We start from the raw sequence: 64,290 nt of genomic DNA on the forward strand, positions 1-64,290 counted from the left end.
TATTTGCGCTGTGAGACCAGGAATACTAAGAACTAACCAAGAAACAGTACCTCATACAATGAAGACTTTTTACAAACAACCAATTGAATAAACTACGTATACATGGATATATATTATCTTAGATATCAGGATTGAAATTGTATACATCGGTCGCGTTGTTTGTCTAAAAAAGACTACAAAATTGAAGAGAATTGAGAACCAAAACTTCCGAAGGATTTTGCCAAATAAAGCTAAGATAATCTATTCATTGAGTAAAAAATCCTCATTTTTCAATCAATTCATTACCAGTCCAGTTGTAGGCACTAAATTATCATTGATATGGTCGAAAATAATTATAAATTTACTGTTTTCAAAACTTCTTTTATTCGAGTGTCACTGATGGGCCTTTTGTAGACAACACACGCGTCTGGCGCAAATACAAAATTTTAATCCTGGTATCTATGATGAGTTTCATTATTATTCAAAGTTTTGAAAAAGTTAATCTATCAATATTACCATATCAATGATAGTGTATGCTAACGCTAAAGAGTTGAGTACTTTTCTTTGTAACTCTATATGAAAGCGTTATTGACCAATATCTTCATTCTGTTATTGTGCTATGGTAAAATTGTTTTACCTATGTCTTATGTATTTTTGATAATGTTTCTATATCCTTTTTTGTTTTTCTTTGTAGTCATATTTTGAAAAAAATGTTTTATAATGATAAAGATTATAACGCTTTTCAACAATAAGGTTAGGTCAATGATCATAAAGTTTTAATCTTTAGAAAAAGAACCGGACAAAACTGTACACTTTCCGTAATCATTAGACAATATATTTTGCAAAATGTATGTAATAACAATAAATTGTAAAACTAACAAACTATCTATAAATATGAATTCACTGAATAAATTCCCTGGTTATCCAGTGATTAATTCACAGGGATACTCGGCTAACTGCTGTAGGTCGTGTAATTTGTCATAACAGCAAAGATAAGCGCAATAAAGAAATAATTAAAAAAAAAAAAAAATTACACAATGTTGACTGCTGTACCCCTATTATTATTATTGTTTTACATTTCTACCTATTTTGTCTGTTTGTTTTGTTCACACATTGGTGTCAATATAATGGAATTTTATGCGACTATAATACAAGTGAGAGGTTTCGCTAGCTATAAAACCAGATTTAATCTACCATTTTCTACATAAGAAATTGCCTGTACCAAGTCAGAAATATGACTGTTGTTATTTATTAGTTTGACGTGTTTGACCTTTTATTGTGACATTTGATAATGGACTTTCCGATTTGAATTTTCCTCGGAGTTCGTTCTTTATGTTATATTACTATTTTTAAATTGAAATTAAGAATATGAATTAGGTAAATCTAGGAATGCGTTATGTATTTTAAAGAAAATTCGTTTTATATAAGACAGATATTTTTTTATATGCAATCCTTGTTTATTGGTATTTGACAAATTTAAAACATGCCATGTATTATGGTTGACTAGAACAATCAAAAAAGTAAAAAAACAAAGACCGGTGTGAGGCCAGGAAAAACTATGATTTATGAAAGAAACCCACAGTACAAAACCTTAAAGACAAAGAAGACTTTTGGCAAACAATTGAATACACTTAGTGTATATGTATCAGATAATATTAAGTTCGTGTTATGCAGTATGTAAGTTATTAATTGATAACCCTAAGAGGCCATAGGTTTTTTTTATATGTTCGCTTGTATTTAGTTTATCACTTTCAAATGAGAATGTAAGTCATGCGTTTCACCGCAGTACCTTTGATGGTGTAAACAACAATTTTATTTATTTTGAACAGATAATGCAACCGACAGTTACGGAGTAGAGTTTATTGTACTACAACCAGCAAATGCAACCCTAAGATTGTTCTTATCATGTACAGATTTGTCAAATATTTCCATATATTATGATGAAATTACCAATCAGTCCATCCTTTGTAATAACACAGAGCCGTCGTACAGTGTTGACGTTATAAGTAGTGTTTCTAGTAAGCTGTTAAGAATTGAGTCAAACTTTCTTATATCTGTTTATGTTATTGGATATTTTCAAGACGGAATGTTTGGATATTTAGCACTTCCCATAAATATTCTAGGATATGAATATATGGTGGTATCATATCTAAATTTTACAGACATAAACAATAGTCAATGGAGTTCCTGTTATATTGTATCTGTCTACACAAATACTGAAATACATGTGTTTCCTAAGCCTGGATTCGGGGCAGTTTACTATGATGGAAATATTGTAGGATCTGAACAAAAAATATATCTGAACGAATATGAGACACTCACGTTAGAATCATCAACAATTGATGTAACTGGGATGTATATTAAAGGCAACAAACCTTTTCAGTTATATTGCGGAGGTTATTCCACAACTTCTGTATTTTACGAACAACTTATTCCTTTGAATGCCTGGGACTATAAGTATGTCTTGAGAGATGTTTCCGATATGAAGGATCTGGATTGTTTTTATAGAGTAGTAAGTTCAGAGACCGATAATCAGATCGAAATCGAGGATGCAAACGGAGATATATCTAACTACCATGTCACCCGCGCGGATTACTTGGACTTGGTTCCAGTAGAACAAGAAATCAGATCAAACTTAACTATTCTCGTGGTGCTCATTTGTAGATCATTTGGTGGAGATATTTCATTTTCTTTAGTGCCGTCTAATAAACAGCTCACTGAAACACCTCAAAAACCAATCGACGACAACTTTACAAGCATAACTCGAACACGGAATATTTTGTTTTACAGGGATGCCTTACTGGTCGCTTCACATATTGCAGCAATAAAGATTAACACTTTGGTAAATACTTAATGATAATCATGATAGCATTAAAGGAGTAGGGTATGCTTCATATTTATTTAATCTGTTGGAATAATAGTATTTGCTTTATGAGAATTAAACTGTTCTTTTGTATGTGTTTCTTAACACTGTTATTTTTTACTAAACGTTCTATATATAACATCATCTATCATTTATTCATCACGTGTAACTAATCAATGAATAGAACAAGACTAGATAACTGTATTTTTCTTAATAGGCATGCCCTTTGACGAAAATTGGAAATGGTCTCCTAGATACTATTGGATGTTTCTATGGAACAGGAAATAATAACAGCAATACAGCAATTAGTAATAACAATATAGCAATTGATAACAACAATACAGATACAAACTATAAAAATAAGGATATCTAATATGATTGCAAATGTGACAATTATCCACCAGGGTTGAAATGAAGAAAATTTAAGCATTTATGTCTCACTCAGTACGGCCTTCAACATCAAGGAAAAGCCAATATTGTATGTTCATCTACAAAATACCTCAAGGAGAAAAATGTGATGCAACTCAAATGAAAAACTATCGGGCTAATTTTATAGCAATACAATTTACGAAAAACAAATACACAGACTTATGAAAGCCACATTGAGAATGTGGTGGTATTTAATGTTAATCTAACATGAGACGCACAATATCACAATATAAGAAATCAAAGCATCATATAATTTTGTAGCTAGTCTGATATTTTTCTGACCATAATTTTAATAATTATATTGTTATCTTCTAACACTGTAAAATTTCTTTTTAGTAGCCAAATTATTTTGTATTTTAATTGAAGACACTGTCAGATCTTTTTTACGAAACATCTAAAACTCAATGATTTTGACAAGAATGTTAATCTTCAAATGATTTAGAATATTTGTTTTATGCCATTTTGGATAATTGGCATTATAATTTCAAACAAGAAACAAAAGTAAATAAATAACTTTTATTTAATTTTGATGTTCATTCTTCATTAAAGAAAATTTAATTTCTTCGAATATACATATACAACTACCATTGGTAGCTTTGTGCTTTTTTCTGCTCTTTGGTCTAGTCATGGATTATTTGAGACATTCCTCGTTTCCATTCTCCATTCTTTCATCAAAGCAATACATATAGTTTAGAAACAACTGTGTAATAACTAAACAAAATAGGACTTTGTTAGAAAATTTTCAAAAATATAATCGATGTCAGGACCTATATAACAATATTTAATTATTGTACTACGGTATTAGATTGATAACCTTTAAGAAAAAGATAAAAAAAAAAACTTAAAATAAAACAATAATCACGAACAATCAGAACAGAATTACAACAAGTTACTCAAATCTCAAGCTAACTTTAAAACTGAATTTATGTAGTTTGAGTTTAAATCAAAGATTTTCTACAATTTGTAAGAATGCAAAATTCAATAAAAAAAAAGACAATAAGACAAATTAGCAGTTCATTACAGTAAAAAAAGGAATATTGTGCTTTACGTTAATTCACATAGAACCGTAAGTTTGGTGTCTAATAAAATTAAAAGCATTTCAAATAACATAAAAATATTATGTTAAAAATACTAATAGTCTTTAACATGTATTTTCTTTTGATAGACTGTGAATGCAACTGTGACAAGAGTCCAAAACAATCCAATGAAACACTTCAGGAAAAGGTCGATCAACTAGTGAAAGAGTTATCCATAGATAAAACAACGCTTTCTAGTTATAAAAATACAAAGATTTCTGCCGCCGACCCCAGACCAAGCTCACGTGGCATAGGATCTGTGGCTGCCGTCATTTTGACCACTTTAATTGTGATTCTTCTCATATCTGACATCCCTATGGTTATTTCACATTTGAAAATTCTAAAAGCAAATTGCATGGAAGGCTTTCAACGTTGTCAATCCAAAAAATAATTTATATTCTATTATTTCTTAATTTCAAAGTCGTTGTTGAATGAACAAATATTTGTATAATTGTATGTATGCGAGATTTGTGTTTACGAGTGTTAATTTGTAATCGTATTACACAGATTGTTTAGGGGGAAACCACAACGATATTTTGTAATTAATAAGACAAGACTTAGTATCTATATCTTTCCATATTTCCTTCCTGTCTTATTCAAATATTAAAAGGAAATACTACATACAAACCATACCATATATATGTTGTAAACATATAGTTTATTTGATACGATTCAGCGATTAGTAAAACATATAGTTTGTTTATTCCGATTCAGCGACCTTTTCTTGCTCCATTGACAAAGTGTAACTTATTACTGTGTGAATCCAAGAATACAACTTTAAAATATTAATGAAAATAAACGAATGTCACACAAACAACGATCTGAAATAAACAGCTACCGGACAGCGATGATCCAGTGAGGGAATCAAACTTGACTTTGAAGAGAAAACACGATTACGGTAAAATAATAATAAAACATATGTTTTGATTCAAATTTCACGTTCTTGAATGCTAGTATGTACTCATAATAAATAAATGCTTTTTAATTCTACTGTTCATCATTTTCGGTTAAATTGGCATTGCAACGTCTTATACGATTTTGGATATTAGCATATAAATATTTTGGAATCTCTAAAGGAACATTATTTGTCTAAATCATCTAGTGCAGTAAAATTCGTACTGTTCACTGTTTGTTATTTTATCCAAAAATTTTAAGTGATTTGAAATGATTTTATCTATTTAGAAAAAAAGTTTAATGGAGATGTGGTGTATGTCAGTAGGACACCAATTTAACGGTGTACTCTACTGAAAAGATCAGCATACCACTTCATGTCAATGAATTCACACTTTTTCGATCATTCATTTATGAACAAGTTCGACGAAAATTAACTGCCCCAACATTTTAGTAAGCCATAAATTTGAAGCCCTTTGAGCAATCTGCATTTTAATGCTGTTATCCCAGCTAACAATGCATAAAACATTATTGTTTTCATATGCAAATATCACCATTTTCAACGTTTTCATACTGAAATCATTTAAAAAATGTTTGAGAAGACAACTTTCATTAAAACCAAGGGAATAGATACAACAAAATCACTTATAAATTTCATATTTAGATATATATCGATAATGCTGTTTGAATAAATAAAAAAATTCGGTCGGTAATTTCTACGTATATATGTTACAGTGAATTTGTATAATCAGTGATTATGTAGAATCACTGGCTTGTTAAGGGATTATATATAATCACTAAATTTTTCAGGGATTATGTATAATCACTAGAAAAAACGTTAGGGATTATACATAATAACTGAAATGAAGAAATTTTATTATTTATAAAGAAAATGAATTAAGTCAAATAATTTATTCTATAAAATCATATTAAAACATCATTATAAACATAAATTGTAAAATGTTAAGCACAATATATCAAAATGATAACCCCATTTTTTTTTAAAAATGATAGACACAATATATCAAAATGATAACCCCATTTTTAAAAAAAAATGTTAAGCACAATATATCAAAATGATAACCCCATTTTAAAAAAAAATGTTAAGCACAATATATCAAAATGATAACCCCATTTTTTTTTAATGTTAGGCACACTGTATGTAACATATATATTAAAATAATATGCTTCACATCTGTTTCTATCACAATATCAACATTTAAAAAAACCTTTTCCTTACATATCGAATCATATTTTTTTTTTAAAGAAAAATAAAGTGTTTAGTAAAACCATCTTTTAGTTCTGCCTATTTTATCATCATCATGACATTTAGATGCATAAGTTCTCTAAGTTTAAATTTTCTTGTTCATTTGACAAAAAAAAACGACAAAAAATACAAAACAAATGTTCCATAATCTTCTTTACCACAAATAACAAGCTCTGGATTTACAAATAGAACATGAATATCAATTTGACGCTGGCTTTTAAGCAACAAACAGTACATGTAAAGTTATCGCTATAAAAACAATGTTGATTATTATTATTTTTGACGTCTTCAACTTTATCTTGAAACCCTGAGTTGGTTATATCTTTAAGATTATCCTCTGTGTTTAAAAGCAGAATTATTTCATCTGGCAAGAATTATTCTTGTAATTTCTGTAAGCAATTTAAGCGTTATTCGTGAAAAAAATGTATTAATGTATATATTTAATATTTACAGGAAAATCATGGCTTACTGTGAAATACTAAAGCTCTTTAAAGGAATGTTAGTTTTGATTCACATACCAACAGTGACTGTGGATGAAGTGTCGTTAACGTACGTCGAACCGGGAGTCCTATATGGATATCGGTTGGAATACCAGACGGTCATTTACTATCTCAAGAGCATATTTCAATTTCATAATGAAACCGTTAATATTTGGACTCATCTAGTGCCATTTTGTTTCGTATTTTTGAAAACGTATATCTGCATCAACAATTTAGAAGACGCAACATATGTTTCTGTGTTGTTATGCTTTGCATTTGGTTCTATCATGTACACATTGTTCAGCGTCCTTGCGCACACCTTACACTCCAAATCTCCTATATATCACTATACATGTTATACTCTTGACTACATGGGGATAGGATACTATGCGTTAGGTGCTTGCATACTCGTATACTACTGTAGTTGTCATGAGAACTACTACGCAATGTTGGAGAACTGTTTCCTTCCTGTGGTGGTAGTAATGAGCTGGTTTGGATTCCTCTGCTGTACCGTTTCCAAACTTCACTACAGACGACCGTATCCATTTCAGCGAAAGTTATGGAGCATATGCTCATTCGGATTTCAATTTGTGTTAGTTTCCTCTGTAGTATATGCGAGATATTATGACAGTTTAATTAATAATGCAATATCATTCCCGAATCATCACACCCGTATGTTTGTTTACTTGCTTGTATCTGTTTTCTTTTTTTCTAGTCACATACCCGAGAAATTCTATCCTGGAAAATTTGATTTCATTGGACAAGGACATCAGATATTCCACATTATGGTTTCGCTTGTTACTTTTGAACAATTTAATGCAGCTATGATAGACATCAGCTATCAGACTCGGTTACTGACTAATCACAAACCTCGTGCCGATCAGATTTTACTGGCTATGCTAGCATTTACAGTGTTGGTTCTTACTACCATTTATTTTCTCAGACCTACAATACGAAATCGTGTTAAAGAAGATTCCGTATTGGAGCAAATGTGGAAAAAATAAAGATTTATATATAAAATTAATTTACGCTTTTAAAAAAGGTAAAAAAAATGAAAAATGATAAAAATAGGTAGCACAGTAATTGTGGACTGGTCAGATTTATTATATTAATGCATGTCCCTTCTTTCCGAAAGTGTTTCCCAACCCGTTTCCTCATAAAGCATCTGTATCGAAGTTAATTTATTCCCACCTGTTACAATTTTCATAGCTTCAATTTGAACATTTTCCACTTTATTAATCAAGTATTGTGTTTGATTATCCCAAATGACATCCCCGTACTCTAATATTGGTCGAATATATGAAAAATACATTTTTTCTAAAGTGAACCTATTCAGTATAAAACGCATCTTCCTAAGGATATCGTACGCTTCTAGCTTCAAACGATACACAATTCATTTATGAAAAAAAATAGTTAGGTTAGATTCGATAAAAGCAGGGTATTGTTTAAGTAAACTATGAATTAGTAAATAAATTAAAGTAATAAATGCATTATTGAATTTTACGATTTTCAGTCAAGGATCAACATGCCAAACTTGTATGATAGCTTTTACCAATTTCTGTGACATAGTCCATCATTGTACCTTGTCAAAAACGTCTGTTCTAGAAACACAACATCAAAGTGTGATATTTATGTTCGAATTAAGTTATATAATCTATTTAAAATTCAGTTGAAAGATTTAAATGGTACTAGTATCCATTAAATAGAAGGTAATAAAAATCATCAGCGATACTAGTCTTATGATTTTGTCTACATCATACTCATCAGTAACACTCGATTCTAGACAAATCAAAAGTGAAGTTAATGAGACAGTGTGTCAAATACGACTAAGGCAATTTGGGATAGTGTTTCGAAATCAGATCTATCCGTAGATTGTTTATAGGGACTTAAAGAAGACCGAGTGCTAACCGGACCTCTTGATGCTTTAAAGATTTGCTGTGCTAACACATATTTATATATACAACAAAACTATTTTATTTACCTCTGTACGTTTATTTATTTGACGGCATTTTGTCAAATGTTATACTATATTGGATCGTTGGTTTTTCTGTTTGAATAGTTTTACACTAGTATTTCTTTGGGTCCTTTATATGTGAGCCAATGGTCCGTGTTGAAGACGGTACTTTGACCTATAAATAAAGGCAACAGTAGTATATCGGTGTTCAAAAGTCATAAATCGATTGAGAAAAAACAAATCCGGGTTACAAACCAAAACAGAGGGAAACATATCAACTAGAAGAGGAAAAAAAAGGCACAACATAATGATTTACTTCTACCAATTGTAACTTGGATGAAGAGTTGTCTCATTGGCGCTCATATAACATCTTTTTATATCTATGATAGATGGAGACTATTTCTCCTGTTAGACTTCTCATTATTGATCAAACATGGCCATGTTACAATATCTTGGCTTTCTACATTTGTGAAGTATATGGGGAAGTGTTGAAGATTTTAGAAGTAATAATCATCATGTTATGATGTACTTAGTATCTTTTACAGGCAAGTATTGCACAAGTAACAAAACTAATTAACAGTAGCATCTAACTACAGTACTATCCCATCATAGATGTATTTGCACTACAAACAAGAATGTGTCCAAGTACACGGATGCCCCACTCCCACTATCATTTTCCATGTTCAATGGACCGTGAAATTGGATAAAAAATATAATTAGGCATTAAAATTAGAAAGATAATATCATAGGGAACATTTGTACTAAGTTTCAAGTTGATTGGACTTCAACTTCATCAAAAACTACCTTGACCAAAAACTTTAACCTGAAACATGCACTTTCATTTTCTATGTTCAGTGGACCGTGAAATTGGGGTCAAAAGTTTAATTTGGCTTTAAAATTAGAAAGATCATATCATAAGGAACATGTGTACTAAGTTTCTAGTTGATTGGACTTCAACTTCATCAAAAACTACCTTGACCAAAAACTTTAACCTGAAACATGCACTTTCATTTTCTATGTTCAGTGGACCGTGAAATTGGGGTCAAAAGTTTAATTTGGCTTTAAAATTAGAAAGATCATATCATAAGGAACATGTGTACTAAGTTTCAAGTTGATTGGACTTCAACTTCATCAAAAACTACCTTGACCAAAAACTTTAACCTGAAGCGGGACAGACGGACGAACGAACAGACGAACGAACGAACGAACAGACGGACGGACGAACGAACGAACGGACGCACAGACCAGAAAACATAATGCCCCTCTACTATCGTAGGTGGGGCATAAAAAGAAGCTAACGTAAGCCAAATAAAATCAAGGTACTTTAAGCATTAAAATCAAACGCTCTTCCTTATGTGCAGTCATACTTATTCATCTTGCTTATTGATTGGAAATGCCTTTTACACAGAAACCAACCGAGGTCCTAGGACCCTGAAAATGGCCATGTAGATCAAAATGATTGTCAATGTATAGCATCAGTAGTCCTACAGTCATGATATATAGAGGGGTTGAGATCTCATAAACATGTTTAACCCCGCCGCATTTTTGCGCCTGTCGCAAGTTAGGAGCCTCTGGTCTTTGTTAGTCTTGTATTATTTTTAATTTTAGTTTCTTGTGTTCAATTTGGAGTTTAATATGGCGTTCATTATCACTGAACTAGTATATATAGTTGTTTGGGGGCCAGCTGAAGGATGCCTCCGGGTGCGGGAATTTCTCGCTGCATTAAAGACCTGTTGGTGACCTTCTGATGTTGTCTTCTCTATGGTCGGGTTGTTCTCTCTTTTACACGTTCCCCATTTCCATTCTCAATTTTATGATAAATTCTCTACAGTGGTCATCACTTCAAGAAAAAGCCTATGCGTAAGATTATAATGTTCTACAAATTAGTCTTATCAATTAGTAGTAATCCCAAGCTGCTATTCTCATACCATCAGACAGTAGAACCCGCAAAAATCACATGTTTACATTCTGACACAATTCAACCAAAAAAACATCGTTTTTGCTGTTATATCATAACTCAATTGAATGTATTACCAATCCATAATGTCACTGTCACAACTGTCGATTTGTGTGAACAGCTTAAAACAGCTTTTCTCCACAAATTCATTTAAACTATTATAAGGTTGTTTACATAGTTTTAGTCACAATTTAAAAATTAGTCATGAATCGTCATTGAAGACTACCAATGATCTATCCAAGGAAAAAAATTAAACTCTGGTTTCAAAAAAAGATGATCCACAACTGGCATATGAAGAAAACTGTTACTTGTTCCACCAATCTCTACATTACACTGACCTTGTTCTTTACAAACCGTCGAATAAAGAGGGGGCAAGGGGTTTAACTGTTATGCTGTTATGGGGCAATTTAATTCTTTGTTATCTGTTATTCTGAAAATATATTTGCTGTTAGCTGTTATTGTCTTATTCATTGTTAGCTGTTATTGGGCTATTAGGTTTTTTGTTATCTGTTATTGTGGTATTATATTTGCTGTTAACTGTTATGAAATTTGGAATGTTAGAATTTTTTTTGACAGCCCATATTCGGTAGAAATTGAAGATTATTGGACATTGGGGTCTACCACTAGTAATATGGTGGTCCCGTATTCGGCGAAGGATTTCATTAATATTTACCCATCAGGCATCACAGATCAACACATAAACGTATTAATATCAGTGAAATCCAGGACAATTCCAGTATATCTTATGATTATCCTTTGTAATAAAATCCATTTTTTTATGAACATGTAGCTTGCTGTTCATTGTGAGCCAAGGCTCCATGTTGAACGTTGAAGGCTGTTTTTGACCTACAATGGTTTACTTTTATAAATTGTTACTTGGATGGAGATTTTTCTCATTGGCACTCATACCACATCTTGCTTTATCTATGTATTTAGATTTTTTTTTGTATAGAGATAATGTTCCTTGTTTCCCGTACGTACATATTAAATTCAAGCATTTCTTAATATGACAAAAAGGAAAGTATATGGCCAGGGATATCTGATGAGGATCTCAATTAAGAACTACATGGGGGTCTTTACTATCAGTTAACATTTTATAAAATAAAGTACACAGACTCAGATCTGTGATTCTTTTCAGCAGAACCAAATACATTGTACAATGAGAGTTCAAACCATGTACTGGGTTCCGAAGCTGCACATAACTCATTACAAACAAAGATGTATTTCGTCTTTAAACCATTGTTCCACTACTAAACTATTGTCATTCATTAAAGATTGCATATTTTGCCTTTAATATTGATTCACTTCTAGGTCTTTGCATCGGAACTAAACACATTTATTTAAAAAAAAAAAAAAAAAAAAAACAAACAAACAAAAAAAAAAAACAGTTATTGGCATGACACGGGTTATATTCTTCTCATATATCTTATGATAGTATGATACTAAACCCCTAACGGGAGGGATTGTGCCTGATATTCATATGATGGAGACATAATCTTTCAATCAGTTTAATTGAGGTCTGGAGCTGGCATGTCAGTTAACTGCTAGTTGTCTGTTGTTAATTATGTATTATTGTCATTTTGTTTATTTTCTTTTGTTACATCGTTTGACATCGGACTCGGACTGAATTTTAATATGCGTACTGTTATGCGTTTACTTTTCTACATTGGCTAGAGGTATAGGGGGAGGGTTGAGATCTCATAAACATGTTTAACCCCGCCGCAATTTTGCGCCTGTCCCAAGTAAGGAGCCTCTGGCCTTTGTTCGTCTTGTATGATTTTTAATTTTAGTTTCTTGTGTATAATTCGGAGTTTAGTATGACGTCCATTATCACTGTACTAGTATACATATTTTTAGGGGCCAACTGAAGGACACCTTCGGGTGCGGGAATTCTCGCTACATTGAAAACCCATTGGTGGCCTTCGGCTGTTGTCTGCTCTATTGTCGGATTGTTGTCGCTTTGACACATTCCCCATTTCCTTTCTCAATTTTATATACTTACTATTACACTTGGTACATTCAAAAACCTGATAATAAGATGTTCAAATAAGGCCTTTGAAAATGGTGGAATAATTGGAGTGTCAAAATTATTTTGAAGTACTTGATAAATTGCATGCTTATAATTTGTGCTTTTGATTTTTCTACCCTATATACCACTGTGCCTCGTAGTCTTATTATGAAAAAAAAAATCCCACACCTCATGCATTGAACGTGCATTTAAAAAGAATTCAGAATGCAAATATATATATTCAAACTCTTTCAGATCATTTTTTAGTAATAAGAAACACAAGAACTATGTCAATTGGACCTGCTTTGATACCATAACTGCCCTTAAATTTTTACTAGATATCATTTTTGTCTGCTATGGAGTTTAAGTATATTGTCAAGCTATCAGAATTCCAATGGGGAATAACTGTGCACCACTTATTGCTGACCTGTTTCTGTTTTGTTATGAGTTACAATTAATGAAAAATTCAGCAACGGAGGGGATTGTGCTTGATTTAATATGATGGGGACATAATCTTTCATCAGTCCAGGACCTGACTTATTTTAATATTTCATTTACTGTTATCTGTTTTTGTCCATTTTAATTCCTTGTTATCTGTTATAAGCCAAATCAATTTGCTGTTATGCTGTTATTGGGACCCCCTTGCCCCCCCCCCCCCCCCCTCAATAAAGGCAACAGCAGTATATAAACTCATCATAGATACGATTTTTGAGATTTTGAATTTACGCCAGACGCGCATTTCGTCTACAATAGACTCATCAGTGACGCTAAATTAAAAATAATAAAAGTATATTGGTGTTTAAAAGTCATAAATTGTTAGAGAGAAAACAAATCTTGGTGTCAAACTTAAAGCGAGGAAAACACATCAACTATAACAGGAAAACAAAGGACGACCAGAAACACTGAAGTCCCCAACATACATAGAAACGAACTAATATATACTAGTAGATAACAATTGCCATATTCCTGACTTGGTACAGGACATATTAAGAACAAAATGTTGGGTTGAACCTGGTTCTATGGCTAGCTTCGAATCCTGATCAATAGATGCTATCATCTACCTGGTTTATCAAATACTGATAAAGTATAAATTGAATCTCTAGCGGCTGTAAACCGAGGAAAACTAAAAATAATCTTATGGAAAAAAGCAGACAATTAAAAATTAGAAAAAAAACTATTGATGATTTTAGCATCAATTCGTAGACAAATAGTTAAGATTTCTCACCACATATAGAAAAATGTGGTGAGAAATCATAACTGCACTAACTACTAGTAACATCCTAGATTATTTAACCAGCCGTGGGTCAAAAAAAAGATAAAAGCACTATCACGGCGTTCGGATAGAAAAGGACGTTTATCAGTGAAGTTCAGATTCTCAAATAAATCAAGGGACAAGAAAAATATCGACAACTTGAATCTGCAACAAAACAGCTAGTAAAAATGCAAATAATGATTATATCACAAACATAAACTCATTAGATTGCTCCAAAAATCTGACACGCTTCTGGTACTACATTTATAGTTATCACATGGAAAACAGTGGAGTGGCATCCCTTAAAACAAGAGATGGCCTAACATATCATGAACATACTGCAAGAGCCAACATCTTAAACAACCAACCCTCAACCCAAACTTTGACTTCTCCAAATCATTCTAATGCATATATTACATCACTGTGGAATGCGGGCTAATCTTTCGTCCGAACGTAGTAGTTCCAACATTTCAACTGTTCAATCTGGAATTCCTCAGAACAGCGTCCTGTGTCCCGTAAAATTCCTACTATACATTAAGGACCTATCATATTACAGTCAACAAATCATCAGTATGATTCTTTGCCGACAATTGCGTCCTGTACAAGCAAATTAAAACACAGGAGCAAACCTATTTCTGGAAGAGTTGGAAACCCTTCAATCAAACGAGAATGACTGGCTTATGAAATTTCATCAAAACATATGCCAAGTCATACACATTTCCATATCATGCAAAAACAAGAATCCTACAGATCAAGCATATGACATACATGGCCATGTCGTAGAGGAAGTTAAATCCGCAAAATATTTGTAAGCAATTATCCAAACACAAATATAACTGGAGAATCCACATACACCGAGTGTGAGGAAAGCCTACAACACAAAGGCATTCTTGCAGAGAAACATAAACCCACAAAAGACCCATGAACTCTGCTATAAGACCTTGTGAGATGGAATATGAGCTTGGGATCCACACACTGCCAATGACATTCATAACATGAAAAACCAGGTTTAATTCACCATTTTCTACATTTGAAAATGCCTGTACCAAGTCAGGAATATGACAGTTGTTGTCCATTGGTTTGAATTGTTTTATCATTTGATTTTGCCATTTGATTAGGGACTTTCCGTTTGGAATTTTCCTCGGCATTCAGTATTTTTGTGATTTTACCTTTTCCTAAAATGGCCCCCTTTTTAGCGTAAATTTCAAATTAGGATTTATTTACCAATATCACAATAAATAATAGCTAATACAGTGACTAGATAGGACACAAGCCATTTTGTTGAAAATTTAAGTTCCTGTGTTTTGTTACGACATCACAAGTTGTACTCTTATTGATTTTCAACGAAAAAATCAATGAAAAATGGATAAAATTTCCATAAATAATGGGACAGGAAACATCGAGAACAAAGATCTAATAAAATAATGTTTGTGAAGACATTTCACAAGTCTTATTTGAATATTTAGTTTGTTGACGCCTGTGCTCTATTTCCTAAATTTGTTTGAAAAACCAGTTGATTTTGTATAACCAATAAATGTTTCAATTCTTTTCTTTGAATATTTGTTAATGCTACAAGGTCCATAGTATCAATCCATTGAAGAACTACAGATTAGATGGTTTTCTGTTCATTCCATTCCCAATAAATAAGAAGAATGCAACAATTGTGTTTTATATTTTAATTCATTAAAATATTATGGTTAAAACGTTGTTGAACTGAAGACAATTTTTGAGGGGAAAAAATGAGCACCGGCAAAATTATGACAAAAAAAACCCTACATATCCACCAAGAGCAGCAGATTTCAAAAATAAACAAACATACATCAATTGTAACATTTTTAAAATGAATCAAGTTATTACTGTATCTTCACTTTCAGCAAAGATTATTTCATATTTATATAGGTAGCTGAATACTAAAAATTCATAATGAATTGATTGATGTAAATAAACATGTTTTAAAACTAAGAGGTGGTTCATGTTCAATCAATGAATATGATTATCAAATTTCACAGTTCTATGAATAAGGTACATGTGGACTATAAAAATAATATCTGCTGTATTATTGCTAACAAACTAATTCTATCAGCTTCCTCACATATAATTATTTCACTGCTATAATTGTGCAGTGAATTTATATGGTTAATAATGACCCAATCATGCTGTCAGTGAAGACAAACATTGGTCATTCACCAGTGCAAGTTTTATCGAAATAAAAAATATCTGATCCCATGTCACAATGTAAGAGTCAACTAAAAAGATGAATGTCATTATCATCATATTAATTGTACAGCCTTGGGATAACACTTTTACTTAATATAATATAACATTATTTTTAAATTAAATGATAATAATTTTTCTATAAGGAATTTTCAAGGAAAAAATGAGGGAACTGGAAGGATCTTCTATCTACTCAAACATTATAATGGTTAAAGCTTGTAACATGTATATCATTAATGTTGTGGACCAACAATTTCACAAATGACTTTATTTGACAATTAAAAAATATTAGTAAGATCTTATGTACATGTTGTACAATGATATATGATTGTCTTAATGACCCCGAGATAAGGGAAGTTGAAGATAACCTGAGGTACATACAATCTTGTCAAATTCATTCTTACTCAGATGTCTGAATATATCTGATGTTCTTAACCCTTTCCTCCATAGCGACGCCACCCCCTTTACTCCATAATGATGCCGTTTGACGCCTGTGTAGTACCTCAGTTGAAACTCTTTGACTTCAAAGTGTCTGCAGTAGACTTAATAAAATTTGTATCCAATATGAAAAGGAATATCGTAGGAATATCCGACTTTAATTTATTTAATGAAAAATCCTTATGCGAATCAAGTATGCAAAAAAAAAACTTCAATGGAGGAAAGGGTTAAGGCAGAACAAACAGTAAATGATAAACTAACAGAAAATATATGAATTAAAATAAATCCACATGTATGGCAATTAAAAGAACAGCTTGTTTTATATTCTAACCTAACTTAATTTATATTCCAAATCAGGAAATGCAGAACGTTATTGAGGGTTTGTTTTCAAGGACATTACTATAAACTAACAGTGATCAGTCTTGTCTATTTATTGGGTATCAAAATATCAGCCTCATTTTCTGAGCCACAAGTTGTATGGTTAAAGAAACAAAATTATCATAGGACAGGTTTAATCAAAACAAATCATATTACTTTATTTCATTTTGATAACACCCATTCTAAATGAAATACAAATAGATTCCTTGCAGGTGGTTTAAATTTTTTTTTTCTCAAACAAATAAAGACAAATTTATTGAATCTCTTTTCAATATGAACAAGGTTTGACAAAAATTACCATGCAAAGATGAGCAAAATTTTTTACATAGAGAAGTAGAGGTAAACACATGAATATTAAGAAATTATTTCCTTTTTTAACTTAGTTTAGGGCAGCAGCAGTAGTTCAACAATTTATGTTCAAGTTGGACATACATATGCCATCAGTAAAAGTTTTACATTTTAAGGAAACAAAAACAAAAATATATAAATTTACTTTTTAAAGTTAAAAAAAAAAAAGAGCAAACAGTTCATATAGTATTGAATAGAGTAAATATTAAGTGAAAAACATGTCACTAGAATCCAGTATGACATGTATTTATTATTGTTTGTTAAATCTGATGATTTAGCACAAAACAATTTTTTTGGGAACAGAATAGCCCAAACAATATTTTTTCAAACAGGAGTCAATCGAAAATTTGGAGAAAACAATGACACTAAAAATATATAAAACTGTTTGGTAAAGCTATAAAATTTGTCAAATTTGCTCATCAAGGCATTTCACATATACATAAATACATACAATACCATTTCATTCTATGTGATCATCAATATCACCATTGATTTATATTGTGTTTGCTGCCTTGTATGATTCTGATTCAACATCATAAAAATATAAAACTGTATAAAACCATGGTTAAAATCCTAGGATAAGATCACAGAATGTCTAATGGCAGCTTCCAAATAAGAAATACACTTATAAGCATGTTTAACAATAATTAACACTAATTAAATAAATTCTGTATTAGAATACATATTATCCTGACATAAATAAGAGATTTTTAACCAAAAGTAGAATGTATATATATGCATCATATTTTTTTAATAAACAACATGTTAATTATAATGTGGCTATCATAAGAATATGGACAGACATTTTGACAGAAAATTATTGTTTGCAAGATGAACAATCCTGATATCTTCAAAGTTTCAATGTATATCTTAAAAATGTATTGTTTAAAAAAAGAAAGGCAAATTGATTTAAAATATTTTGTAACACATGTCCCAATTAAAAATTAAAAAAAAAAGATTATCTTTGCATTGCTTATGTAAGATTTGAGGACTATTATTTTGCTAACAAAAGATATGACAGACTAAAAAGTGTTTCAAACAGCATTGATGCAAACATTAGTAGTTACCATTGCATAAGTACTTAAAATGATTCAACAATTTTTTTATGAACATGTTGCAAACATTAGATTTAATGACAGACAAGGAGCTATGCAGCAAGATATATTTGTTATTGAAAAAATCGTTTTGAAACAAGGATGTTAAAATAATCAGACTACACTTATAAAAACCATATGCTCTGCAGGACGCAGCTTTATACGACCGCAGAGGTTGAACCCTGAACGGTTGGGGCAAGTATGGACACAACATTCAAGCTTGATTCAGCTCTAAATTTGGATTGTGATTAAATAGTTGACACAGCATAGGTTTCTGACACAGAATGAATGTGGTCTAATGAACTTAAATTTTTTGTTTTGCCTTTGAGCAATTCACTATGCTGTTGAATATTAATCCTCTCAAAAATATGTTTGAAGAAATTATTTTTTTATTTATGAAATCTGAAATGAGAAAAATTGAAATCCTCCCATCCCCCCCCCCCCCCCAATTTTTTTTTCACATCCCCCTTTCCCTTATTCCAAAACTGATCTCAATTCGAATTTCTAATGGAGTTTGCAACAATGACTACTCATTTAAATACATCATAAAATATTAAAATGTAAAAAAAAGTGCTTGTTATCACTGAATGGTAAAGATTGTTTTAATTTATCAGTTGGTAGTAAAAGTGAATATACATTGTATATTGTATAAAACAATGATTTAAGTAGATTCAACTACTATTCTGGACAAAGAAAGACAACTTCAAAAAAATTGAAAATTTCTTGCTATTGCGAAATATTGTGCAATTATATATTTCTTGCTATTGCCCAATACTGTGCAATTGAAAATACTTGCTATTGCACAATACTGTGCAATTGAAGATTTTTTACTATTGTGCAATGGAAAATTTCTTGCTATTGCACAATACTGTGCAATTGAAGATTTTTTGCTATTGCTGAATACTGTGCAATTGAAAATTTCTTGCTATTGCACAATACTTAATATAATAATTTTGGATCCTGATTTGGACCAACTTGAAAACTGGGCCCATAATCAAAAATCTAAGTACATGTTTAGATTCAGCATATCAAAGAAGCCCAAGAATTCAATTTTTGTTAAAATCAAACTTAGTTTAATTTTGGACCCTTTGGACTTTAATGTAGACCAATTTGAAAACGGGACCAAAAATGAAGAATCTACATACACAGTTAGATTTGGCATATCAAAGAACCCCAATTATTCAATTTTTGATGAAATCAAACAAAGTTTAATTTTTGACCCCGATTTGGACCAACTTGAAAACTTGGCCAATAATCAAAAATCTAAGTACATTTTTAGATTCAGCATATGAAAGAACCCCAAGGATTCAATTTTTGTTAAAATCAAACTAAGTTTAATTTTGGACTCTTTGGACCTTAATGTAGACCAATTTGAAAACGGGACCAAAAATTAAGAATCTACATACACAGTTAGATTTGGCATATCAAAGAACCCCAATTATTCAATTTTTGATGAAATCAAACAAAGTTTAATTTTGGACCCTTTGGGCCCCTTATTCCTAAACTGTTGGGACCAAAACTTCCAAAATCAATCCCAACCTTCCTTTTGTGGTCATGAACCTTGTGTCAAAATTTCATAGATTTTTATTTACTTAAACTAAAGTTATAGTGCTAAAACCAAGAAAATGCTTATTTGGGTCCTTTTTGCCCCCTAATTCCTAAAATGTTTGGACCAAAACTCCCAAAATCAATCCCAACCTTCCTTTTGTGGTCATAAACCTTGTGTTAAAATTTCATAGATTTCTATTCACTTTTACTAAAGTTAAAGTGCGAAAACTAAAAGTATTCGGACGACGACATAGACCACGACGCCAGCGTGATACCAATATACGACCAAAAAATAGAAAGCGGTCGTATAAAAATGACAAGTCAACATAGTTATAAATTATTGTAACACATAATATTATTCGTCTATAGTTAAAAGAACTGTGTGCTGGCCCCCAGCTGATAATCCCACAACATTTCTGAAAAATAAATATCACTGCTTTAACAACAATAGCTTTTATTTATCCACTATCAATATTAATTAAAGGCATATAACTTTGAAGACACTAGAGGCTGGATGGATCCTGCAGGAAAACATTCATTTACCATGACACTCATCATTATAATAACTTGCAACAATTAAAGACCACTATATGAAGAAAAATTGTTTCCAATTCATCCAATCTTGCTAACTGAAAATGTCCCTAATCCAATGCTTTAATAGTATTATTAACCTTTTTGTATCTGTTTATTTCAAGTTTCTTCTTTCCCAATGGAACCTGTGTTTCGTATATGGAAATATCATAATTGCTGTCTCTCTTTTTTTATATATTAAAATGTGTATTTTGTCAACTTAAATATTCTGGTTTTATCTGTTTTATCTATCTTCCCTAACTTGTAAAAATTAAAGAAAATCCTTTAAGATCTCAAAATAAATGGTCTGATGATTTATGTGTTAAGATTGATGAATGGGGCAAAATCTATTCGATGGCATTTCAAGCAACAAAAAACACTAAACTTCAAAATTTTCAATTCAAGTTATTACATAGAATTGAATACACAAACTCTTTTCTTTATAAATGTGGTTTAATAGAAACAGAAATGTGCACTTTTTGCACTGAAACCAAAGAAACCTTATTGCATATTTTTTGGGAATGTATATATAGCAAAAATATTTGGATAACACTTCAAGATTTATTATTAAAATGTGGATTTAGCCTTAAACATATAGAGGCAAAAGATGTTATTTTTGGTATTGGGGAAATTTTTGACCCATATAATGTAGTACAACATATCTATACTATTAAACGAGAAGACCTCATTTTGTGTGTCGCTTCTTTCCACAATAAATTAATCATCATGCTTTTGTGTCCTATATGTACAGTGCATATTCGCATTTGTCATCCATTCATATGATTATTCAGATTGAGGTATTTTGGGAGAAAAACGAGAAATAAGGCGTCCAGATATTGTTCCGTCATTGGACGAAATTTTAAGTCGAATCGGACGTCCGGTTTGCGTTTTCCTGTACACTTTGAACATACATATACTACGAATAAAGTGTATTTTCTATCTGCTATCATTTTCAAGTTTACTTTCCACGGCGGTCACAGGGTTAATTAAATAGAGAGGGTCTGTATAATATAACATGACCGCCGTGGATCGATTAGTAAACTGAGAATCAATAGTGAAAGTAAAAAGCAAATACACTTTATTTATAGTAATGAATGTTCATAATATACAGATAACCGCATATTCATGTGTAATAAAATTGAACCGCATATTCATGTGTAATAAAATTAATAGAAAAAAGTGGGAATTTGAGAAAAAAAGAAGGAGCCGGGCTAGAAAACAATTATCCTGTCCCAAAGTACCTATGACTTTTGATACCTTTTTCTGATATTCTCCAGTCATTAAAACATTTACAAAAATTCATTGATTACAAAAAAGAATATGTTCATTGATTTCCAATGAGACAACTGTCCACAAGAGACCAAAATGACACATAAATTAACAACTATAGGTCACCGTACGGCCGTCAACAATGAGCACAGCCCAAACCGTATAGTCAGCTTTAAAAAGCCCCCAATGACAATGTAAAACAAGAAAACAAGAAAACTAACGGCCTTATTTATGTACAAAAAAATGAACGAAAAACAAATATGTAACACATAAACAGACGGCAACCACTGAATTACAGGCTCCTGACTTGAATGTTCATAGTATACTGAATGTATGTTCATATTGAAGTTAATAGAAAACAAAAAAATGGGAATTTTGAAAATAAAGGAGGAGGGATAAAATAAAAACATTTTCCTGTCCATAAATACCTATGACTTTTGATACATTTCCTGAAATTCTCCAGTCATTAAATCTTTTACAAAAATTCTAGCCACAACACTTTACATAATTTCATCCACGCTCTGAATGCCCGCGATTTCGCGGGTGTGTTCTAGTAATGTTGATTTTAAAATTTTATATTTATAGCTGTAAAAACTCAGGAGAAAAACCTTCTGTGAAAGGTAGTATTGCATATTTAAAATACTGTATAAGAATAGACCAACATACAGTAAATTTCTTATCGCCTACACAAAAAGAATATATAGATAAAAAATGGTTGCCATTACAATCTGTCCTAGGTGATTTAAATATTTTATAACTGGTACGAAAAATTATAGTTATATTTTGTGGTATGTCTTTCTATTTAGAGTTGTCATATAATAATAATATCTTTAAGACCATACTTGAAACTGTACATGTGTGTAATCCTGCTTGATTGTTTTCTGTCTTTATGTCAAAAATAAATAAATTACAAAAAAAAACTTGTAAAGAGCCAATAGAGTGGAAACATATTTTGACTGTGGACATGTACCAAATTTATAAAGACCAATATATAGTTCTATCTGAAGCAACTACTTGTTCTTACCTTGTTTCTAACTGTTTCCCAGACATTTTGACAGGTTCCCATACATCTTCCTCATCTCCTGTACCCAGCTGTCTACTAGTTCCCATACCCCATCCATACACAGTACCTATATGAAATTGAATACACATAGTTAATTACATTACCTTAAATAATGGAGTCTAAATTTGTGAACCAGATGATTAAATTCATGTGGAACTGTAATTAAAAGGGAGTCAAAAGGAAAAGCATTTTCTTAAAGAAAAACTAACATGCATATTTAATTCCATTTATGGAAGATTTAGATATCAAGTCAGTATAAACAGGGTTTTGATTGAATTTCATGCAATCTTTACCCAAAAATCAATAGCAATTCACACATTTTCATTGATGCGTGAGAAATGCGTAATTGACTTTTGAGATATTATTCTTCAGTCAGCTGTGCCATTCATGCCTCTGTAGTTATTATTGTAAAAGCACAAATTTTGTTTATAATCTGTATTCTGATCTGTGGTTGGTTGCAAATTATTTCAATGGTGGAAGAAGAAAAATTTACACCAGGTGCTCCGCAGGGCGCAGCTTTATACGACCGCAGAGGTCGAACCCTGAACAGTTGGGGCAAGTATGGACAAAACATTCAAGCATGATACAGCTCTGAATTTGGATTGTGATCAAATTTTTGACATTACATGGTTTTTTTTTACACAAAACAAATGCCAAGATTTTACAAATCAATTAAAGATTTCTTCTTCAAACTTTTTAAATCTAAAATTAAATAGTTGACACAGCATAGGTTTCTGACACAGAATGAATGTGGTCTAATGAACTTAAAAGGTTTTTTTTGCCTTTGAGCAAATCACTATGCTGTTGAATATTAATCCTCTCAAAAAAATGTTTGAAGAAATTTTCTTTTTATTTATGAAATCTGAAATGAGAAAAATTTAACCCCCCCCCCCCCTTTTTTTTCACATCCCCGTTTCCCTTTTTCAAAACTGATATCAATTCAAATTTCTAATGGAGTTTGCAACAATAACTACTCATTTAAATACATCATAAAATATTAAGATGTAAAAAAACTGCTTGTTATCACTGAATGGTAAAGATTATTTAAATTTATCAGTTGGTAGTAAAAAGTGTATATACATTGTATATTGTATATAACAAAGATTTAAGTTGATTCTGGACAAAGAAAGATAACTCCAATTAAAAAAAATTCTTGCTATTGCACAAATAGGATATTTCTTGCTTACTATTCTGGACAAAGAAAGATAACTCTAATTAAAAAAAAATTTGCTATTTCACAATATTGTGCAATTAGATATTTCTTGCCATTACACAATACTGTGCAATTGAAAAGACTTGCTATTGCACAATACTTAATATAATAATTTTAGATCCTGATTTGGACCAACTTGAAAACTGGGCCCATAATCAAAAATCTAAGTACATGTTTAGATTCAGCATATCAAAGAGGCCCAAGAATTCAATTTTTGTTAAAATCAAACTTAGTTTAATTTTGGACCCTTTGGACTTTAATGTAGAATTTGAAATTTGAAAACAGGACCAAAAATGAAGAATCTACATACACAGTTAGATTTGGCATATCAAAGAACCCCAAGGATTCAATTTTTGATGAAATAAAACAAAGTTTAATTTTGGACCCTTTGGACCTTAATGTAGACCAATTTGAAAACTGGACCAAAAAAACTTCAATAATCAAGAATCTAAGTACATTTTTAGATTCAACATATCAAAGAACCCAACCGATTCATTTTTTGTCAAAATCAAACTAAGTTTAATTTTGGACCCTTTGGACCTTAATGTAGACCAATTTGAAAACGGGACCAAAAGTTGAGAATCTACATATACAGTTAGATTCGGCATATCAAAGAACCCCAATTATTCAATTTTGATGAAATCAAACAAAGTTTAATTTTGGACCCTTTGGGCCCCTTTTTCCTAAACTGTTGGGACCAAAACTCCCAAAATCAATACCAACCTTCCTTTTATGGTCATAAGCCTTGTGTTTAAATTTCATAGATTTGTATTTACTTATACTAACATTATAGTGCGAAAACCAAGAAAAATGCTTATTTGGGTCCCTTTTTGGCCCCTAATTCCTAATCTGTTGGGTCCTAAACTCCCAAAATAAATACCAACCTTCCTTTTGTGGTCATAAACATTGTGTTTAAATTTCATAGATTTCCATTTACTTAACCTAAGGTTATTGTGCAAAAACCAAGAAAAATGCTTATTTGGGCCCTTTATTGGCCCCTTATTCCTAAACTATTGAAACCAAAACTCCCAAAATCAATCCCAATCTTTCTTTTGTGGTCATAAACCTTGTGTCAAAATTTCATAGATTTCTATTAACTTAAACTAAAGTTATGGTGCGAAAACCAAGAAAATGCTTATTTGGGCCCTTTTTGGCCCCTTATTCCTAAAATGTTGGGACCAAAACTCCCAAAATCAATACCAACCTTCCTTTTATGGTCATAAACCTTGTGTTAAAATTTCATAGATTTCTATTCACTTTTACTAAAGTTAGAGTGCGAAAACTAAAAGTATTCGGACGCCGGACGACGACGACGACGACGACGACGACGACGACGACGACGACGACGACGACGCCGACGCCAACGTGATAGCAATATACGACGAAAATTTTTTCAAAATTTGCGGTCGTATAAAAAATAAACAGTTTTTGACTAGTGATTTAAAAAAGAATCTGCCAATTTAATGCTATAAATTGATGAAACATTAACTACCAACGGTATTTTTTATCACATTCTACATTTGTTCTAATGTAGTCACAAATTTATTGTGTCTTAAATCAGTTTGTTTTTCAGAGTAAGGAGTATCAGAAATGAAAGAAAATTCTTCATAAAAAGTTGTTTCTATGAAATACGTACAACCAATCTGTAAAGTTAATGCTTTCTCTAAGTATCTAAAGAAATAAATTGAATATCTTAACTTTAACAGCAAAAAGACAGACAGGAAAGCAACTTCTCACCCTAGTTGCCTTGTATAACATCTTTTAATATGTAAAGAAGCTGTTTCCTTACTTTAAGCATTATATAACTTACCATCTGCTGTTAGTGCCAGTGACACTGACTGTCCAGCAGCAATGTCTATGATTTTATCACTTAATTTTGTTACTAGTGTAGGCTCTTTCATTTCTCCACTTTTCTCACCCAGTCCTAACCTGCCATACTCTGCTCTCCCTATCGTATACACTTTTCCTACAACCATAAAATAGCACATTAATCAATTATTTATGATTTGACCCAATAAAAGACTAGAAAATTAAGAAACTGTCTATTCATTAATTTGCATATGTGATGATTGAATAATGTCAGCAGCAAATTTTACATACTGTAAATCCAAATTTCTAATGCACAAATGTTGAATGGATAGCATCTGTCATTTATTCCACAGTTGACTTGAGTCATTGGCAACAACATTGCTCAATTTAAGACAGTTTTAGGTTAGTTGCAATGTTTATTTTTTAAAAACGCTCATTTTTACTTACAAGAGAATAAAAAAATTCAAGATAATTAAAAAACAAACTGCATTTTTTCAGATAAATGTACACAAGATATTAAATATGTATGTGAACAAGAAGCAATTACATCTAATAATTGGTAGCGTGAGAGATTCCCTATGCTTATCTCCTCCTTATCTGTTATATACTTACCCTCCTCATCTAACAACATTGTATGGTGCTGGCCTGCTTGAATCTTAGTCCATTGTTTATTATGAGCTGCAAATGATGGAATCCACTCTGGAATAAATCTGTTCTGCATATCATCAAAGCCTAAAACAAAAACATTTATTAGCTTTTTTACATACAATACTTAAATCCAGTCACTTTATTATTTATTCATCCTCCATCAAAACTCTGCTTAATGTGCACACTTACATGGTCATACAATACATTTCATTTTATCTACAATAAATCTAAAATAAAACAAAATCATGATAAAGGTTTTCTTACTTGGCAATTTAAATGGACTGGATACACACAGCTTCTATATTAGTATTGCATTTATGAGTTTATATTTTCATGATGAAGAAATACTCTCTTCCATTTCTGTGGGTTTTTTTTTTTAAATTTTAGAACCCTTAATTATCTATAACTTGTATCATGTTTTCTTCTTTTATGTGTGTACAATGAAAGGATTGGTCATACTAACCTATCTGAAAGTAGTTATTAAGTCCCCAAGAATAAATATCACCGGACTCTTTTTCTTTGGCAAAAGTAACGTACTGTCCTGCCCAGATGTCTGAAAATGTGGCATGCTTTCTACTACTGTGTTTTCTGCACCGTACAGGCCCCATTTTTAATATAGAATCTGAAAAAAACAACTTTGGTGATAAATAATGTTTTGAAAGCTACTATTCATTATATCAAACAAGGAAAATCTAGATAGCATAAACACAATAAAATAGTATAGGGCTGTCAATTAAATTTAAGTATTTTAATATTTCTTTTATTCTATTAGATTTATTTTGAAATGTATATGTATGTCTGCCTTTATGTAATGACAACTGTAAATTATACCTTGTCCATCAAATTTCTTTTGATTAAGAAAAACAAGGTGTTGTAATATTTATAAGGTGCCTTGAATATCAATCTAACAATTTTCTGATTTTTGACTTCCTCCCTGACAGGGGCTGAAAACTGTACTTTTCACTTCATACTTCTACGACAACACTGCCAAGCATTGCGCAGGTGCATCATTTCCTCCTCTAACTGTAGCTGATAAAAATCAGCTTACGTTTCGGGAGGGTTACCTTCTTGTTTGATATATAATATATATATATTGGACAGCAAACAGAATTACTGGTTCATTAATCTTAAATTTTAGAAACAAAAGAAAGAAGATTTGATAAATTTGAAGTAAATACTCAGTGCTCTCAAATCTTTATTATTTTTAAAAGATGAGCTAATAACATCCCTATTATGAGTGACATACCTACTCCTCTCCTACTGCCTCGACCAGCAAAGCACTCAGCTACTCTTCCTAACTGGCCTTGTTCTGCACAGCCTAAACAAATAAACAAAAATCAAATATTGTAAATTATTTTATTGCACTTCTACTGTTAATGTGATAAACACATAAAACTAGAGGCTCTAAAGAGCCTGTGTCGCTCACCTTGGTCTTGTGCATATTAAACAATGGACACAGATAAATTCAAGACATAATTGTGTTTTGGTGATAGTGATGTGTTTGTAGATCTTACTTTACTGAACATTCTTGTTGCTACAATTATCTCTATCTATAATGAACTTGGCCCAGTAATTACAGTGGAAAATATTTTCTAAAAATTTACCAAAAATTATGAAAAATGTTAAAAATCAACTATAAAGGGCAATAACTCCTTAAGGGGTCAATTGACTATTTTGGTCATGCAAACTTATTTGTAGATCTTATTTTGCTGAACGTTATTGCTGTATACAGTTTATCTCTATCTATAATAATATTCAAGATAATAACAAAAAACAGCAAAATTTCTTTACAAGAGTGCACACGCTGAAATGTCTCGCCTTCTATACTAATTATTGATATTATGTTGATAGTCCTAAGTAAAAAGCTAAGCTTTATAACAACTGTACCATAAACTTAACATTAACCAAGATAACTAAACAAAGACCAATGAACCTTGAAAATGAGGTCAAGGTCAGATGAACCATGCCAGGCAGACATGTACAGCTAACAATGCTTCTATACAACATATATAGTTGACCTATTACTTATAGTTTAAGAAAAATAGACCAAAACACAAAAACTTAACACTGTGCAATGAACCGTGAAAATGAGGTCACGGTCAAGTAAAACCTGCGCGACTGACATTAAGATCATTAAATATTTCCATACCAGTGCATTCATTAAGACCCGGTACCCGGTACTTTTACCCGCCTACGGAAGCGTCTGGTACCGGCAGAAAAAATAAAAATACAAAAAAAAAAATAATGTGTAAAATTCTTTTGAAGATCGTTCAAATCTAATTTATTTCTTTCCTCAAGTGATAATCTCCGTGTACGTCGTTCATGTGTATGTTTATAGGTGTCTTCGTCGAGGTCCGCCTTAAAGTATAGATCTATCTGCCAATTTAGGCACACCTCCAAAGTAGGAGAAGTGATAATTATAAACCACGTGTCTGTATCTGTATCGTAAGAGCGCTTTAAAATGGGACGATTTAGCAGTATATTTTCAAGCGGCAAATTGTTGATGAATTTAAACAACAACAGCAATACTTATGTTTAATAAAAGGAAAGCAGCTTGTATCACAGATTATTTTATGAATAAAAGGTTTAATAAAGGTGAACATTCTATGAAATTCAGAAAATCGTTAATTGTATCAAATCAGTTCGTTTCCCGTTGGACGTTGTCACTGATCTCCGTTTTCTCGATATGTGTTCTATGTTGTGATTTAAATGACTGCTTTCTGCAGGAAATTTTTAGTGTAAGACTTCGTGAAACAACCTGAAGTAACATAACTGTTACGTTTACAAAATATAATATCTGACGAGATTTAAGACTTTTAAAATTAAAAAAAAAACAGCTCTGAAGAAGTGAAAAAAAAACCCAACATTTTTACTAACACAATCACCCCTTTATATAAGTTAAGTGAAAGTTAATACATGTTTTTTATCTGACCAGAACAATCATCACAACACTTAGCGTATATCAAAAACGTTTGTTTGCTGTTTTGCATGAGAGCATGTTAATTTAATAATATATACTACAATGTTTGTAACTTATGAAATTTCTTTTACAATATTGAACAAATGCAAAACATTTAATAAAAGTATAAAAACAAACAAAACATTTAAACAACATTTCACATGAAACTCCTGCATTATAGGTCATACATATTTTATAACTGATTACAAAATAATTATAAGCAATGTATTTTCAGATAAATACTCAAGAAAAAAAAACAATTCCATGTTAACTTACCCAAAATTGAAGCAAATATTACAGACTTTACCGTATTTTTTAAAGTAAAAAATTAAGGCTGAAATCTCTAAAATCCAGGAGCTTCCGGGGGGCTTTGCCCCCCTAGCCCCCCTACCAGGGCTAGCCCTGAACCTACTGGGGCCTTACGCGGCCCCCAGACTCCTCACCGTTTGGGTTTGGTTCCCCCTATAATCTCAAAGGTACCTCCAGTCTAAAAAAATAATGAAACCCCTGCCATACACCAAATATAGTTGACCTATGGCATATAGTATTAGATAAAAAGACCAAAACTCAAAAACTTAACTTTGACCACTGAACCATGAAAATGAGGTCAAGGTCACATGACATCTGCCCGCTAGACATGTACACCTTACAATCATTCCATACAACAAATATAGTAGACCTATTGCATATAGTATGAGAACAACAGACCAAAACACAAAAACTTAACTATAACCACTGAACCATGAAAATGGGGTCAAGGTCAGATGACACCTGCCAGTTGGACATGTACACCTTACAGTCCTTCCATACACCGAATATACTAGCCCTATTGCTTATAGTATCTGAGATATGGACTTGACCACCAAAACTTAACCTTGTTCACTGATCCATGAAATGAGGTCGAGGTCAAGTGAAAACTGTCTGACAGACATTAGGACCTTGCAAGGTACACACATATCAAATATAGTTATCCTATTACTTATAATAAGAGAGAATTCAACATTACAAAAAATTTGAACTTTTTTTTCAAGTGTTCACTGAACCATGAAAATGAGGTCAAGGACATTGGACATGTGACTGACGGAAACTTCGTAACATGAGGCATCTATATACAAAGTATGAAGCATCCAGGTCTTCCACCTTCTAAAATATAAAGCTTTTAAGAAGTTAGCTAACGCCGCCGCCGTAGCCGCCGCCGCCGCCGGATCACTATCCCTATGTCGAGCTTTCTGCAACAAAAGTTGCAGGCTCGACAAAAATTATCAATTCAGGACAGTAACCTAACAATGGGTTGTCCGATCCATGTGAAAACATCAGGGCAGATAGATCTTGACCTGATAAACAATTAAACCCTGTCAGATTTTCTCTTAATGCTTCGGTTTTTGAGTTATAAGCCAAAAACTGCATTTTACCTCTATGTTCTATTATTAGCGGTGGCAGCCAATTTGGTTGATTGGCCAGGTCACGCCACACATTTTTTAAACAAGTTACCCCAATGATCATTGTGGCCAAGTTTAGTTTAATTTGGCCCAGTAGTTTCAGAGAAGAAGATTTTTGTAAAAGATTACTAAGATTTACGAAAAAATGGTTAAAAATTGACTATAAAGGGCAATAACTCCTTCAGGGGTCAACTGACCATTTTGGTCATACTGACTTATTTGTAGATCTTACTTTGCTGAACATTATTGCTGTTTACAGTTTATCTCTATCTATAATAATATTCAAGATAATAACCAAAAACAAAATTTCCTCAAAATTACCAATTCAGGGGCAGCAACCCAACAACAGGTTGTCCGATTCATCTGAAAATTTCAGGACAGAAAGATCTTGACCTGATAAACACTTTTACAGCATGTCAGATTTGCTCTAAATGCTTTGGTTTTTGAGTTATAAGCCAAAAACTGCATTTTACCCCTATGTTCTATTTTTAGCCATGGCGGCCATCTTGGTTGGTTGGCTGAGTCACGCCATACATTTTTTTAAACTAGATATCCCAAAGATGATTGTTGCCAAGTTTGGATTAATTCAGCCCAGTAGTTTCAGAGGAGAAGATTTTTGTAAAAGATTACTAAGGTTTACGAAAAATGGTTAAAAATTGACTATAAAGGTCAATAACTCCTAAAGGGGTCAACTGACCATTTTGGTCATGTTGAATTATTTGTAAATCTTACTTTGCTGAACATTATTGCTGTTTACAGTTTATCTCTATCAATAATAATATTCAAGATAATAGCCAAAAACAGCAAAAATTCCCTAAAATTACCAGTTCAGGGACAGCAACCCAATAACGGGTTGTCGGATTCATCTGAAAATTTGAGGGCAGATAGATCTTATCCTGATCAACAATTTTACCACATGTCAGATTTGCTCTAAATGGTTTGGTTTTTGAGTTATAAGCCAAAAACTGCATTTTACCCCTATGTTCTATTTTTAGCCATGGCGGCCATCTTGGTTGGTTGGCCGGGTCACGCCACACATTTTTTAAACTAGATACCCCAATGATGATTGTGGCCAAGTTTGGTTTAATTTGGCCCAGTAGTTTCAGAGGAGAAGATTTTTGTAAAACCTTCGGGCCAGGTGAGCTAAAAATGGATTTCAATACAATGTCCCTATTAGCTGGAACATTGGAAGGAATACAACTTTTTTTTAATAAAACACTTATGCAAAATCTGTATTTGAAAATATTCAAAATATTTCATTCTTCACTTGCAATTTTACATCACAAATACAGAAACATCAGCTACATTCAGTACATATAGTATCAATCAGCCTGCAATTAATTTCAAATAAGTCTTCAAACACAGTATTGTTATTTTTACTTAAAATATTCCATGTTAAAGGACAAGTTATAATATGCCAACCTCCTGTAAATATTTCGCCTTTGTTTGTTAAGCATACTAAATGATCTCCTCCAGACACTATTTTTACAACAGTCTCCCCTGGGCACATCTCAAGGGGGTCTTTACTTATGCCACCAGAGGTTAAGCCCATTGATCCGTTTGCATCCTGTAAAAAGATTTACATAATAATATGATAACTCTGTAGTTTATATACAATGACAGTTAGTTGTTAATCTAATGTTTTTGTTTGTCTCTAAGAATGTTCCAGTAATCTGGAAAGACCTGGAAAGGTTGTTTCTCTATATTTATATAACCTATCCCCACACACCCTAATGAACTCTGCTTTTCCAATCAAAACAATTAAATTTCACTTGAAAAATTATAATTAAAGAAAAAAATATCTTCCTTATAGTACATATTCAAATAATTAAGTTGGTTCTATCTAAAATTAAGACCATGGTTTATCAAGGTTATCAATATCAATCAGAAATAAATTTGACAATATCAAATCTACCAGGTACCAAGTGAATATATTGTGCTGCTTGTCAGGCCTAAATTAAAATATTGTTTGTTTGCCCTTTTCCGACCCTATGTTTTGAAACAGGGTAGGTAGGTAGGTAAAATATTTTATTTTTTTCCCAAAAAAAATAACTTGGCTCGGTATATTTTTTTTCATGGGTAGACAGGTAGGTATAATATTTTATTTTATAGATACAAAATCTGCATAATGTCATTTTTGTCTGTTTTGCTTTTGCTAATAGAATGAAATTCAAAACAGTGTGGCTGTGGCCATTGATTGACACATTAAATTCATCCATTGACTGGGACAATTTACGCGAATGTTTGTATGTAACGATCATTGCTCACTGTGTACTTTTTAAAGACACTTAAACTATGGGGTCACCAAAGGTCCTCAACACCTTAATAAAGTGTTTCGAAAAATTAATCAGGAATAACACTATGTTTTGATTTATATCAATTGTATAAATCAAAACATAAAGGTTATTCCTGATTAATTTTTCGAACTATTTTATAATTAAAGGCGTTAAGAAACCTTTGGTGACCCCACAGTTTAAATGTCTATCGTAGGTACGTCGTGAACAGTGGTCGTTGCAGACACACGTTCACCTAAATTGTCCCAGTTAATGGATGAATTTAATGTGTCAATCAATGGCCACAGCCACACTGTTTTCAATTTCATTCTAAGTTTCTGGGACCACGCTTCGAAAACAAGTATCATGTAGAATGTGAAGTTAATTCATATGCACTACTATTTTGTTTTCAAATATCAAAATATAGAGCTGTGCCGCATATTTTCAACGTTTAAATATGCCTGGAACTTTGAAGAGTTTTAGCTTGCACTAATATTCTGTACTACGTACCGTGTACGCTTACCTCTACCTAAAGGTTTTCTGTAAGAGATAACTTTGTCCTGGTAAAATATGTCCGGGCAGACATACATTACTAGTAGAAAAAGTCCCTTGAGTGTTTAAATTTCCATGTGTGCCTATGTTTCTAATAAAAATGCTACAAGACTTGAACTCAATTGTCACATATTTTACATCGCATTTATAAATGATCTGTATGGAAAACTTGGGCGATTTTACTGCCAAATATTCTCCACTTCACAGGCTTTTGTCACCTTTGGTTCATGTCAGATATAAATAATATAGCAATGCTGGTCGAAGGCATCGTTAACATAATCTTCCTGATCTACGGATCACAAAAGGCCATCCCTACATAGAATACAACGTCCGTTTACACAAAATACTACGGTTTGTACACACGTTGATAATTTTGTATTAAACAAACTATTTTGTATTAAACGAACTTTTTTGTAAATGAACCCTGCTCTTCAAGTATAAAAATACAGAGTTAACGTACGTCATATCATGATTTCAAAGCATTCAACATACATTTCAAACAAATGCTTTGAAACTCTAAATGCAAGTGTTTATGTCAAACGCTCACGTGATACCAAACGGACTAGACCTTTCACGATAAAGATAAAACCTGAGGATTCCGGTAAAAAAGTTTTGAGCGGGAAATACAAATAAAAGATTTTTGGTAGGAACGAAAAAATAAAATAAAATAAAATCTTGCTGATAAATACAAATAAAAGATTTTCAGGCGGAACAAATTTAAAGGGTCGGTCGGTAAAGGGCAAACAAACAATATTTTAATTTAAGCCTCACTATGCACTTTTTTTCAAAATGCACAATTGGTGCATGGCACTGGACTTTCCCAACCACTGTTTCATACCTTTAGAATGTACATATAAAAGCTTATTGTGTATCTATCATGTAAATATTGTACATAGAAAAATGATTTTTTTACAAACAATTTATTTTTTACAGCTTATTAGAATTGATTAATTGAAGAGTATTGAAAACACTAAAACAACACTTACACGAAAGTTACCCCAAGCATACACATGGCCATCTTCAGTTAAAACAGCTGTATGACTATCTCCACCACTAACTTGTATAACTTTGTAAGGCAGGTTTAATTTAGCTGGGTACATCTCTGATCCTTCTTCTGAAGTATCTCTGCCAAGGGCTGATTCATCATTGCAACCAAATGTAATTATCTAGGAAAGAAAATGATTGCATTATGAAATATTATCATGCTATATTCTAACATGCTATATTCTAAAGAAAACTTTACATTGAACAATTCTTCCAACTTCATAGTTGGAAAATATCACTTGAATTTTAGGCCACACACTACCTCTTAAAATGAATACTATTAAAAACTAACATTTGAAAAGTGTAAAATTTTCATGAATACTGAAAATTACTTTTTTGCATATATATGATACAGTAACAGTGGCGGTAATAAAGAAAAGTTACTTATGGGGATATGATACAGTAACAGGGGAGGTAATGAAGTTGTGTATGTTCAAGGGGCACTAGCTGTCAAATTCATGGTCACCGATTTGACTTAAATTCTAATATTTGATTTATAACAATGTAAAACATTTATCCAAACCATCGAAAGTCTAATATAAACAGTTTACAGAGCATGGGGTCGATATGTAGGTTCGTTTTGTGTGTATTTTAGTCCAGACGCCATCTATTTAACTATCGAATTGACCTCAGATGACCATATAAGTGATGTGAACATAAACAAAGATATGAATAGATTAAGTCAACACGTGCAATTGGATTTTTAAAGGTCTGTTTGATTCTATTTTATAGATCAAAAATATATGTTTCTCATTGTTTTTACCGTATAAGGTACCAGTCTTGTATTACAACTCCAATTTCCAGTGGATGTCAAAACATGGAGGGAAACAAAATAGTGCATTTTTTCTGATTTTTTTTCTGAACTCAATTTTTTCTGTTTGATTATAGGTTTATGCTGAATTGAAACATACATATAGACTTTAAAAAAAATCTTGCATCTTTTGGGGATATCAATCCAGGAAAGTGGAAGGATATCATGTTTACTGGAAGTGGTGCGGCCTAGTAAAAAATAGCAAACAGAAAGTAGAAAAAAAATGTTTTGACTTCAGGATTGCGTAACTTTTTATTCTTCGTGGCAAGACCCCCTTTTTTTCGATTAAATCACAATTTCACATTAGTACATACATGATATGAACATGAAATTTTTTTTCTATGTAGCATTTTTTATTTTTTTATTTTCAAATATCAGCTGTTTTGCATGTAAGCCTATGGAGCAGTCAATTACAAGACTGCAACCATAAGAATGATTTTATGTGGATAAAATCAGTTATCAAATGATATACCTTTGTTTCACTTTCATTGTTGACATTCTTTTCCTTTAAATAAACAGTTCACGTATTATGCATGCATTGTCAATCTCTAGCTAGGGGTTAAATTGAAGTTCACATGAATACGGATTTAATGAGGTCGAAATTATTTACTTGCAAGTGAATAACTAATTATCAATGTTTCTTAGCTTAATTTGACAACATTGAAACATTTTGGCTGATAAAAGCGAATAACTATTCCACTATTTCACTTTCATTGTTGATTGAACCAAAAAAATCTTACTTTAGATTTTTTTAAATCTTGTAGCTAGTGCCCCTTTAAATAATATGTTTTGTAAGTGGGACAAAACTAGTGTTTGCCCTTAAATGAAGAGCCTCCGGACCCTATCATTCAAGAGAATCAGATGATAATTTCCACATTTTCAAATTGAACAAACAGTCCAGTTTATTTTCTTTACCTCTCCCTTATTGGTTAAGCACACTGTGTGCATACCCCCTGCACACACTTGTACAATCTTGTCATCAAGTTTTACAACTGCTGGACGCATCCTCTCCATGACATCTTCTCCCAGTCCAAGCTGGCCAACATCTCCTTCCCCCAATGTAAGAGGAATACCTGGCACTGTAAAATCTGGATGTGTGTGATGTGTTACTGAAATGATCAAACGTCAAGAAAAATTATTGACAATATTCTTTTCACATCTTTGTAAAGATATAAATGATAGTGACTTGAAATTCATCTCATTTTCCAACTGATAAAGTTCCATAACTCTGCAATGTCATATCAGAAATTTAAAAAAAAAGAAGAAAAAAAAAAGGAACTTATTTCAGTAAATATAAATGAGTCATCAAAGTTTCATAATAACTAAATATTTGTAAATCCCTCCTTATTTATGACAATTTCCACTACTCCAAAATGTCAAATCAGAAATTTTCAAAAAAATACCATAACACGTCCAGTAAATGGCATATCAAAATTCAAACATTTTTCCAATCTCATGACAATATTTATTTTGATTGTGACTGGCATTATTTGATTGATTGATGTCTGCCTAACACCTCTTCTTTAAAGTGATCCTTACTTATTGAAGATTATTCACAGAACCTCTCTAGCATATATAATATCTAATCATTTGGTGGTAATCATTTATATCATACTTACCTTTTTGAAGCCAAATGTAAAAGTTTTGAGGTAACCCAGCAAGGGTAATCCCCTTGAACTCAAAGTAGTATTTTGAGTTTTCAAGTCTATACAATCATGTTGATAAACAAAGCAAACTCTTGTCTTCACTTTTTTAGGTAATATAAGCAAAATATATTAGAAATGATTTATGCAGCAGTGATGTTCTGCTCTAAGCTACACAGACACATTTAACTGATAATAAACTAACCTTTAGAATTTTTTGAATCCTCCTCCTTGAGAATGACTCTTTTTTTAGGTTCTGGTGTGACCTCTGAAGAACCTGAACCTGAACTACGACCTCTCTTTTTACCTCTTCCTGGCATCTGAAAATATAATTTTATATGTAATGTGTTTATTCTCACCTAAAGTTGAAGTACTTTGAATTTACACCTCTTTCAAAAACTATTATTGGCTGAATGATCTGTAACATTAAACTAATGGATTATGGTAAATCATCACATCTTAGGTACAAATCTATCTGCTGAAAGAGAAACTAGTTTATAAACACTTCAATCGTCTGAAATACAAAACAAATATCAAGACTTTTTCAAGTAATCATGAATGCATACAAGGTTATTTGTGTTTAACCCTTTAACATGTACATATAAATGTAATGATCCACATCACTTAATTTACTTTTGCTAAACCAAGTGAAGGGTTTGATTTCTTTAAAAATCCTAAAGGTAGCTTACACTAGGGGTTACTAGACCACAATTATCTACAACCATATCTTCATTCTCAAAATGTTCTGAAACTTTGTTCTCAGACATACGACACTGTGCTTCTTCTTTTATCTTGTTATTTTGTTTCTTGGGTTGATGTCCTGTTTCTTCTGAGTTACTGGATCCAGGTCCTTCACTGTCACATGTCTCCTTACAAAAGTTTTTCTCCATATCGTTAAATTCAATGTTATCGCTCTCAACATTATTTAGCATTGCTTCAGATTTTTTACTTTCTTCCTGTTTTGTTTGATCTTCAACTCCATTAAATTTTGTTTCTTCAGTTTCTGTAAATTCATGATTACTTGGCCTGTTTGTAAGAGCTAGTCCATCACTTTTGCAGTCTGAAGTGTCTTTTTCTGATTGTACTGATATTTTCTCTTCACACTGTTCACTATTATTTTCAAGTTCTATTTTTTCTGTTAAATTCTCATCTTGATTCTTCAATATTTCTTTTGGAGAATGCATCATACTACTGGCTGATTCCAAGGAAGATATATTTTCCTTTGTAGGAGAATTGAAAGAACTTGTAAGAGGCATGGCTGTTGTATATCCAGTTAAAGTTACAACTTGAGTTGAGTGAGCATAATTCTAATCATTATATTGGTACACTGTATAATGAGAATCACTCAAGTGTTTTAGATGTCATCTGCCAGGAAATGAGGGCTATAATTAAAACCCTCTGGGTGAGCACTGATCATTTAGAAGCTAATTAAATTATCAGTAGAAAAGACAAATAAACAACTGGTAATTACCCAATGTGGTGGTGCTTACAGGTATTTTAAATTACAGGTGATCTCAAACAAAGGCCCATAGGCCATGTAGGCTGTTAACAAATATTAATTTCATGCATCATTGGACCAAATTTTTCATTAAAATGATAAAAATAAAATAAACAAATGTTTACTACAAAAATATTATTTTTATTCTTTATGGCTACATATTTTTTTAATTACTTTTAATATTTCAACAGATCATTTAAAACATAAATTCCTCGTCTACAGAATTAAAGAATTATAAATTGCTGTAAATGCAGGATTTATATATATCTCACACATTATAAATAATTCTTTTCCCCAAACATGTCCTCAGTCTTAAATTTTATTGTTATATTGATTCTTTGAAGAAAGGATATAGCTTTCAATATTAAAAGAATCTCCCTTCACTTTAAAATTTGGTCTTCTCATTTAACAATTGGATTTTCATCATAGAAAGTATTTATCATAAATTGCATTGTTATTAATGTTAATGTATAATAAATATAAAGGAACAACAATCATTCCTAAAAAAAAAAGTTATCAGTAGTTTTATTGTCTGTTTAGCGGTCCAACGATTTACAGAAAAGAGCGACGATTTACAGAAAAGAACCGAAAGGACCAAAAAGAACCGAAAAGGACCGAAAAGAACCGAAAAGAGGATACATATATATATTTATTAAATAAAGTTAAAACAATGTACACAGATTTTTGTTATATTGTTAACAATTCGTCGTAATAATAAAATTGAATGCACAATTCAAAATTTAGATTGTGCATTTATAGGGATATGTGAATTTACAAAAAAGAAACAATATAACTTGTTTTTTTTTTAGTAATATTTTTTTCATAATTTGTACAAGTAAACTATTATAGGTCAAAATACGGCCTTCAACAGGGAGCACACACCAAACAGCAAATTATAAAGGGGCCCCCAAAAATGACTATTGAAAAAAACATTCAAACGGGAAAACCAATGGATTAATCAATATAAAAACGAGAAACAAGAAACACAAACCACATCAAAAAACGACAACCATGCACTGAACATCAGGTTCCTAAATTAGGACAGGTGCAAATATAAATGCAGCAGGTTTAAACGTTTTAATTATTATATTGCATGTTTTTAATAATACGCAGTAAAAATAAATGAAAAGCAAATATTATCGTATTATAAATGTTTATCCTTACATTTAAAAAAAATATTTCGTTTGTTTATATTAAGGTGTCATCATATTGCCCGGTGGCATTGGGTATGGTAATATAAAAAATATACATGTCAGCATCACCATTTCCTCTCGGATGTTAAATGTCAAATATACATTTGTTGCACGTGATTTAATCACGATAATCGTCACTTTAACAGAAATAAAAAGGCTTGTTTCCTCACTTGTTTTCAAAATTACAAAAAAAATGGTGAGAGCACGTAGTTGTAAATCTCGATATCGAAAACAGTACCCCTGCTGTATCTGTAGTAAGGATTGTGAATGTACAGAATCCGTCCTCTGCTTTGGGTGTGGAAAATGGGTGCATAGTGGCTGTGTCGGCAAAGGAATGTCATCAGAATTAACAAAACAATGGGCAACGAGAGGACTAAAATTTTACTGCAAATTTTGCTGTTTTGATCAGGAAAGTTTTGACTGCCAACAGTCCTTGTTAAGGTAAATATTTAGGAAATAGAATTATACAAATATCGGACAAAAATTTCAAGTCCTGCTACATGTAAAACTTGCCAAACTTTACGAAATTCTTGTTTAGTTTCAATTTCTTAATTCGTATAAAAAAAAGGGCTACATGGGAATAAAAGAAGATTTATTAATAACTAGAGGCTCTAAAGAGCCTGTGTCGCTCACCTTGGTCTTTGTGAATATTAAACAATGGACACAGATGGATTCATGACAAAATTGTGTTTTGGTGATGGTGATGTGTTTGTAGATCTTACTTTACTAAACATTCTTGCTGCTTACAATTATCTCTATCTATAAGAGTACTTTCTGTGGAAAATGTTATTGAAAATCTTCAAATTTTAAGAAAATTGTTAAAAATTTACTATGAAGGGCCATAACTCCTTAGGGGGTCAATCGACTATTTTGGTCATATTGACCTATTTTTAGTTCTTACTTTGCTGTTCATTATTGCTGTTTACAGTTTATCTCTATCTATAATAATATTCAAGATAACAAAAAAAACAGCAAAATTTCCTCAAAATTACCAATTCAGGGGCAGCAACCTAACAACCGATTATCCGATTCATCTGAAAATTTCAGGGCAGATAGATCGTGACCTGATCAACAATTTTACTTCCTGTCAGATTTGCTCTTAATGCTTTGGTTTTTGAGTTAAGCCAAAAACTGCATTTTACCCCCATGTTCTATTTTTAGCCATGGCCGCCATCTTGGTTTGTTGGCCGAGTTACCCGACACATTTTTTTAACTAGATACCCCAATGATGATTATGGCTAAGTGTGGTTAAATTTGGCCCAGTAGTTTCAGAGGAGAAGATTTTTCTAAAAGATTACTAAGATTTACGAAAAATGGTTAAAAATTGACTATAAAGGACAATAACTCCTAAAGTGGTCAACTGACCATTTTGGTCATGTTCACTTATTTGTAGATCTTACTTTGCTGAACATTATTGCTGTTTACAGTTTATCTCTATCTATAATAATATTCAAGATAATAACCAAAAACAGCAAAATTTCCTTAAAATTATCAATTCAGGGGCAGCAACCCAACAACAGGTTGTTCGATTCATCTGAAAATTTCAGGGCAGATAGATCTTGACCTGATGAAAAATTTTATCCATGTCAGATTTGCTCTAAATGCTTTGGTTTTTGAGTTATAAGCCAAAAACTGCATTTTACCCCCTATGTTCTATTTTTAGCCATGGCGGCCATCTTGGTTGGTTGGCCGGGTCACGCCACACATTTTTTAAACTAGATACCCCAATGATGATTGTGGCCAAGTTTGGATTAATTTGTCCCAGTAGTTTCAGAGGAGAAGATTTTTGTAAAGGATAACTAAGATTTACTAAAAATGGTAAAAAATGGACTAAAAAGGGCAATAACTCCTAAAGGGGTCAACTGACCATTTCGGTCACGTTGACTTATTTGTAAATCTTACTTTGCTGAACATTATTGCTGTTTACAGTTTATCTCTATCTATAATAATATTCAAGATAATAACCAAAAACAGCAAAATTTCCTTAAAATTATCAATTCAGGGGCAGCAACCCAACAACAGGTTGTCCGATTCATCTGAAAATTTCAGGGCAGATAGATCTTGACCTGATAAACAATTTTACCCCATGTCAGATTTGCTCTAAATGCTTTGGTTTTTGAGTTATAAGCCAAAAACTGCATTTTACCCCTATGTTCTATTTTTAGCCATGGCGGCCATCTTGGTTGGTTGGCCGGGTCACGCCACACATTTTTTAAACTAGATACCCCAATGATGATTGTGGCCAAGTTTGGTTTAATTTGGCCCAGTAGTTTCAGAGGAGAAGATTTTTGTAAAAGTTAACGACGACGGACGACGACGACGACGGACGCCGGACGCAAAGTGATGGGAAAAGCTCACTTGGCCCTTCGGGCCAGGTGAGCTAAAAACATGACATCGTTATTAGATCGTATTATGAAATTAACTTAGTATCATAGTCCCAATTATTAGTATTTTATAGTCTTTTCATTTCGTCTTTCATAGGAAATATAAATAAATGAAAAGCGCACCCGCTCTCGGTATAATTGATAATTGTTTACCTTCTAATTAGCGTATAGATTAAAGGGTGTGAAAAAGTTAATGGCCTGTTGATTTCTATTTATTTTATCTAATAAACCACTTAAAACAAATATGTAGATTAGCGAAACGATGTCCGATGGTGATAAATATTGACCTGCGCTACATGTATCTATTATAGATAAGCGTGTGCATGGAGATAACGGGACATTTCTTTAACGATTTCAAATCATAGACAAGTTTAACGTGTCAAAGTCATAATTAATGTGTATTAATTTAACATGTAATACACACACACAAAACACAAACAAAGGCAAACAAATAGAACAAAATACTCAAACTTATAAGTATTTATTCAATAACTCCTGTTAAATTTCCGGCATGTTTTATACGATATTTTCTATTTTACGTGATATACATATATATATATATATATACTCATTCACAAAACTTTATAAGGAATTGTTTTAAAGTTCCAACTTAATTAGGGACCGAGATTGAACAAAACAGTGCATGTTTTATAATATATATATATATAATTCATGTAGAACGATTGTTTGACAGTCATAAATTAATATTTCTTATTCACTTGTATAACTGCAATGGAAATTTTATCTTGAAATAAGGTAATACATGTACATGTAGACAGAACCATATAGTATGTCACTGATGAAGGTCTGTCTTTTTGATTAAAAAAAAAATAAATATGAATGATATTACTGCATATCGAGACCGTTAATTATCTCACTTTTCAAGTTCAAGCATATATCAAAAGGACGAGAAAATTAATACTAATGTGTACTGATATTAATTTTTGGCATATTTCAGGTTAGAATCTACATTGAAAGGAGGAAACACCTCACAAATAACCAATATTGCTGCATCTGAATCACTTTTATTGAAGACGTATGATATCAAACTACCGGAACAATCCAATCAAAGTTGTCTGGAAAATGTCGATGAAGTCTCTGCAAATATTTTACGTGGTTTTGCGCCAGCGGTATTGGAAACCAGAACACCAATAGAAACTATAGGCTATAACTCTGTATCAACTGGACTTTTTGGAACGCAAATTTACCATCATCACCTCAGACTCCTGACTGGCCACTGCATTAGAAATCATAAACAATAAACAGCAATACGATACCTCATCTAAAGGGTACACCGACAAGATTAGGGATAACTGTGTAGTAACCAGTCCATATGAACAGTTTGTCAGGAATGCCGTAGTTATAGGAGCATATTCCGACATGCAGCATATGCATGGTTTGAGTGCTGTTATAAACAAGCCACTTCAATCATATTATCCACCTTTGGTATCTTCAAACTACCACACAGAGCCATATCACAGAAAAATAGTTGGGAGAACTGTTAATGAATGTGAAGAGGCTGCAGTAACAATAATGTGGACTATGAAAGTAAGACCACAACCATTCGCAGTGTTTGATCCAAACCACTTTGTACCTCTTTTGAGATTACATACACCGACTTCACAGTTCGTGGATCTGGATGACAGTAGTGATCAGGACCATACAAGCAACCAAAGCAATGCCAAAAACAACAAATACAACAAAGAAGGCACTAACCAAGACCACGATATAAGCATAGACCCCCACAACAGAGACAACAGCAGCCAACAGCACAACAAACACAGTGATACTGTCGACAGTAATGATTCTACATACAACGTGCGTTATCCTGTATACGGAAGAAATGATGAAGGATGTTGTGAACTTGTGCTGCAGTGGACAAACTCTTTTGGGTTTCGACAAAACATTTAACATTTGTGACATTCATGTGACACCATCTGTTTTCAAACAACTTTCTGTCACGAAGGTTGAAACAGGAGAACCGCCGTTATTTGTTGGACCCATGTTTTTACACGACTGTTCGCATTTTGATACGTATAGTATTTTTTTCTCGCATCTTAAGACCAAACTCGCAGATGTGGACACCTCGGAATTGGTCATTGGTTCCGATCAAGAAGGATCTTTAGTTAAAGCCATAGTCAAAAGTTTTCCAGAGGCAACTCATGTATTATGTACCCGGCATTTAAAACTAAACCTTTCAGAAAAGATGAAAAATGGAGTTGGGATGCATAGAAAGGACAGATTAGATATCGAGCAACACATTTTTGGAAGAAATGGTATATCTAATGCAGACGATAGTGCCGTTTTTGAAGAAAAGTGTGAAGAAGTCGAAGAATTCTGTAAGGAGAAATTTCCATCATTGAAAGGCTACTTTTCAACGGTTTTGAAGCCAGTACTTAAAGGGAAAATATATGAGCCGCAAAATGCGGGAAGAATTGAAAGAGAGTGGACTAACAACAACAGTGAGTCTTACAATCATGTTCTTAAGATAGCTGTTGATTGGAAGCCTCAGTCATTAGTTGACTTTGTGATAAAGATGACAGACATGGTAGAGGCTAATTATAAAGATTTACGTAGAGCAGTGATAGGGAGAGGACCTTATACGCTTGCGAGCACACACGAACATTTTAAGATTGACAGGCACGTTTGGGCAAACAAAACTTTAATGGAAAGGTACAAATATTTTGCCAGGTTCCGCCGATACCGTATGAAGACCAAATTGGTTAAGTCAACAGATGGCAGACGAGTGGTCAATGAAGCTACATGTAGGTCAAAAGGAAAGAAGAAAGGTCAAAGGAAAAGGAAACTGGCTGATAGGACAACTACCATAAAACGGCAACGCTTGTAGTAAATTGATTTCAAAAAACAAACTGTGTGTTATTCAATGTATTTATATGTGTATATATATTTCTCAGCACTAACTACTTATACTTCTTTTATAGGTAAAATACACTAATAAACCTGGAGCACATGAGTCAGTGTCAACACTTGTATTAATTGAATTATAGTATATTGCTATTATTTTGTTGCGTGTTTCCTGTAGTATTTTTTTTATTACTCATACTATATATCTATTGTCTGTGTATTGCATATCAATGTTATTGTTTGTATGCTGCCCTCCTAGCGGCCCTTATTTGGTGAATAAAAAAAATCTTTTCTATTTTTCTATTCTATAAGATAGGCAGCCGACCCTACCTGTAATTTTTCAAATACATGTGAGTTAAAATTAGTCCTTTCACAGTATAAGGTTTTCAATGATTTGCAATTTGCTTATTTCCTTCGATTACAAAAAAAAATCGATATTCTTTTCGGTTCTTTTCGGTCCTTTTCGGTTCTTTTCTGTAAATCGTCGCTCTTTTCTGTAAGTCGTCGAACCCCTGTTTAGTTTTCATTTGTTTCCAAATACATGTATATGTGTTATCCCTGTAAGAGTATTAGTTATAAACAAGAGTGCACATACTGTATTGATTTGCCTCCTTTAGGGACCACACCAAAAGTTCAATGTAGGATAAAAAACTTAATTTATAAAGTTTTTTCATTGACCCCCCTACCCCCCTCTTAACTTAATTTGGGAAAAATTGATTGACCAATAAGGATATATATAAAATCGATTTCAATTAAACAAAACTTGCAGCAATGTTGACCCCTCCCCACCCCACCCCCACACCCAAACTATTTGAATTAAGTTTTTAATCCTTCATTGATTTTTTGATAAATTTTATACTAAAAGTTTCACATGAACATCACATTTTTTAAGATCTATAACAAAGAGGTCAATGGGTGATTTGATCATTTGTCCTGCTTCCAGGTAAAATCAGGTTGTTTGGAACTGTGTCAGGACAAATTACCCCAATGTCTGTGGCAAATAGCCCTACACCTAATACCCCACTTTTTCACCAACTCACCCAACTTGTGAAAAGGGTTTAATCACTTTAATATTATTCCTGCCAACTGGCCTCAATCAATGACAATTCGTAATATCTAAAAGAATATATATGTGCTCGTGTCAACGGTCCAGATGTGGAAGCAGACAGCTACTGAACTTTCTAATGACAATGTATTTATGTTCTTGTTTCTAGTTCTGACATCTTCTCTAGCACTTCTTTTTATATGTTTGTCATAATTGATTTTTGTGTTTGTTTTAAATATTGTTGAAAATATTATGCATACTTAAGTAGATGTGCAAACCTATCATCGGAGGATAGAATTATATGTAAACACACATGATTCTCTACATACATTGTATCTTATAAAACATTGAATATATTTACCAGAAACAGAACGTCACATAGTTGCTGATGCTACGGTCTTTTGGTTTTATTTCAACCAAAAGAAAAAAACAAAGAAAAAGATGCATTTCCAACGTTTTCATAAGCGGAGCGAATTGGAAGGCCTTCACTCATTAAATACAGGGCTACAGTTTAATTATTTTATTCATAAGTAAAGTGGGGCTAGTTGGTAGCCATTCATTCTATTCATTCTATTCATACTTTAATTCAACAGTATTACTTCCTTTTTCATAAGTGTAGAGAGTTGGCAGGACTCAATATGAGCATTTTCTTATTTTTCACTAGTGGGGCAATACACCTTATCGCTATTTGTCCGCCATTACTGGATATTACACAGGTTCCCGTAAAAATTTGACGTCACAAAACAAAATATCTGACGCCACCATTGAAAAGTGATTGTTGTATGCGTCAATAGTTGAAGCGGCCGGGTCAGCAGGGATTAGCGATAAGGTGTATTTGACATTCATGTTACTGTCAATACTGAAATACTGATACTCACTTCTTACTGCTTTATTTGAACTCACTTCTTACTGCTTTATTTGAACAAAAAGAAATGAATTACAAAAGATGTTTATCTAAGGTTTTCTTCAATCATTGTCATGTAGTCCGAGATTACTCTGACGTGGTCACGTGATAATCTTTGAAAATGAAAGTCAAAATGCAGAAATCGATGGGTCTCTGTGAAAACTGTTAAAATATGTAAAATAAAGGTTGGCAGGTAGGTGAAACTTATAAATGAAGAGATAAATGAAAAATGAACAGATTGATGCCCGATTTATATAATTCCAAGGCCCTCAATCAGCACCAGAAGTGACGAAGCAGCGCATCTATTTTGGGTGGGCTAATATCAACTTTTTGATATGGGAGAGCTCTGACATCCCAGGGCCCCAACTTGTCTGGCAAAACAGCCGTTGGACGTCAGAGTAATCTCGGACTACTAGTCATGATGACAGGGTAATTTCTCTTTAACATTAATATTAGGTTTTCATAGGTATTGATTTTATTTATAAGAGGCAGGAACATATACAAAGGGATAGCATCTTTTTCCATAATTTGTGTGTGTTTGCAAATTAATAAATACATTGTGGTTTATCCATTTGTCATGGGCGGAGCAAGTTGGCAGACCTTATTTCAGAGGGTTTTTAGTCCTTTTGATAAGTGAGGCATGTTATACACACGACAAAGGGATATTACGGTACCCTCTTCATAAGTAGAGCGAGTTGGTAAATATGAGTGGGGCGATTTTTTAGGAAGTGGAGCGAGTAGGTAAAAAGAGGGGCGATTAGGTGTAGGGCGATTTGTCAAGGATTCCTGATAGCAAACCAATATCATGGAACAACGTGCCGATAATCGTGCCATAATAAAAATCCAACCAGCTGATTAGTTGTCAGCTGATGTTTGTGTCCAAATTAGATCTTCTGTTCTTTTAAAGAAGATTGTTTAACCAGAAAACGTCCATGGATGACTACTTAATTACAAAATTCAAACTGAATATTTCAAAAGTACCTTTTCAACAAATCTATATATATTCTAACGGTTTCTACAGTTGTTAAACTTTGCCGCGCTGCACATGCGCTGATTCAAAAGTAGAGTGCATTCCCTTGATAGAGAAACACATTCGGCACACCTCGGAAGATCTAACAAATTGAATGTAGAATACCGAGATTTACCGATTGAAAGCAAATATTTTACCGACAGCCGATCCAGTCAAAATTTACCCTATTCACATTGAGGTCAAACTAAAGACCTCAATTTTACAAGTCGGACCGTACATGGGTGCATAGACATATAATACAATTTAAATGTCTCTGATGAATGTTATTGACTCGGACGCATCTATAAAACGGGAGAAAAATTTGACCGAATTATCTACCGTGCACTCAGTTAATAATGGTTTTATGGTATCTATAAAAATATTTACATCTACATCTACATTCTAGACATTCTACGTTGATCTGTCAAACTTGACCAATACCAGAGACATATATACACATATATATGTCTCAACGCTTCCGGTGGGCACAAGAAAAAGAGAAATTTTGTAAGATAACCAAAGAATATACAAGCGAGTATAAAGTATAAAAAATAATAATAATAAAGCAATGTATAAAAAAAGGGGGGGATCCCATTTGCTTTTCGTTCATCTGGCCTGAACCAATCCGGCTTCCGTGGCGGTACCAGGGAAAATAATCCCCGCCGGCACAGCTCCAGACCATCATTTGACTTACTTGGCAAATGGGGGACTGCACAGATTAGATAGAAAGTGTTGAAAGCTCCATCTTGAAAGATACCATGGAGGGAGCCTCAGCTATAGTTGCTGTGATCGAGTTCCAAACTGTCACTGTTCTTGGAAAAAAAACTGTATTTGTAGCCGTTAGTCTTGGTTGAATATTGCCGGATGTTCTTGGTATGTGATGATCTTGTTCTCGATGACATTGGTGTTAAGTACGTGTCGCATGGTATGTCCACAAGATCATTAACAACTTTGTAGAGTAATGTAAGCTGTAATTTAACTCTTCTGTTTTCCAATGAATCCAGTCTAGTTCTTCTAACATGCTGCCCACACTACTGGTGTTCCTATAGCGGTTGGTGGCATAACGGGCTGCTCGACGCTGGACAATTTCAACCTTCAGTTTAACTTGCTCTTTTTGGTGTGGATTCCATACAGTTGCGCAGTATTCTAAGTTGGATCTGACCATTGCAACATATGCATTTGTCTTGGTTTCGCTGTTTGATGTTCTTAGGTTGCGTTTTAGGAATCCTAGCATGCTGTTCGCTTTTTTTGTTACTTTAATGATGTGTTGCTTCCAGGAGAGGTCTGATTCAATGTCGACTCCAAGGTATTTGGTACTTCTTTTTTTTTAAGCGTGTATGAGTGTATTATTGGTGAACGTGATCTAGTGGTAGATTGTACACTACACTTCTGTGGGTGGAAGTCCATGACCCAGGTTTTTTCCCATTCTGCAAGTTTGTAAAGATCTTCTTGTAGGACATTAATAATTTTATCAGCAGTAGATGTTATCGTTCTGTATACTATACAATCGTCTTCAAATAGTCGTGTGTTGGATGTTATGTTGTCAGGCAAGTCGTTGATGAATAGGAGAAATAGTAATGGTCCAAGTACAGTCCCTTGGGGGACTCCGCTGACCACAGGAACTTTCTCTGAGGATTCTCCCTCAACGATGACTTGTTGGGTACGTTTGGCTTAGAACGATTGAATCCACTTAATATGTGTTTGTCCTGTAACTCCATAATGCTGTAGTTTGTTTAGCAGCCGTTTATGTGGGACACGATCAAAGGCCTTAGAGAAATCAAGGATAACCATATCAATCTGCTCTCCTCTGTCTAGAGCTGATGCAAGCTCATGACAAAGCGTGATGAGTTGAGTTTCACAGCTTCGTCTTGCTCTAAAACCATGTTGACAGTTGGTAAGTATTTTGTGATTGTCTAGATGTTTCAAGGTGTTACTGACAATGATATGTTCCAGGAATTTACAACATAGACAGGTGAGTGAGACGGGTCTATAGTTACTAGCATCATATCTGCTTCCTTTCTTAAATATTGCTGTTACGTTTGCTTGTTTCCAATCTTCTGGCACTGTACCGTATGTTGACATTATAATTGTTTCTCTCATTATGCATTTCACTTATATAGTTAACAATAATAAGTAAACTATCACATTCTTCGCAGGAAAATATAAAATCAAATTTGTTTTCTTCACTCGTTGAGTTAAAACTGGGGACAATATTAGAAATTTCATTTTAAACATTTGATCCTAGTTTTATGAATTTCTGAACATGTTATGATAAAATGAAATTCATCTTCCACCTCTTTATGGCATAAAGGACATATTCTATTTTCTAAAGCTGTTTTGTTGTATCTACCGTGTTCAACAGCTAACATATTATTACTTAGTCTTATTTTAGCATAATTTTTTGTAACATTTTTATCTAAATTCAATAAAAGGTACTTTTCTAGTTCATACTTTACTTTAATTTTTCTGTAGGTTCTTAGTTTATTTCCATTTATTGAATTATCATCATTAAAGAGACATTTTTCCAAAATATAATGTAATTTTCATTGAGCTTCTTCACGACGGCTAAAAGTAACCGTTTTTTAGAAAAGGTACATTGATTTTCCCAAACATGAGTGAAATTCAATTTTAAAAGTAGCAATTTAACTTTTTAAGCAAATCCATCCTTTAAATGCGTGTTAGTGTTATAAACATTATATAATAAAGACTCACTTTCATTTGACTTTAAAATATGTAACCAAAATCCTACAGAAGACTTAAGGGCCTGTATATACCAATAGGGTACATTCCCAATTCAGCAAATACAGCTGTATTTACTACCTTTGAATTAACATTTAAAAGACCTTTCGCAAATTTGATCTGGAGTTTTACGGATTCCATAGATAAGTATTGAGATTCAAGAGTTTTGTTGTTCTTCACAATATTTAGCGACCATATCTCACTACAATACAGTAATATTGGGCTAACACAAGAATTAAACAGTTTCATATTGGAAAAAACATCCATCTTATCTGAGTAGAGTATTTTTTTAATACAAAACAATGCCTTAGAAGCTTCTTTACAGAGGAGATTTACAACATTAGTGAAAATTCCTGATGGCTTGAGTAGTATAATATGCCTAAATATTTATATTCTGTGCAACATTCAATTACTTTATTATTCAATACAAACTTATCTTTAGTAAGTTTGTATTGAATATTCAGTGTGCTTGATATTCATATGATGAAAACATAATCTTTCAATCAGTTTAATTGAGCGGGTCTTGAGCTGGCATGTCATAGTTCTTTGTTAACTTGATTTATGTATCATTGTCATTTTCAGTGTTTAGTTTCTTTTGTTACCGTATTCGGAAATCGGACTTCTATTAAACTAAGTTTTTTCGTATTACTGTGCGTTTGGTTTTTTTCTATATTGGCTCGACTGTGTAGATCTCACAATACATGTTTAACCCCACCGCATTGTTGTGCCTGTCCCAAGCCATGAGCCTCTGGCCTTTGTTATAGTTTTGTATGATTTTTAATTTTAGTTTATTTATATATTTTTGAGTTAAGTATGACGTTCATTATCACTGAACTGGAAAACATTTGTGCAAGTTGACTTGTGCAGATTGAAACACCCATAATATTGTAAGTACCGTTAGTATAAGATACATTATCATCAACCGAAATGTTTTATTATACTGTATTTATGCTTACACTTACTCTTTGGACAAGACAAGCTTTTACTGTACATCAAGTATTACTTACCCCACAACATAAATACAAACCAACACATCAGTTGGACTGCATTTACAAAAACAATGCTCTAGAAGGGATGAATATATACTTATCTGAACACCATCTTAGCCCAGTAACATCATCTGAACAAACTTACTACTGGATAAAAAGCTGTAAAAAACATATTCAATTGACTCAACAAAAATTTAAAACTGTCCTAGAGAGGAGTACACAAAGGCTCGTCTTACTCTTACTCAGTGGCATTGAGACAAACCCAGGACCAAGACGACCAAGATTTCCTTGCACGATATGCCAAAAAGCATGTAAAATAGAATCCATAGCTTGTGGCGACTGCGACAAGTGGACACATAGAAACTGCATTGGTATGTCAACATCAGAATACAGCAACCTAGGCAAAAGTGAAGACACATGGACTTGCCCATCTTGCTGCAAACCAAACAATTCTTCAACAAAAATATGTTTTATACCAAATGGAGATGACAGCAAAACTTAAAAGAAAAGAGACAATGTTAGTTATAGAAGACTACAGCAAGATGTACTCTGGGAGGTCCGGCAAGCCAACAAGAAATATATGGAAGAGGTCAGTTCAGACTATGGAGATAATGCAAAGAAATTCTGATCTTATATCAAGAGCAAAGGTCAAGAATTGACAGGAGTGGCACCGTTGAAAAACAAAAAATGGGATTACTGCAAAGTCACAACAAGAGCAAAGCTGACATTTTAAACGACCAATTCCAGTCAGTATTTACCTAAGAAAACCTAAATTACTTCCCAGATAAAGGGAAAAGTCCATACTCCACCATGATAGACATAAAAATTAGCACCAACGGAGTCCACAAATTGTTAAAAAACCTGAAACCGCATAAAGCTACTGGTCCCGACTCAAAACAAGCCTTTATACTGAAAGCAGCAGCAGAACAACTTGCTCCTATACTCACAGATTTATATCAAACGTCATTGAACACTGGTGAAGTCCCGCAAGATTGGAGGCATGCCAATGTAGTTCCACTTTTTTAAAAAGACGAAAGGCACCTAGCATCTAACTACAGACCAGTATCTCCAACTTCCATCACATGTAAGGTCTTAGAACATATTGTACATAGCAACATCATGGACCACTTTGACAAAAATAAAATACTAACTGATGCACAACACGGATTCCGCAAAAGACGATCATGCGAATCTCAACTAATCGTTACCATCAACGACATTGCATCAAAACTGAAAAGCAGCGGCCAAGTAGATATCATCCTGCTGGACTTTGCAAAAGCATTTGACAAGGTACCACATTACCGTCTCCTACACAAGCTGGAATACTATGGCGTATACCCCATAACCAATAAAGGGATTCGCTCCTTCCTACAAAAAGCAGAGCGTGATATTAGAGGGTGCCGTCTCCACACAAGTGCCAGTACTCTCTGGTGTACCACAAGGCACAGTCCTTGGTCCATTACTGTTCCTGGCCTACATTAACGACATGCCAGAAACAGAATCTACATCAGAGACCAAATTGTTCGCGGATGACAGCCTACTCTTTCATACCATCACCAACCAAGCTGACAGTACGTGAACTTATTCAAAAGGACTTAACAGCATTGTAAGACTGGGAAAACAAATGGCAGATGAGTTTTAATGCCAAAAAATGCCTTGTCATTACAATATCACCAAAAAAATCGACCAGTGATACAAACATCGTACCATCTACACGGTCATACTCTAGACACAGAGGAAGCAAGTAAATATATTGGAGTAACCATCAGCAACAACCTAACATGGGATAAACACATAGATAATATTCTGAATTCATATTTTCCCCATATCTTAACAGTAATTTAAAAGGAGTAGGGTAAGGGCCGGTTTTGGCCTCAAATTTCAAGTTCATCTGATGAAAGATTATGGACACTTTTTAAACACTTAAATGTCTATTTCTATTGATTCAATTAAATTTTGTGAAAGATGTCAACCGATTCACTCATCAAAAACGCTCCGATTCAAGCTTAAATATGAAAAATCTATCAAATATGTCAAGAACTGTCACTGTACAGCACTGAAGATCAAAAGTTGAAAAAGGTTGTGTCAAATACTTGATTCGCAAAAGCGCGAGAGAAAAAAATATGTCTCAGACTAAGAACTATTCCTCCTCAGTGAAGCTAATTTGTTGCTCCCTTACCATGCACAAACTGTAATTTTGAAAAGTTTATTGCTTTAAAAACGAACTGCAAGATTGACCTATGTTTTCGTACCACCATCATACTCTTTCATTTGATAACTTTATGTGTCAACTTTTTTCCATTGGTTATAAATTTTTCAACACTTCAAATTTATCAGGCTGAAAGCGTAGCATCCATACAATACTCCAATCGATCATTTTCTTTCAAATCATGCTGTAGTAGGCTAATGTCAATCTTGGATTTTATCTCTAAACAGCCTAGTATCATCGGCAAATATGAACACCTCTGATATCATACTTTCTGGTAATTCGTTGATAAAAAATGACTATAGTAAATAAAGGCAACAGTAGTATACCGCTGTTCAAAACTCATAAATCCATGGACAAAAAACAATATCGGGGTAACAAACTAAAACCGAGGGAAACGCATTAAATATAAGAGGAGAACAACGACACAACACTAAAATGTAACACACACAGAAACGGACCAAGCATCAGACAAAATCCCACGAGAATAACAAATATAACATCAAAACCATATACATGAATTTGGGATAGACAAGTACCGTGACACGTCTTATGGCAATGTGAAATCACACTAAAAAATAAGAGAAAAGAAACGACGCAACGTTAAAATGTAACACACACAGAAACGAACAATACTATAACAATGACCATATTTCTGACTTGGTACAGGACATTTTTAATAGAGAAAATGGTGGGTTGAACCTGGTTTTGTGGCATGCCAAACCTCGCACTTTAATGGCAATGTTAAATATAACATTGAAATGACAACATAATATTACAGGACTACAATACAAATAAATTGGAGAACGTATTAGACAAAGAAACACATGATTAATGAATAACAAAAAGCATCAGGTTTAAAATTCAATACGCCAAAAACGCGCCTCGTCCACACAAGACTCACCAGTGACGCCCAGATATAAAAGATCGAAAGTGAAAAAAAAGTACAAAGTTGTACAGCACTGAAGATCAAAAGTTGAAAAAGGTTGTGTCAAATACTTGATTCGCAAAAGCGCGAGAGAAAAAAATATGTCTCAGACTAAGAACTATTCCTCCTCAGTGAAGCTAATTTGTTGCTCCCTTACCATGCACAAACTGTAATTTTGAAAAGTTTATTGCTTTAAAAACGAACTGCAAGATTGACCTATGTTTTCGTACCACCATCATACTCTTTCATTTGATAACTTTATGTGTCAACTTTTTTCCATTGGTTATAAATTTTTCAACACTTCAAATTTATCAGGCTGAAAGCGTAGCATCCATACAATACTCCAATCGATCATTTTCTTTCAAATCATGCTGTAGTAGGCTAATGTCAATCTTGGATTTTATCTCTAAACAGCCTAGTATCATCGGCAAATATGAACACCTCTGTGTTGGTCTTTCCATTATGTATTCGTGTTTGTTTTCTGTAATTAGTTTATACTTCAGTTTCATTATGTATATCTTTTATATTCATTTGATAAAATTTACTGTTTGCAATAGCATTTATTGTTCTAAAAAATAAGGATGTTCTTATCCCAAGCATAAAAACATAGCCGTATTTGACACAACCTTTTTCAACTTTTGATCTTCCGTGCTGTACAACTTTGTACTTTTTTTTCACTTTCGATCTTTTATATCTGGGCGTCACTGGTGAGTCTTGTGTGGACGAGGCGCGTTTTTGAATTTGGGATAGACAAGTACCGTGTGCATGGTAAGGGAGCAACAAATTAGCTTCACTGAGGAGGAATAGTTCTTAGTCTGAGACATATTTTTTTCTCTCGCGCTTTTGCGAATCAAGTATTTGACACAACCTTTTTCAACTTTTGATCTTCAGTGCTATACAACTTTGTACTTTTTTTTCACTTTCGATCTTTTATATCTGGGCGTCACTGGTGAGTCTTGTGTGGACGAGGCGCGTTTTTGGCGTATTGAATTTTAAACCTGATGCTTTTTGTTATCCATTAATCATGTGTTTCTTTGTCTAATACGTTCTCCAATTTATTTGTATTGTAGTCCTGTAATATTATGTTGTCATTTCAATGTTATATTTAACATTGCCATTAAAGTGCGAGGTTTGGCATGCCACAAAACCAGGTAACAAAAAGCATCAGGTTTAAAATTCAATACGCCAAAAACGCGCCTCGTCCACACCCGACTCGGTCCAGGCCTCAACGCAATAAAACATAAAAATGACGTCACATACGATGGTGAAAAGGCACAAAAATTACGTCACATTTGAATTTATGAAATTTCTGAAACAGCTCAAAAATGACGTCATATTTGAAAAACTATATCTCAAAAGTAAGATAGAATTAGGATTGATTTAAGATTATAATAGAACTAAATACTGATATTACATTTAAACACAATGCATATTGCAATAAAATTGAGAATGGAAATGGGGAATGTGTCAAAGAGACAACAACCCGCCCAAATAAAAAACAACAGCAGAGGGTCAACAACAGGTCTTCAATGTAGCGAGAAATTCCCGCACCTGGAGGCGTCCTTCAGCTGGCTCCTAAACAAATATATACTAGTCCAGTGATAATGAACGCCATACTAATTTCCAAATTGTACACAAGAAACTAAAATTAAAATAATACAAGACTAACAAAGGCCATAGGCTCCTGACTTGGGACAGGCGCAAAAATGCGGCGGGGTTAAACATGTTTGTGAGATCTCAACCCTCCCCCTATACCTCTAACCAATGTAGTAAAGTAAACGCATAACAATACGCACATTAAAATTCAGTTCAAGAGAAATCCGAGTCTGATGTCAGAAGATGTAACCAAAGAAAATAAACAAAATGACAATAATACATAAATAACAACAGACTACTAGCAGTTAACTGACATGCCAGCTCCAGACTTCAACTAAACTGACTGAAAGATTATGATTTCATCATATGAACATCAGGCACAATCCTTCCCGTTAGGGGTTTAGTATCATACCATCATAACATATATGAGAAGAACATAACCCGTGTCATGCCAACAACTGTTTTTAGAATAAATGTGTTTAGTTCCGATGCAAAGACCTTATCAGTGACTCAATATTAACGCCAAAATATGCAATCTTTAATGACTTGACAACAGTATCGTAATTATATCCCTTCTTAATAAGTCTATTCAAAGGTTTTGTAAGTTTCTGAGGTGAATGCTGACACCTTTGTGCTTTATAAAGAATAATACCATAAAAAATTGGATGTGAAATACCTGAACGTATTAGAAGTCTGCATGTTGAGCTATATTTACGAATGATGTCTTTATACCGATGATAAAATTTAGTAAATGTTTTGACTAGTTTGTGATATCGAAAACCCTGGTGTAATAATTTTTCAGTAATACATAAATTTCTCTCGTTAAAATCTAAAACATTGTTACATACACGAGCGAATCGTACAAGTTGAGATATATAAACACCGTAAGATGGTGACAAGGGAACGTCACCATCTAAAAACGGATAGTTAACGATAGGAAATGAAAAATCATCCCTTTTATCATAAATTTTAGTATTCAGCTTTCCATTAGTGATATAGATAATAATACTTATTAATAGCAATTAACTATTATATATATATATATATATGTTTAGTTTGTTATGAATCCAACTTTAAACGTAAATTATCGTACAGATTACGTTGAACAAAATTAAATCTAATAAATGAAGGCGGTGATTAATTTTTCTTTCCATTACACATAAATATAATAGAAAAGACGTCAACACATTTGACAAAATTTGATGAGAATTACAAATATAACATTACAGTGGCGGATCCAGGGGGGGGGGGGGGGGTTCCGGGGGTGCGCACCCCCCCTTTATTTTTGCCGATCAATGCATTTGTATCGGGACATATGTTTTGCCCCCCCCCCCTTTTGCCCTGGGTTAGCACCCCCCCTTTCGAAAATTCCTGCATCCGCCCCTGCATTAAACATTTAAACTAAATACATGAATTTGGTATAGACAAGTACCGTAACACGTCTTATAGTAATGCCAATTCACCCTCAGCAAAACAGTCACAATCGGGAATAAGTCACGTTTGGTAATTAAAAGATTAGACGACATAATGACAAACCACAATCTACCATGTGGTAAAAATGTCCTTAGCTAGTTTGGTCAAAGACACATCGTATGGATCCACCAATTCGTGATGGTGTCCATAAAATTTACGGAGTGTCAATTTTAATCTGTCCTCCTCATAACTTTGTTGGAGCAGTTTCTGCGTAAGGAGCACACTCCTGTATATGATGTCCGTATAGTGTGAACAAGCACGTGAATAACGTATCAATTGTGATATGTAAACACCATACGAAGGGGCAGAGGGCATGTTACTGCTGAGAAATGGGAAATTGATAATTGGGAAGTTGGAATCATCCCGTTTGTCATAGATTTTCGTGTGAAGTCGTCCATCTACGTCAATATTGAGGAAAAGATCAAGGTATGAAGCAGTCCTTCTAGTATCAGTAGTATCCTTAATTTCAAGTTCACTGGGATATATGAGATGTAAGTATTGGCTGAAGTATGGGTTATTCAATGATAGAACATCATCAATATATCGGAAAGTAAAATTAAAGAATTTCGCAAGGTGCTTTTTCTTTTTGTCTTTTAGAAGGTTCTGAATGAATTCTGCTTCATACGAGTACAAAAACAAATCAGCCAGTAGGGGTGCACAATTAGTACCCATTGGAATACCGACTGTCTGTTGAAATATAAATCCTCAAAACTCAACAAATATATTGTCGATCAAAAAGTCCAGCATTTTGATAATATCATCTTCAGTATATTTTCTGGAAGATTCATTGTGATTCTTCACAAAATATGAATTATTGTAACCCAAAACAAGAAATTTGTATCTACGATTCCCATTTTTATAGAAAAGGCTTTGTTTTATGAGATGGTGAAGTCGATCTTTCAACTGAGCATGGGGAATAGTAGAATATAACGTAGAAAAATCAAAAGTTTTTATGTTGCTGCAAAATTGCAAAGATTGTGATCGAAGGTTAAGCAGTAGATCTTTGAAATTTTTGAGAATCCACATCTGGTTTACACCACTGGTAGAATATATCTCCTCACAATATTTTTGAAGCCCATCTTTAACTGTAGAAAGTATAGTAGTCAGTACTTTAGAAAGATGTTTAGTCGAACATTTTGAAGACCCAGCTATGTATCGTTCTTTATATGGAGTTTTGTGTAATTTAGGTATCCAGTATAATGAGGGCAAGTTTTCTTCGTTTTCTTTGATGTTGATACCAAAAGAAAGAAGGACAGATTGTATCAGTATCAGACCCAGGACTTATCCTTGATAAAACACTCTGGTTACGTTGTGCCAGCTAAAATTATTCCCACAAATGTTTACACGTTGTTTTCTATCATTTAGGAAGTTCTGGATGCAATTACAGGTTCTGTGGCTTATTTAGGAAGTTCTGGATGCAATTACAGGTTCTGTGGCTTATACCATACTGTTTTCGTTTTAGTAAAAAGTGCTTGTGTCGTTGTGATGTACCTTATAATATCAGAGGCCTTCATAATGTCAATATAGATCATCATTGAGTGTATTATTCCTCCATTAATTTATGCACAATTTCAGTCCATCTTATTATTCTATCAAGAACCTTTATAAGTTATAATGAATCTCCAATTTATAAAACGAAATTGTGTGTTACAAAATAAATATACCATATAGAGTATAGAGTATTTCCAAACAAATCAGTTAGTTTTGGCGCTTTCTGTTATCTGTTTCTCATCACGTTTTCTTTCGTTCTTAGTTACTGTTTTAACTTTATTTCTAGCTTTACAATATATTCTCTATATATATATCGTGTACTATTTCTAGCCTCTAAGTAGCTTATACCATACTTTTTAAGTTTTAGTAAAAAGTTATTGTGTCGTTGTGAGGTACCTCATGATATCAGAGGTCATTTCTAGTCTCTGAGGTACCTTATGATATCAGAGGTCATTTCTAGTCTCTGAGGTACCTTATGATATCAGAGGCTATTTCTAGTCTCTGAGGTACCTTATGATATCAGAGGCCATTTCTAGTCTCTGAGGTACCTTATAATATCAGAGGTCATTTCTAGTCTCTGAGGTACCTTATGATATCAGAGGCCATTTCTAGCGAGTCCAGTTACAGGGGAAGTAATGACGTTGCAAACGTAAAATGTTATTTTCGCGACGTCAAACTGTGACATATTGGGAAAAGAGATAATTCATATTTATCAAATGTTCATGAATGTAGAAAAACACACCATTTTTTGCTGTATATTTATCGAATTTAAAAGAATTGCACTAAATTTACGTTTTCATGAAAATTGGCACAAATAATCTTCTCGCGTAATCAAACCAAAGGGCATTTTAAAAAAGAGGGGTCCATGAACTCGTTTTCAAGTTAAAATTTCCCGGTAAGTCATAGTTTTACGTCGCGAAAATAACAATTTACGTTAGCAACGTCATTACCTCTCCTGTAACTGTATCGTATGCCCTTAACGTAAATTGTTATTTTCGCGACGTCAAATAATTTAATTATGACTTAGATCTATCGGGAAAGATTTTTATCATTCAAACATTATTTAACTAGTTCTCATTATATCTCTGACATAAGTGATAAAATTAGTGTCTACGTGATTGCCGATCATCAATACTCGTAAAACCATGGAAGTTAAAAAATACTTCCATGGACTTTTGGTATAAACAATCATCTTGTAATTTTATTTCACAGTATCGTTTCTGTATCTGTATTGGTACGTCCTAAATATGTGAAGAGTGTCGTTGTTATGGGCCGTGTTCCTGTAGATCACTGTCTTGGATACCTCTACAGAATCGCAATGCACTACCTTATCAGGCAAGTTGGTTCATATTGATGATTGTTTCCACAAAAAAATGAGTGTTTATATTGTTTGAAACAATTAAGACCGTCACATTTTTGTTTGAAAAAAATATATAACTGAAGTAAACATAAAAATATCTCTTTTAATTTAAAATTAAAGTAAGACCGAAACGACTTTTATTAAATTGCCGATGTGTTACAGTGGTCTAGCCGACTAAAGCCAAACTGCCCCCAATGCCGAAATGTCTTGTTTCCGATAAAAGAAATATCAAGACAGGAGATATAACTAAAACAGAGGTAAACACTGCAATAAAACTAAAGAATGGGAAAGCAGGAGGGATCGACAACATACCCCCTGAAGCTATAAAGGCCATGAATAACATCTGTATTGATAAACTTCACCAACTACTTAACAAAATATGGAATGACGAACATATACCTGATGACTGGCGTAAAGGAATCCTCATTAAAGTACCAAAGAAAGCGACAAATCAATCTGTAGCAACTGGAGAGGAATTATTTTGCTTTCCATTCCTTGCAAAGTCCTATGTCACATCATCCTACAGAGGTTAAAGAAAGAAGTTGGTAAGTTACTATTAAGAGACGAACAGGCCGTTTTCAGAACAGAGAGATCATGCATTGACCAAATTGCCACATTAAGAATCATCATCGAGCAAATCATTGAATTATAGACATCCCTATACTTAACATTTGTAGATTTCGAGAGGGCCTTTGATAGTATAGCCTGGCCATCAAGTACTATGGAACATCCTTAGACATTATGGAATACCCGAAAAAATCATAACCGTCATCCAACAGCTCTATGACGGTTTTATATGTCAAGTGAACCATGCAGAGACTCTGACAGATCCATTTCCTGTATCAACCGGTGTCAGACAAGGATGTTTACTTTCCCCTCTCCTTTTTCTAATAGTGATAGATTGGGTGAGTCGGAAATCGTACAATACTCCTTTAGGTATTAAATGGACATTACAGTCATGCCTTGAAGACCTGGACTTTGCAGACGATATCTGCCAGCTTTCCCATCGCCATGAAGACTCACAAAAGCAAGCAACCAACCTTGAAACAACTGCAAAACAAGTAGGACTATACATAAATACAAAAAAAGACAAAACCAATGAGGGTAAACACAAACCAATTTAACAAAAACAAAGTGAGAGATGCTGAAGTTAAAGATGTCAATGAGTTTACATATCTTGGAAGTGTCATAAGTACATCAGGAGGGACAGATGAAGACATCCAATCAAGAAAAAGAAAAGCTCAACAAGCCTTTGCTATCCTAATTTAAAACCAATCTGGAGGAGAAAAGCGCTCAGAACAAACACCAAAATCAGGATCTTCAATTCAAATGTAAAATCTATTTTTCTTTGTCAGAAACTTGGAGAATGACAGCTGCATCTACAAAACATTACAAGTTTTCATGAACATGCAGGTGCCTAAGAAACATCATTGGAATCAAGTGGCCAAACACAATCAGCAACAAAGAGTTATGGAAAAGGACAAGACAAGAGCCAATAGAAAGAACGATAACAAGAAGAAGATGGAAATGGATTGGACACACTCTTCGTAATGAAAGCAACACAAATGTAACAAGACAGGCACTAGAATGGAATCCTCAGGGCCATCGTAAAAGAGGGCGACCAAAATCCACCTGGCGCAGAGATTTAACATCTGATCTTCAGAAAATTGGAAAAACATGGGGTGAAGCAAAGAAACTAGCAAAGGACAGGAAAAGATGGAAAGCTACTGTGGTCTCCCTATGTCCCCCATGGGACGAAGTGGATTAAGTCAAGTAAGTCAACGTCATTACCTCCCCTGTAACTGTATCGTATGCCCTTATTTTCGCGACGTCAAACTATGACTTATCGGGAAAGATGTTTATCATTCAAACATAATTTAACTTAGCTCTCATTATATCTCTGTCATAAGTGAAAAAATTAGTGTCTACGTGATTGCCAATCATCAATACTCGTAAAACCATGGAAATTAAAAAATACTTCCATGGACATTAGGTATAAACAATCATCTAATAATTTTATTTCACAGTATCGTTTCTGTATCTGTATTGGTACGCCCTAAAAAGGTGAAGAGTGCCGTTGTTATGGGCCGTGTTCCTGTAGATCACTGTCTTGGATATCTCTACAGAATCGCAATGCACTACCTTATCAGGTAAGTTGGTTCATATTGATGATTGTTTCCACAAAAAATGAGTGTTCATAGGCGGATCCATGGGGGGCCCGGGCCCCCCCTTTCGTGGGAAAAATTTGGTTGATTATATAGGGAATCATTGAAGCATGACTGGAGCAGCCCCCTCCCCCCTTTTAGGTCAGTCAGCGGGCCCCACCCTTAGGAAACGTTCTGGATCCGCCACTGGTGTTTATATTGTTTGAAAACAATTAAGACCGTCACATTTTTGTTTGGCTATGCCAATAGATAGAATACAAATAATTTTATAAGCAGCAAGATATGATAAACTGTTGGTTTTAAAAAATATATAACTGAAGCAAACATAAAAATATCTCTTTTAATTTAAAATTAAAGTAAGACCGAAACGACTTTTATTAAATTGCCGATGTGTTACAGTGGTCTAGCCGACTAAAGCCAAACTGCCCCCAATGCCGAAATGTCTTGTTTCCGATAAAAGAAATATCAAGACAGGAGATATAACTAAAACAGAGGTAAACACTGCAATAAAACTAAAGAATGGGAAAGCAGGAGGGATCGACAACATACCCCCTGAAGCTATAAAGGCCATGAATAACATCTGTATTGATAAACTTCACCAACTACTTAACAAAATATGGAATGACGAACATATACCTGATGACTGGCGTAAAGGAATCCTCATTAAAGTACCAAAGAAAGCGACAAATCAATCTGTAGCAACTGGAGAGGAATTATTTTGCTTTCCATTCCTTGCAAAGTCCTATGTCACATCATCCTACAGAGGTTAAAGAAAGAAGTTGGTAAGTTACTATTAAGAGACGAACAGGCCGTTTTCAGAACAGAGAGATCATGCATTGACCAAATTGCCACATTAAGAATCATCATCGAGCAAATCATTGAATTATAGACATCCCTATACTTAACATTTGTAGATTTCGAGAGGGCCTTTGATAGTATAGCCTGGCCATCAAGTACTATGGAACATCCTTAGACAT

The 64,290-nt window shown here is 33.2% G+C and overlaps 3 protein-coding genes across 3 annotated transcripts in view; 2 read left to right on the forward strand and 1 right to left on the reverse strand.

Moving 5' to 3' along the window:
- LOC143056977 (uncharacterized) overlaps nt 1-4,730 on the forward strand; it is a 20,633-nt gene extending 15,903 nt beyond the window's left edge. The window contains exons 5-6 of the mRNA XM_076230197.1: nt 1,809-2,821; nt 4,437-4,730. Coding sequence (XP_076086312.1) covers nt 1,809-2,821; nt 4,437-4,508 — 1,085 coding nt within the window. The 3' untranslated portion in view covers nt 4,509-4,730. The remainder of the gene's footprint in view (nt 1-1,808; nt 2,822-4,436) is intronic.
- A 251-nt stretch (nt 4,731-4,981) lies between these two features.
- On the forward strand, nt 4,982-8,475 carry LOC143056986 (membrane progestin receptor beta-like). Its single transcript, XM_076230207.1, has 2 exons — nt 4,982-5,245; nt 6,959-8,475. The coding sequence occupies exon 2, from the start codon at nt 6,966-6,968 to the stop codon at nt 7,986-7,988; it is 1,023 nt and encodes a 340-aa protein (XP_076086322.1). The 5' UTR covers nt 4,982-5,245; nt 6,959-6,965; the 3' UTR covers nt 7,989-8,475.
- An 11,841-nt stretch (nt 8,476-20,316) lies between these two features.
- LOC143057023 (regulator of chromosome condensation-like) lies at nt 20,317-38,769 on the reverse strand. Its single transcript, XM_076230254.1, has 11 exons — nt 38,158-38,769; nt 37,674-37,788; nt 36,741-36,934; nt 34,957-35,136; nt 32,568-32,712; nt 27,994-28,065; nt 27,211-27,369; nt 26,712-26,831; nt 26,101-26,256; nt 23,039-23,144; nt 20,317-20,591 (listed from the first exon to the last, which is right to left on the reverse strand). Exons 1-11 carry the CDS (start codon nt 38,722-38,724, stop codon nt 20,531-20,533), a joined length of 1,875 nt encoding a protein of 624 aa, XP_076086369.1. The 5' UTR covers nt 38,725-38,769; the 3' UTR covers nt 20,317-20,530.
- Nucleotides 38,770-64,290: the final 25,521 nt, after the last annotated feature.

The sequence above is a fragment of the Mytilus galloprovincialis genome, chromosome 1 (assembly GCF_965363235.1).
Source record: "Mytilus galloprovincialis chromosome 1, xbMytGall1.hap1.1, whole genome shotgun sequence".
In the NCBI taxonomy this organism is placed as follows: Eukaryota; Metazoa; Mollusca; class Bivalvia; order Mytilida; family Mytilidae; genus Mytilus; species Mytilus galloprovincialis.

Coding starts and splice junctions, on each gene's coding strand:
- LOC143056986 (XM_076230207.1), top strand. CDS start 6,966: ATGGCTTACTGTGAAATACTAAAGCTCTTTAAAGGAATGTTAGTTTTG.
- LOC143057023 (XM_076230254.1), bottom strand. CDS start 38,724: ATGCCTCTTACAAGTTCTTTCAATTCTCCTACAAAGGAAAATATATCT. Junction 28,066..32,567: donor AGGCGAAATATTTACAGGAG/GTTGGCATATTA, acceptor TTATTTGTTTAG/GCTGTGCAGAACAAGGCCAG. Junction 27,370..27,993: donor AGGCAGTAGGAGAGGAGTAG/GTATGTCACTCA, acceptor TGTTTTTTTCAG/ATTCTATATTAAAAATGGGG.